The following is a 72089-nucleotide window of genomic DNA, read 5'->3' as shown; positions in this document are numbered from 1 at the left end:
TGGAGTCCGGCCGATGATGATAGTTCGGCTATCCGGACACCCCCCAGTCCAGGACTCCCTCAATGGGTCTGTGTGCGGAATTATCCTAGGCAATTGTTAACAAGACCGATGGTCGTCATTGCAATTTCATATGAGGGAGAGGCATAAGCTAACATACTTTCTCTTCTTGGATCGTATGCACTTATGATTGGAACTCTAGCAAGAATCCGCAACTACTAAAGATCATTAAGGTAAAACCCAACCACAGCATTAAAGCATCAAGTTCCCTTTATCCCATACGCAACAACCCCCTTACTCCGGTTTATGCTTCTGTCACTCAAGCAACCCACTATAAGCGAATCATGAACGTATTGCAACACCCTACAGTGGGAATCCCTCATGCTTGCACGACACGGAGGGCACAATAGGACAACACCAAAATAAAACATACAACTCATACCAATCTAGATCATCAATGAACCCAAAGACAAAGGATATCTACTCAAAACATCATAGGATGGCAACACATCATTGGATCATAATATGTGGCATAAAGCACCATGTTCAAGTAGGGATTACAGCGGGGTGCGGGAGAGTGGATCGCGTAAAAGAGATGAGGATGTTGATGATGATGTTGATGTTTATGAAGACGATCACCGTGATGATGATTCCCCTCCCGATGGCACTCCGGCGCCACCAAGAGAGAGGAGGAGAGGTTCTTCCCCTTGTGCTTCCTCCTCCATGGCCTCCCCCCTAGATGGGGAGAGGTTCTCCCTCTGGTCCTTGGCCTTCATGGCGATGATGGCCCCTCCGGGATCCTCCTCCATGGCCTCCGATGATGATGGCCCCCTCCGGTAGGGTGTGATGTCTAATACACAACCTTCTTCTTGTAGATGTTGTTGGGCCTGCAAGTGCACAGGTTTGTAGGACAGTAGCAAATTTCCCTCAAGTGGATGACCTAAGGTTTATCAATCCGTGGGAGGCGTAGGATGAAGATGGTTTCTCTCAAGCAACCCTGCAACCAAATAACAAAGAGTCTCTTGTGTCCCCAGCACACCCAATACAATGGTAAATTGTATAGGTACACTAGTTCGGTGAAGAGATGGTGATACAAGTGCAATATAGATAGTAGATAAAGGTTTTTGTAATCTGAAATAATAAAAACAGCAAGGTAACTAATGATAAAAGTGAGCGTAAATGGTATTGCAATGATAGGAAACAAGGCCTAGGGTTCATACTTTCACTAGTGCAAGTTCTCTCAACAATAATAACATAGATAGATCATATAACAATCCCTCAATATGCAACAAAGAGTCACTCCAAAGCCACTAATAGCGGAGAACAAACGTAGAGATTATGGTAGGGTACGAAACCACCTCAAAGTTATTCGTTCAGATCGATCTATTAAAGAGTTTATACTAGAATAACACCTTAAGACACAAATCAACCAAAACCCTAATGTCACCTAGATAGTCCATTGTCACCTCAAGCATCCGTGGGCATGATTATGCATCACACAATCTCAGATTCATCCAACCAACACAAAGTACTTCAAAGAGTGCCCCAAAGTCTCTACCGGAGAGTCAAGAACGTGTGCCAACCCCTATGCATAGGTTCATGGGCGGAACCCGCAAGTTGGTCACCAAAACATACATCAAGAGGCACATGATATCCCATTGTCACCACAGATAAGCACGGCAAGACATACATCAAGTGTTCTCATAAAAGACTCAATCCGATAAGATAACTTCAAAGGGGAAACTCAATTCATCACAAGAGAGTAGAGGGGGAGAAACATCATAAGATCCAACTACAATAGCAAAGCTCGGGATACATCAAGATCGTGCCATAGAGGGAACACAAGAGAGAACACGAGAGAGAGAGATCAAACACATAGCTACTGGTACATACCCTCAGCCTCGAGGGTGAACTACTCCCTCCTCGTCATGGAGAGCACCGGATGATGAAGATGGCCACCGGTGATGGATTCCCCCTTCGGCAGGGTGCCGGAACAGGCTCCCGAGAGGTTTTTGGTGGCTACAGAGGCTTGCGGCGGCGGAACTCCCGATCTATCTTGCTTTTCGATGTTTTTAGGGTACGTAGGCATATATAGGCGAAAGAAGTCGGACAGGGGGTGCTTGAGGGGTCCACGAGACAGGGGGCCATGCCCTGTAGGGGGAGGGGGGGTGCCCTCCTATCTCGTTGCCTCCTCGAGGGTCTTCTGACATGAACTCCAAGTCTCCTGGGTGATATTCTTCCAAAAAAATCACGTTGCCGAAGGTTTCATTCCGTTTGGACTCCGTTTGATATTCCTTTTCTTCGAAATACTGTAACAGGCAATAAAACAGCAATATGGGCTGGGCCTCCGGTTAATAGGTTCGTCCCAAAAGTAATATAAAAGTGTATAATAAAGCCCATAATCATTCAAAACAGATAATATAATAGCATGGAACAATCAAAAATAATAGATACGTTGGAGACGTATCAAGCATCCCCAAGCTTAATTCCTGCTCGTCCTCGAGTAGGTAAATGATAAAAACAGAATTTTTGATGTGGAATGCTACCTAGAATGATTCTCAAAGTAATTTCTCTTTATTGTGGCATGAATGTCTAGATCCAAATGATTCAAAATAAAAGTTCGTATTGATAAAAGAAATAGTAACACTTCAAGCACACTAATCAAAGTAATCATGTCTTCTCAAAATAACATGGCCAAAGAAAGTTATCCCTACAAAATCATATAGTCTGGATGTTGCTCTATCTTCATCACACAAAGTATTTAATCATGCACAACCCCGATGACAAGCCAAGCAATTGTTTCATACTTTAATTATCTCAAACTCTTTCAACTTTCACGCAATACATGAGCATGAGCCATGGACATAGCTATATGTGGAGTAGAATGGTGGTTGTGGAGAAGACAAAAAGGAGAAGATAGTCTCACATCAACTAGGCGTACCAACGGGCTATGGAGAGGCCCATTAATAGATATCAATGTGAGTGAGTAGGGATTGCCATGCAACGGATGCACTAGAGCTATAAATATATGAAAGCTCAAAAAAAGAAACTAAGTGGGTGTGCATCCAACTTGCTTGCTCACGAAGACCTAGAGCACTTTTGAGGAAGCCCATCATTCGAATATACAAGCCAAGTTCTATAATGAAAAATTCCCACTAGTATATGAAAGTGACAACATATGAGACTCTCTATCATGAAGATCATGGTTGTCGGGGGTTGGGTGCGACATATGCCAAAGGATGGATTATCATGGTGGGAGCGAGTAGAACGTCGCCGGTGCCAGGAAACGGAATGAGGCAAAGACATGCACGCCGGTGAATCTTACCCAGCTTCGGGGCTTTCCGGGGAGATAACACCCCTACTACTGCTCTGCGGGGTCTCCACATGGTCACTAAGGCAAAGTGAGTACAGGGTTGCTCCTAGAGCTGTATTCTGGAGGTAGGAGAAGGCAAAGCTAGCTCTCTCCTTCCTATGTGATCTGGTCTAGTGCTAATGGATTCCAACCCTTTGCATGGGTGCCCCGGGGGGTTTATATAGGCCTACCCCCCGGGGGTACAATGGTAATCCGGCTGGGCGCGGGTCCCAGCCGTCTGTCTCTTAGGCCGCCATCTTCTTCGCCGACTGCTGGGGCCCGCCGACCGATGGGCCCCGCCGACGAGTCCGGTATTGTAGCCGTGCTTCTCATAACGCAGGCTTGGTCATGGGGTCGTGGCAACAGTGTCGCCGTCTATCGGACGATCACTATCGCCACTCCCCGTCTTGTCTGGTTAATGGCGCGTGGGGCCCGTGGGAGAGGCCGGCCGACTCTAGGGAGCCGACTCCCACAGGACCGCCTTTGGGGCGTATCCGCCATCTTCCATGTTCTCACTGATGGACGGGTCCGCCGTCTCTGAGACGTACAGGTAGGCCGTCGTGGCCATAGTGCACCGCCCACTGTGGCTGAGGTCAGGGCAGGCATGGCAACAGTGTCGTGCCACGCTGGAGATCTCCAGCGATACGGCACACTATAGCCATGCCAGCCCCTCGCAAGGAGGGGGTGACGGCCATGCCATGACCGTACCATGCCTCGCCTATCGTGGCGAGGGTAGGTGTCGGATGGAGTCGCAGGCCGACTCTCCATAGCCGGCTTCTCTTGGAGTCGCCGGCCATGAGTCGGCCAATCTTGGAGTCGCCTCTGGGACTCGGCTTATCTTGGAGTTGCCTCTAGGACTCGGCTTATCTTGGAGTCGCCTCTGGGACTCGGCTTATATTGGAGTCACCTCTAGGACTCGGCTTATCTTGGAGTCGCCTCTAGGACTCGGCTTATCTTGGAGTCACACCTGAGACTCGGCTTGAGGGGCGTAGCTTGCCCCGATGTCTTGAAAGGTTCTGGGGCTTGGGTTAGCCTACCCGTGGCCCATTACTTCGACAGTAGTCCCCGAAGCTGGTGAGGCTCCGAGGGCTATACGTCGTGGGGCCTCAACAGTTTTATTCCTCCGGTGGTGGAATCTCGGCTTCGCTTGCTGTCTTCCTTCGTGCCGATTATTCGAAGTCGGACCCGCAGAGGGCCGTCTTGCACCGTAAAGAGTTCGAAAGCCGTGGCGGGAGACCAGGCGGCGTGCCTGATACGCTTCCCCGCGGCCGCCCACCGTGGTCCTATCGTGCGGCGCCACGCGGCGAGGACAGTCTGCTTGCCCACGCGCGCGACGGGACGGGCCGCGCCCGTTGGGTGGGTGCGCGGAGGCGGCACGGGCCCGCTGAACCAGGCGCTTCTGGACGTCTAGGCGAAGCTGCGAGCCGAAGGCGACGCCCTCCAGAACTGCACCAGGGCGCATCTGGCGTCGCGAACGGCCGTCCGGGTATGCTTCTTCTTTGATTCTTGTCTTTCTTGATCTTCTCTATGGGGGCGCGCCAGCGCACCCACTGGGTGTAGTCCCCGAGTTTCGGGCCGGCTGCTGAGCAGGCGGCTCGGAACTCCCTCTGGCGAGTTCCAAGTATTTATCTTTGTCTGAAATGTTTATTACAGGAGTATCACAACCTCCGCGCCACTGCCTTCAATCGCATTGTTGAGGAGTTGGGCAGGCGGATTGCTGACTTGATGGAGAGCCGGAGTGAGTTCTTCTTCTTCTTCGCGGGGGCGCGCTGGCGCACCCGGGGCTGTAGTCCCCGAGATTCAGGCCGACTACTGAGCAGTCGGGCCGGATCTTCCCAGCGACCTTCTTTGCTGACGACTTAACATCTCTCTCTTTCGTTCTTTAGGGGCCAACGCCACTCTTCAGGAGCAGCTGGGCGAAGTCAACACCGCCTTGCGCGCCAAGGGGGAGGAGTGCAGCAAGCTTGCCGTGGAGCGCGACCTGCTGGCTGCGCAGCTGCTCGAGAAGAAGGAGCTGCTCAAGAAGGCGCAGGACGAGGCCGAGAAGAAGGAGGCTGCTCTCCTGGCCGAGTTCGAGAGCGAGCGCTCCTCCTGGACTGACAAGGAGGCGATGCTGACCTCCGACTTCCATGAGATCGAGGACATAGTCGACGGTGAGTTTCTTTCCTTCCTTTCTTTCTTTGGGTTTCCGACTACAGGTCGGGCTGACTTCTGATTTTTTCGACTCGCTTCTTTTTTGTCTTGGCAGACTTCTTCCCTGGCCACTCGCAGGCAGTCACTCAGGCCATCGAGGCTGATCGCGAGGCACGGAGGGCAAGCGGTGCGGTGATTGCCGCTAACGCCCCCCTGACCGTTGATGAGCAGCTTCTGAGCATCGAGGCCCATCTTCGTCCGGCCCATCGGCTGATGCGCCGGCTTCACCGTGCCGGCGCCCAGGCGGTTGCCGCTTTGTGGCCAGACATGCCAGCCCTTCACACTGCTAGTCAGACTGCCGACTGGCTGGAGGACGCAGCTGGCCGTCTTGAGGCCTGGAAGGGTTCCTCGGCCCAGGCCGGAGCGCGCCGGGCCTTGGAATTTGCCAAGGCGTGGTATCCGGGGCTGGACCTAGACCGTCTGACCGTGTTCCGGTCAGACGCCCAGGCAGAGCTGGTGGCTGTGGAGGGCGCCCTTGTCGAGCGAGCGGTGGCGATTGCCGACTACACAGATACCAGTGTCTTCGTCCCTGAGCGGGCTGCAGGCGGCGAGGAGGTGCCGCCAGAGTGGTTCGGGATGAACCCGGACTACGGCGAGGACTCGGCAGAGGTGATCGACTCCACCACCGAGGAGGAAGGCGAGGCGGAGGACGAAGGCGAGATGGAGGCGCCAGAAGACGGAGCGGGCGACTAGCCTCAGCTCGACCGCGCTTCCAGCAACGAGCCGCGTCCGACCGGGCCGGCTGCCGCTGGTGGCGATCAAGCCGAGACTGCCCAGCCGGCCGCCCCGGCGCCTGACACCGCGGTCTCCTCCGACCCTCCGAACCCGTCTGCCGCTCCCTAGGCTGCCTTCTGGATTTTATTTTATCTGCTCTTAGAAAGTCTTTGAAGAACTTGTTAATTTGCACAATTCCTCCCGGGGAGTGTATTTTGAACTTCTGTTTGAAGATTCGACCAAGGGCCTATGCTATGTAAATATCAATCCGAGTTCTATCTTTCCTTGATCATTGCTCCTTTGGCTTTTTCCTTTGCCGCCTTCCCCTAGTCGCCGCTTTGTCAGCCGGCCGACCGCTCCGCGGACTGCCGCTGGGCCAAATGCCTGGCTTCTTTGGAGAAGGCAAGTACTTGCCATTCATTGGAGTCTTTTTAACAAGTTGGATAGAAGGCGGCAGGCCGACTACTCACGAGTCGGTTTTGTGAAAGGGGGCTGGAGGCCGGCTTAAGCTATGTTAATGCTTTAGGTCCTTAGCCATTTTTCGTGTGAGCGCCCGTTCATCCTTACTCCTGCCCGCCAAACAGTCGCTCTGCGAGCTGCGGCTTCTGGCGGGAGACGGCTTAGGCACCGCACACTACTTGTCCGACTTCAGGAAGCATTTCATGGCGCAAGAAGGCAAGTCCCCGGGCCGACTAGTCAAACCCGGCGCCAAGCGGCGTAGCAAGGAGTAGCATACTCGAAGGCATAATTCCTATCATACAGATAACAAAAAGGGCAGTCCCCGAGCTCGTCTCGGGGGGGCCGAAGTCTTGGTACTTTAATACAAAGGGGTAGCGTGATACATACTGAATCAACTGTAAAATCTTCGAAGGAGATTTGCATCCCATGGCCGTTCCGACTCTTTGGCGGAGTCGTCTCTCTTCCGTGCTCAGGGCTTCTGAGTGTCAATCAGGTAGTAGGAGTCGTTGCCCAGCACTTTGCTGATAATGAAGGGGCCTTCCCAAGGTGCCGACAGCTTGTGTTGGCCGGCTGTCCGCTGGATCAGTCGGAGCACAAGGTCGCCCTCTTGGAAAGATCTTGGCCTGACCTTCCTGTTGTAGTATCGGCGCAGGCTCTGCTGGTAGATGCTGGACCGGCTGAGTGCCAATAGCCGCCCCTCTTCCAACAGATCGACGCCGTCTTGACGTGCTTCTTATGCTTCCTCCTCGGTGTACATGGTGACTCGCGGGGAGTCGAACTCTATGTCCATTGGGATGACGGCTTCAGCACCGTAGACGAGGAAAAAAGGCGTGAAGCCGGTTGACTTGTTTGGAGTCGTGCGCAGACTCCAGAGGACGGCTAGCAAGTCCTCAAGCCAACAGCCGGCCGAACGCTCCAGTGGTTCGACCAGCCGAGGCTTGACGCCGGATAGGATGAGGCCGTTTTCTTGCTCCACCTGGCCGTTTGACTGCGGATGGGCAACGGACGCTAAGTCCAGTCGAATGCCCTACGTCGCGCAGAAACGGGCCAAGGCACCTTTGGCGAAATTTGTGCCATTGTCGGTGATGATGCTGTGCGGTATGCCGTACCGAGTTGTGATGTCGGCGATGAAAGTCACTGCAGCCAGACCATTCAACTTCTTGATGGGTTTTACTTCTATCCACTTGGTGAACTTGTACACCGCGACAAGCAGATGAGTTAGGCCGCCTCGCACCGTCTTGAATGGTCCCACCATGTCCAGGCCCCAAACCGCAAAGGGCCAGGCGATGGGGATGGTCTTGAGCGCGGAAGCCGGCTGGAGCGGCTTGGAACGGAATATCTGGCACCCTTTGCATTTTTGGACTAATTCCATGGCCTCTTCTAGGGCAGTCGGCCAGAAGAAACCGTGCCGGAAGGCTTTGGCGACGAGTGCTCTTGAGGCCGCATGGTGGCCGCACTCGCCTTCATGGATGTCTCTGAGAATTGCTTGGCCTTGTTTTGCCTCGACGCAGCGCTGGTAGACACCAGTGACACTGCGTCTGACCATCTCTTTGTTGACTATGGTGTAGGCTGCTGCTCGGCGTTGCACTTGCCGAGCCAAGATTTCATCAGCTGGCAGCTCTCTGTTTACTAGGAACTTGAGGATGCGCTGGGCCCATGAGGGTGCTGCTATTTCTTCAATTGCCACTATTGCGACTTGGACAAGGGAGGCTGGGCTGGGAGGCAGCGGGCTGGAGTCCGTGGCTACTTGTTGGATTGGTGAAGTCCCCGGGCTGACTGGCGCAGTCCCTGAGTCGACTGGCGTAGTCCCCGGGCCGAGCTCTGGAGTCTTTGGGCTGACCGTCGCAGTCCCCGGGCCGGGTTCTGAAGTCCCCGGGCCGGCTTCGACTGCGGTTTTCTTGGAGCCGTCTATAAGAACTCTCATGCCGTCTGTTGGTGTTTTTGAGTCGGATCTGACTTCTTCGGGGGGAGCCGGCACAAAGATAGAGTCTGATTCTGGTGAAGGCTTGATAGACGGCTTGAGGAGGCGCTGAAGGGCGACGCCGGATGGTATCGCTTGGCGGGTGGAGCCGACTCGTGCCAGAGCGTCTGCTTGGTCGTTGTCATTTCTTGGCACGTGAAGGAACTCGCACCCCTCAAAATATCCGCTGAGTTGCTGCACCAGGAAGCAGTAGCTCGCCATGTTTGCATCTTTGGCGTCCCAGTCGCCAGACGACTCCTGGACCACCAAATCAGAGTCGCCATAGCACAGGATCCGGCGGATGCCGAGTTCTTTGGCAAGCCGGAGCCCGTGAATGAGCGCCTCGTATTCAGCAACGTTGTTGGAGGCGGCGAAGTGGATCTGCAGCGCATACTTGAGCTTGTCGCCTTTAGGGGAGGTGAGGACGACGCCGGCTCCCAAGCCGGTGCACATCTTGGAGCCATCGAAATGCATCCGCCAATGAGTGGAGTCGGGTGCTGGCGGTAGGTACTGGGTCTCGGCCCAGTCGACAAGGAAGTCGGCCAGTGCTTGTGACTTGATGGTGGTGCGGGGCTGGTAGTAGATGGTGTAGGGGGCCAAATCTATGGCCCATTTGGCCAATCGGCCCGAGGCGTCTCGGCTTCCAATGATCTCGGCCAGTGGAGTTGTGCAGACCATAGTGATTGGATGCTCTTGAAAGTAAGGCTTCAACTTCTTGGCGGCAAAGTGCACGCCGTAGCACATCTTCTGGTAGTGGGGGTAGTTCTGCTTGGAGGTCGACAGTACCTCGCTCAGGTAATATACTGGTCTCTGGAAAGGAAGCGCCTTGCCTTCCTCCTTGCGTTCAACTACAATGATTGTGCTGAGTACTCGGCTGGTGACGGCAATGTATAGGAGCATAGGCTGTTTGGGAGTCGGAGCCGCCAGCACAGGGGGAGTAGTCAACATCTTTTTCAACTAGAGAAATGCTTCATCCGCCTTGTGGTTCCACTCGAAAAAGGTGGTCTTCTTCATCAGTTGGTAAAAAGGGAGAGCCTTCTCGCCCAGCCGACTGATGAATCGGCTGATGGATGCCAAGCAGCCGGTGAACTTCTGCACATCTAACAGTCGGCGGGGGACTTCCATCCTCTCGATGGCTTTGATCTTTACAGGGTTGCACTCTATGCCGCGTTCAGAGACCAGGAAGCAAAGGAGCTGGCCGGCTGGTACTCCGAAGACGCACTTCTCAGGGTTGAGCTTGATCTGGAATCGGCGCAGATTCTCAAAGGTTTCTTGGAGATCTTCCAACAGTGTTCCATGCTTTTCCGTCTTCACCACCACGTCGTCTACGTAGACGTGGGCGTTTCTGCCGAGTTGCTTGAGGAGACACTTCTGCATGCAACGCTGAAAGGTGGCGCCAGCATTCCTCAAGCCGAACATCATAGTCAGGTAGCAGAAGGCTCCAAACGGCGTGATGAAGGCGGTCTTCAGTCTGTCTGCCGGGTTCAGCTTGATCCGGTGATACCCTGAATATGCATCTAAGAAGCTCAACAACTCGCATCCGGCTGTGGAGTCTATCACCTGATCAATTCTTGACAAAGCAAATGGGTCTTTGGGGCAGGCTTTGTTGAGGCCTGTGTAGTCAATACACATCCGCCACTGCTTGTTCTTCTTCAACACCAGGACCGAGTTTGCTAGCCACTCTGGAAAAAACACCTCCATAATGAAGTCGGCTGCTAGGAGTCGGGCTATCTCTTCTCCAACAACTCTTCTCTTCTCTTCGGACAGGTGGCGCAAGGGCTGCCTGACGGGTTTCACATCAGATCGGACATGTAACTTCTGCTCGGTGAATTCCGTCGGTACACCTGGCATGTCTTTAGGGGACCATGCGAAGATGTCTCGATTCTCACGGAGGAAATCGACGATCTCGCCTTCCTATTTGCTGTCTAGGTTCACACCTATGACAGCGTGCCTCTCTGGGTGCTCCGGGTCCAAAGGTATCCTCTTTGTTTCTTTGGCTGGCTTGAACGAACCCTTAGCTTCCGACTCCTTGGGGTCGGGCGACATCTCTGGCTGCTTGCCGGCCATCGCCACAACCCGATCAAGGAGCCTCCTCTCAGCTGCGATCACCAGGGACTCGGCCAGCCGACTGCTCTCGGCCGCGCAAGTGGACAATTTCTTATAGTCGCCGCTACGGTCAGAATTCCCTTGGAACTCGGCATCTTCATCTTGAGGTAGGCGTAGTGGGGGACCGCCATAAACTTGGCCAGAGCAGGTCGGCCAAGCAATGCTTGGTATGGGCTTTCAAGGTCCACCACTTCAAACCAAACTGGCTCTCGGCGGAAATGATCTTTGTCTCCGAAGAGGACGTCTATCATAATATTGCCGACTGGTGAGCAGGAAAGGCCAGGTACAATGTCGTGGAACACAGTTCGACTGCTTTGAAGCTATCTTTGTTTGATTCCTAATTTCTCCATGGTATCCTTGTACAGGATGTTGATGCTACTGCCTCCGTCTATCAACACTCGCGAGAAGCAAGCAGCCCGCCTATCAGTGGCCAAGGTGGCACTCAAAACCAAGGCGTAGGAGGCTAGATTCGGCATCACCTCTGGGTGATCGGCTCTGCTCCAACTGATAGGCCTCTCGGACCAATGCATAAACTCTGGAGTATCTGATGCTACTACTTTTACTTCTTGCTGCTGCTGCCATCTGCTGCACCGATCAACAGCCACACTAGTGAACACCATGTAGGCTCCGTGCTCTTCTGGATACTCATCTTGTACGGTGCCGACTGGCCTGGCAGCCGGCTGCTGGGGCGGCGGTGGAGGCGGCGGTCCAGCAGGCGGAGGAGGAAGGAGGCCGTCTCCCTTGGCGATTCTGGTGAGCCAGTGGCATTTCCGGGTGGTATGGTTTGACGGCTTCACGCCACTGTGGAACTTGCAGGGACCATCCAGAGTCTGCTCATAAGAGAAGGCCGGCAACCAATTGGACTTGCCGCCTTTCTGTCGCTTCGCGGAGGCTGCCCCTCCGGCTGTTGGTCTTCAACTGTCGCAACCTGCCGGCTGCTAGAAGCCGGCTGCGGGGCCTTGCGCTTGTGATCATTCTGCTGTTGTCGCCGACTGGTATCTCCAGCTGGAGTTCTGGGAGCTTGAGGAGCTACTTTGCCAGTCGCACTAACTCGAATCTCTGTCTTCATGGAGGAGTCGGCCGTGGCATATTTGTCTGCTAAGACCAACAGCTCGTCGAGGGTTTCCGGCTCGTCACAGAGGAGCTTGTGCTTGAGGAGGGTGCCTTCTCTGCACCCGGCGGTGAAATACTCGATAGCCTCCACCTCGTGCACGCCCTCGCAAGAGTTCCGGAGCTCTCCCCAGCATGTGAGGTAGTCGCGAGTTGATTCGTCAGGACCTTGTACGCACAAGGAGAGCTGACGCGGCTTGGGGGGTCGCTTGTACGTGCTTGTGAAGTTGCGGATGAAGGCCTCAGTGAAGTCAACCCAGCTGTTGATGCTGCAGGGCTTCAGACTGTTCAACCATGTCCGGGCCATGCCCTGGAGCATGAGTGGAACATACTTCACGGCAACACGCTTGTTGCCGTTTGCTATGTTGACGGTTGTGGAGTAGTCAACTAGCCAATCTTCCGGCTTCACGGAGCCGGTGTACTTGGGCGTGTCTCGGGGGAGCGTGAACCCTTTGGGAAAGGGCTCGTCTCGAATGCGGGGTCCGAAATAGGGAGGACCCAGCTCGTCTTCTTCTTCCAGTGCCAGGGATCGGTGGAGCCGGTCGATCCGGTGGCGGGCATCGTTCTCTCCGACTCCCTCTCAACGGCCAAGGCGGTCGCCGAGAGTCGGATGCTCAACAGGCGGCGGGGAGACTCATCTTTCTCTTCGTGGTGGGGGAGGCAGATAGTCACCCTGTCGTTCCACTGCTCTTGGGCGTCCGTCTTGGTCGCGCTCGATGGTGATGCGAGTCCGACTGTGGCTAGCAGCCGGATCCTTCTCCTTTCTTCCACGGACACCGCCAGTCGGCGTCCGAGACGTTGCGCCTTGATCTCGGCGGGGAAGCAAGTCGTCGTTTTGTCGTTGCGGCGCCTCCGTGCGGCAGCCGGCTTCATTCCGCGCGGTAGCCGCTTTGAGGAGCCGCTGGACCCGCTCGGTCATCAGGCGGCGCTCTTTGCCTTCGAAGTTGTCTAGCTCGTCCGCCGCCGCCTGGGCGGCACGGATGTTCTCCGCAGGTGTGGCATACACAGGGCGATCGGCCCCGAACAGGTTGGCGATGGCCACGCCGCATTGCCGGACCGCGCCTAGGCGGCTAGGCCCAGTCGGGGCCGGCGTGCCGCCCACAGCATGATCCATCTCGCGCTGGTAGGCTTCTGACAAGTGTCTCGTGCTTGCTAGCTTCTTCGCGCTTTCGACGAGCTGAAGGCAGCACGCCTCCAGCATCTCGGCGTCAGCGTCCTCCAGGATGGGCGCGGTCAGGTCTTGCAGAGCCGCGTCGAGTGGGTCGTGAGCTCCCTCACCGGAGTGCTCGTCATGACTGATAACGAGCACCTCCGTGATGGTGCTTCCGCCGCTCTCCTCATGAGGGAGTGGCCCGTCGTAGACCACCACATTGGTGGGGAACGTGTCGAACGACACGCTGTCGGAGTCGACCAACATCGGGTCGGTGGATCCTACGGACTCCAAATCCACGGCGGGCTCGCCGGCGACGTGGAGTTGATCAAGGAGGCCCGCGAGGAGGCTTTCGGGGCCGCCCGTGCCTGCGTCGGACGCAGGCTCATCGGAGACGCAAACCTCGCCAAGAAGATCGGCGAGGCAGCTCGCTGCGCAAGCGTCGTCGATGCCCTGCAGCGCGTCGGGGCAAGCGCCATCGAGCGTGCCGGGCTGGCTGCGCTTGCTGGGGAGGAAAAGGGTTCCCGTCTAGAGCAGGTCTCCGGACGATGGTGCACCTCGCCCCACGGTGGGCGCCAAATGTCGGGGGTTGGGTGCGACATATGCCAAAGGATGGCTTATCATGGTGGGAGCGAGTAGAACGTTGCCGGTGCCAGGAAACGGAATGAGGCGAAGAGATGCACGCCGGTGGATCTTACCCAGCTTCGGGACTCTCCGGGGAGATAACACCCCTACTGCTGCTCTGCGGGGTCTCCGCATGGTCACTAAGGCAAAGTTAGTACAGGGTTGCTCCTAGAGCTGTATTCTGGAGGTAGGAGAAGGCAAAGCTAGCTCTCTCCTTCCTATGTGATCTGGTCTAGTGCTAATGGATTCCAACCCTTTGCATGGGTGCCCCAACGGGTTTATATAGGCCTACCCCCGGGGGTACAATGGTAATCCGGCTGGGCGCGGGTCCCAGCTGTCTGTCTCTTAGGCCGCCGTCTTCTCCGCCGACTGCTGGGGCCCGCCGACCGGTGGGCCACGCCGACGAGTCCGGTACTGTAGCCGTGCTTGTCATGACGCAAGCTTGGTCATGGGGTCGTGGCAACAGTGCCGCCGTCTATCGGACGATCACTGTCGCCACTCCCCGTCTTGTCTGGTTAAATGCGCGTGGGGCCCGTGGGAGAGGTCGGCCGACTCCCACAGGACCGCCTTCGAGGCGTATCCGCCGTCTTCCATGTACTCACTAACGGACAGGTCCGCCGTCTCTGAGTCGTACAGGTAGGCCGTCGTGGCCATAGTGCGCCGCCCACTATGGCTGAGGCCAGGGCAGGCATGGCAACAGTGTCGTGCCACGCTAGAGATCTCCAGCGATACGACACACTGTAGCCATGCCAGCCCCTCGCAAGCAGGGGGTGACGACCATGCCATGACCGTACCGCGCCTCGCCTATCGTGGCGAGGGTAGGTGACGGATGGAGTCGCAGGCCGACTCTCCATAGCTGGCTTCTCTTGGAGTCGCCGGCCATGAGTCGGCCAATCTTGGAGTCGCCTCTGGGAGTCGGCTTATCTTGGAGTCGCCTCTGGGACTCGGCTTATCTTGGAGTCGCCTCTGGGACTCAGCTTATCTTGGAGTCGCCTCTGGGACTCGGCTTATCTTGGAGTCGCACCTGAGACTCGGCTTGAGGGGCGTAGCCTGCCCCGATGTCTTGAAAGGTTCTGGGGCTCGGGTTAGCCTACCCGTGGCCAATTACTCCGACAATGGTGCTATTTTGAAGCACAAGTGTGGAAAAAGAGATAGTAGCATTGTCCCTTCTCTCTTTTCCTCTCATTTTATTTTTTATTTTTTCTCTTTTTTTTCTTTCTTTTTTTCTCTTTCTTTTGCCTTTTTCTTTTTCTTTTTGGCCTTTCTCTTTTTTTTTCTTTTTTTTGTAAAGTCCTAAGTCTCATCCCGACTTGTGGGGGAATCATAGTCTTCATCATCCTTTCCTCACTAGGACAATGCTCTAATAATGAAGATCATCACACTTTTATGGATTTACAACTCAAAGCTAGAACAAGATATGACTCTATATGAATGCCTCCGGCGGTGTACCGGGATATTGAATGAATCAAGAGCGACATGTATGAAAATTATGAAAGTGGCCTTGCCACAAATACGATGTCAACTACATGATCATGCAAAAAGCAATATGACAAAAGTAATGTGTGTCATATGAACGGAACGGTGGAAAGTTGCATGGCAATATATCTCAGAATGGCTATGGAAATGCCATAATAGGTAGGTATGGTGGCTGTTTTGAGGAAGGTAAATGGTGGGTGTATGGTACCGGCGAGAGTTGCGCGACACAAGAGAGGCTAGCAATGGTGGAAGGATGAGGTGCGTACAATCCATGGACTCAACATTAGTCAAAAGAACTCATGTACTTGTTGCAAAAATTTAGAAGTCATCAAAAACCAAAGCACTACGCGCATGCTCCTAGGGGGATAGATTGGTAGGAAAATACCATCGCTCGTCCTCGACCGCCACTCATAAGGAAGACAATCAATAAATAAAATTCTGCTGCAACTTCATCACAAAGCGGTTCACCATACGTGCATGCTATGGGAATCACAAACTTCAACACAAGCATTCTTTAAATTCATAATCACCCAACTAGCATGACTTTAATATCACTACCTCCATATCTCAAAATAATTATCAAGTATCAAACTGATCATAGCATCCAATTCACTTCCTATGATAGTTTTCATTCAAATTACCATGTTGTTTAAGCCTCTCAAAATAATATAAGTGAAGCATGAGAGTTTATTAATTTCTACAAAATAAAACCACCGCCGTGCTCTAAAAGATATAAGTGAAGTACTAGAGCAAACGACAAACTACTCCGAATGATATAAGTGAAGATCAATGAGTAGCTAAATAATTATGCAACTATATGAAGACTCTCTCTCTCATTAAAGAATTTTAGATCTTGGTATCTTATTCAAACAGCAAGCAAAACAAAATAAAATGACATTGCAAGGATATCACAACTCATGTGAAGAAGCAAAAACTTAGGCTCAACCAATACTAACCGATAGTTGTTGAAGAAGAAAGGTGGGATGCCTAACGGGGCATCCCCAAGCTTAGATGCTTGAGACTTCTTGAAATATTATCTTGGGGTGTTGTCGGTGTCAAAACCGGCGGATCTCGGGTAGGGGGTCCCGAACTGTGCATCTAGGCGGATGGTAACAGGAGACAAGGGACACGATGTTTTTACCCAGGTTCGGGCCCTCTCGATGGAGGTAAAACCCTACTCCTGCTTGATTAATATTGATGATATGGGTAGTACAAGAGTAGATCTACCACGAGATCAGAGAGGCTAAACCCTAGAAACTAGCCTATGGTATGATTGTTGTTCGTCCTACGGACTAAAACCCTCCGGTTTATATAGACACTGGAGAGGGCTAGGGTTACACAGAGTCAGTTACAATGGGAGGAGATCTACATATTTGTATCGCCAAGCTTGCCTTCCACACCAAGGAAAGTCCCATCCGGACACGGGACGAAGTCTTCAATCTTGTATCTTCATAGTCCAGGAGTCCGGCCGAAGGTTATAGTCCAGCTATCCGGACACCCCCTAATCCGGGACTCCCTCAGTAGCCCCTGAACCAGGCTTCAATGACAACGAGTCCGGCGTGCAAATTGTCTTCGGCATTGCAAGGCGGGTTCCTCCTCCAAATACTTCATAGAAGATTTTGCACACGAGGATAGTGTCCGGCTCTGCAAAATAAGTTCCACATACCATCGTAGAGAGAATAATATTTGCACAAATCTAATCTGCTGACGTATTCCGCAGCGTGACATCACGCCACAGCCAAGCCTTTATTCGAATCATTTTACTATCCCACCTCAGCATGTTTGGCGAGGCGGTTTCCTTGGCACGTCTTGTCAAAGCAGAGATCGTGTCCCCTTATTCCGAGATTCTCATCAATACGGGCGTGGGTAACCCAACCGTGCCATCAATCATGGCGCTTGGGAGATAAGCGAGTTTTACCAGGCTGGTGGGGGCACATAGCTCCGTCCGCCCATATAAGGGGATAAGGATCCACCTTTTTCATCTACGCCTTCTTCCTCCTTCGCTTATCCATTTCCACGCACTCGAGCTCCAGCACCCAAGTCCGCACTTCCCACCTCAACCTTCTCCAGCCATGTCCGGAGCGGGAGGCAGGTGGATGGCCTCCTCCGTCACGGAGGGGCACATCAAAAGCTGAGGAAAGCCGGATACTTGTCCAACGACGTTGCGCACCAGCTCCCAAACGAGGGGCAGCTTATCCCCACCCCCAGGCCCCATGAGAGGGTGGTGTTCCTTCCCCATTTCCTCCACGGACTGGGCTTCCCACTCCACCCATTTGTCTGGGGGCTCATGTTCTACTACGGCCTGGATTTCCACGATCTGGCCCCGAACTTCATCCTCAACATCTCGACGTTTATCGTCGTCTGCGAGGCCTTCCTCCACATCAAGCCCCACTTCGGCTTATGGCTGAAGACCTTCAATGTCAAACCGAAGGTAGTGGGCGGCTAGCAAGCGGAGTGCGGAGGCGCCATGTTGGGCAAGATGCCCAACGTCATATGGCTCGAGGGCTCCTTTGTGGAAACCATCAAAGGGTGGCAATCGGGGTGGTTCTACATCACCGAGCCGCGTGACCCTGAATGGGCAGCGGCCCCCGAATTCCGATCTGGCATCCCCACACGGCTCACCTCCTGGAAAGAGGCGGGCCTGTCATGGGGTAATTCGGGAGAGCTGACCAGACTCCAAACCTGCGTCCAAAACCTGATGGACAAGAAGGTTAAACTTGTCAACGTGGTCCAGGTCATGCTCTTCCACCGGATCATCCCGTGTCAACGTCGGGCTTTTAACTTGTGGGAGTTCGACTCGGCCCATCACCAAACTTTGTCCAGGCTTTTTGACACAACGCACGAGGATGCCTGGAAGGTGCTATTCAAGGGCGCCGAGGTTCCCCCTCCCATTACCGAGGATCGTGGATTCTGTGCGAAGCGGCAAGCCAGCGTGGTAAGCTTGTTTTACCCTTTACGGGATACTCATTTTTCATAGTTTGTCTCTATGTGGGATTCTAAGCTCCCATTCCTTTGACAGGACTGGCAGAAGAAGTCCGGACAGATCGACTATCCGGCTCCTTTGCCCGAAGGCCCAGCAGATGCCCGCTTGGCAAAGCTGCTGGTCCAGGCACCTCACGTGGTGCCGGAGAAGAAGGCCAAGAAGAAGGCCACGGGAACTCGAAAAAGTTCCCGGCGCCAGGTGGTGTCGGATTCATCGTTCGATGACTCTGAAGCACCCTCCTCCCACGAAGACGACGAGGAGGAAGAAGAGGCCTCTCCCCCTCCAGCAGGGGGAGGAAAGAAAAGGAAGGCTACCCCAACTAGGGGGGCCGGAGGGTCCAAGAAGGGAAGGACCCTTCCTCCGGACCACTCTGCCGACGCCGACGACGGCAAAGAGGAGTTGTCGTCCAGGGCCAAGCCCCTGGCAAAATCGTAAGTATCCAGATACCAGAATAACTCATGGCGTTCCTTTATTGCACGGTGTCTTCTGACGCCGAATATTATCATGCAGTCCGCCCAAGATCCAGCTCGGCGCTTCATCGAGCGGCTCCCTGGATTCGTCGGATGTGAATAGTCTTTCACTCCCGACCGCTGCCTCCCCTCACCCTACGGACGATGCCGAGGTGGAGTCCCGAAAGGGGCCAAGCTAGGAGGAGGTGGTCCCAGAGGCGCCACAAGGCGACCCCCCAGACTCCAGGCGCCAAGGGAACAAAACCCCCAAAGGGCTCTAAGTCCGGCCCTAGGCTGGACACCGCACCGGAACCTTCAATGATTCCGGAGTCCGGCAGGCGGCCCCCTAGTAAGAAGGGCAAGCGTACGACACCGGTGACCTCCGTCCAACCAGAGGCACCGGATAATTTGCTGGAGGTGCTTAACGGCGCCTCCATCGACAAGGAGCACCGCACTATTATGAGTGCGGTGATCCAGAAGGTTCAGTCCGCCAAGAGCGGGCTGACGGAAGCCTGGGCCAGCCTTCTAACATGCTTTGAGGTATGTATTTGAGATATGTAAAAATATTACCGCATAGACAGTAGCCCCTAATGCTCAGTTTGGTGTTCGGAAAGAAAAGCCGAACTGAGGATCTAAAAAGATATAAGCAAGAGTCTAACATAAGTATGTCAATATGGGAATGCAGGCTGCGCTGCTGACATCTGTCGCACTGACTGCGGAGGTTGATGCATTGAAGCAGAGCCTCGAGCGGTCCGAGAATGAGCTCGGCCTTGCCAAGAAGCAGCTCGAGGACAAGGAAGGTAAGTAGTACCTTATATAAGTATATATAAAAAGATCTGCTTGCAAATAATGACAGGACCAACGTGAGTATTACAGGTGCCACAACCGAGGTGACGACCCTGAAGGAAGCGTTGTCCAAGGCCAAAGACAATGCGGCCGTGGAGCGCACCGAGCGAGAAAAGCATGAGGCGCAGGTGGAGGAAGTGCGGCAAGAGCTCCATGCTCTTGTGAAAAAACACGAGAGGTTGGAGCTTGACTCAAAGACTCGAGAGTCCGAGCTTGCCTCGGCCCTTGAGAGCGCCAAATCTGCCAAGGCCGAAGCCCAAAGGGCCCTCCAAGAAATTGAGGCGATGAAGAAGATAGCGGCGGGTAAGGCATTCTTTATGCAAAGCAAGCACGTGAAAGTGAATTACTTGTTACTTACCCGAGTGCGGAGCTCGCCAGGAGCATTCGCAGATCTGCCCCGTAGTGTGTTCGACGCTGCCGCATTCTACCGAGCCGAGGAAGGGAGCTTGATGGAGAAGGTGTTCTGGTCCTAGTATGGTGAGGCCGGACACCCGGTGCCCTTGAGCGACCAGCTGAAGCAGCTGGTCGAGCTCCATAAGGCAGCCGAACAGGCCATGAAGGGCCTTATAGTCCGGCTATGGCCTAGGGAGGTCATGCCTGGGAGCTACTTTGGGTTGGTGAGGCGGCTGGCGGATGCCTGTCCATGGCTTGAGGTTATCAAGCACTCCGTATGCATCGAAGGCGCCCATAGGGCCCTTGCCCGTGTTAAAGTACACTGGGGCAAGATGGATGCTGAGAAGCTGGTGACAGATGGGCCACCGGTGGGGAAGGAGCATCGCAAGCCCGAGATGTATTATGAGGGCGTCCTGAAGGGTGCCCGCCTTGTGGCGGGTGAGTGTTCCAAGGATTTAATATTTGATTAAACTCGCTCGTGTTATCATGTGCGCTGAAAACTTGTCCATATGCGCTAATCAATGCTTGTTGAATTTAAAATATTACCTTCTGTGCGGCCGTTTATTAAATATGAGAGATGGCGAGTCGTCGGCTTCTACCCCCATGCCACTACTGCTGGGGTGTTCGGGATAAACCTGAGCGCTCTTGTTCCCATTCTTGGGTCCTTCGAGGGAGGCGCTCAGCACAACGAACAAGGCAATCAGACTATAATGCTTTATCACTCTCACTTAGCCATAGAATTCTATAATTTTAAATTTTGGCAAAGCCCCTAGTATTTGGAAGACCTAGTTCGGGGCGCTATCCACGCCTAGGCCGGAGAAAGCCAGCTCCTCGCTCTAAGCGGCATAAGTCTTTAGGGACTCGAAACCTCTCGAACAGCGACCGACTCTCGCCCTATCATGACGGTCAGTTTTAGCTTTCTCTACTGAGGTGCTTAACCCAGCTCAACTGGGGCACAATCGCAGTAGTTCTCCTAGCGCTACCTTAGCCGATATAACGGAACGTAAGGTACCAAAACATGGGAGCCGGGCAAACCCAACTATTGACCCAAGACATGATTCGGAGCCGATGCATATAATGCTATAAGTTCGGGGTGCCGCACTCATGAGAGTGTTCGGACTTCTCACACCATATTCTGGGGTACTTAAGCCCCTGGTGTATTGGCCGTACCAAAGTGTACGGTTGCATAATGTCATAACTGAACATATTTACATAAAAATGAATGCAATAATAGACAAGAGTTATGTATTGTTTATTAAAAGGCTGCTGTGAAAGCAAAACGATACAAATAGTGTGATAAGCAAGAGATGGGATTATTTGACATGTCTCCCTCCAGGGGCAAGCTGCGGAACTTTATGTAAGACAGGTATTTAGCTCGTTATAGAGACCACCTGGACATCCGACGTAGCCTGCTACCTCCCTGGCTGTTGCATCGTGTGTTCGGCGATTGTACTGCCGGACAGGCCTTCCGGAGAGTGGAGTCCTGAAAGTAAGAAAAAATAAATGACAAAATCGGGAGCCCCTAGTGTGGTTGAGCTGCATTTCGGGCGTGCCGTGGTTGTGCCCCTCCCCTTATGCCCATGGTATTTCCAGAGCGTAATTATGTACGCGTGGTACTGGTTTTGCAATTTCGCGAGGGCTGGGGTTGGGGCCGCACTACTATGCTTGCTCGGAACGTGTCAGGAGGTCTTGTGGTAGGTTACTCCAGGCGCGCTTGATGGTGTCCGGACGTTTAATAGCCGGACTGGAGAATTGCCTTGAGAGGCTACTTTGTACTTCCGTCGCGAGGGTCGCCGTATGTTCCTCCATTCGGAGAGAGCGTTCGGTGTTTCCATTGACTGTAATGACTCCTCGAGGGCCTGGCATCTTGAGCTTGAGGTATGCATAGTGCGGCACCGCATTGAACTTTGCAAATGCGGTTCGTCTGAGCAGGGCGTGAAAGCCACTGCGGAACGGGACTATGTCGAAGATTAACTCCTCGCTTCGGAAATTACTCGGGGATCCAAAGACCACTTCGAGTGTAACTAAGCCTGTATAGTTGGCCTCTACACCTGGTATGACGCCTTTAAAGGTCGTCTTTGTGGGTTTAATCCTTGAGGGATCTATGCCCATTTTTTGCACTGTATCCTGATAAAGCAGGTTCAGGCTACTGCCGCCGTCCATGAGGACTCTAGTGAGGTGAAATCCGTCAATGATTGGGTCTAGAACCAATGCGGCGAATCCGCCGTGGCGGATGCTAGTGGGGTGGTCCCTTCGATCAAAAGTGATCGGGCAGGAGGACCACGGGTTGAACTTCGGGGCGACTGGCTCCAACGCATATACGTCCCTGAGTGCGTGCTTCCGCTCCCTTTTGGGGATGTGGGTTGCGTATATCATGTTCACCGTCCGCACTTGTGGGGGAAAGCCCTTCTGTCCCCAATTGTTTGGTGACTGGGGCTCCTCCTCATCATCGCTATGCAGCCCCTTGTCCCTGTTTTCGGCACTTAACTTGCATGCCTGCTTGAACACCCAACAATCCCTGTTGGTGTGATTGGCTGGTTTTTCGGGGGTGCCATGTATCTGGCACGAGCGATCGAGTATTCGGTCCAAACTAGACGGGCCCGGAGTATTTCTTTTAAATGGCTTTTTCCGCTGACCGGGTTTAGAGCCTCTGGATCCGGCACTTCCTGCCGTATCCTCAGCATTGTCGTTGTTAATGCGGCGCTTGTGCTTGTTGCGACGTGACTTGCCATTGCTGTCCTTGGTATCCGAATAACCAGGGCTCTTGGTCATGTTATTACTACGAGCTAGCTAGCTGTCTTCTCCCGCGCAAAAGCGGGTCATGAGTGTTGTGAGGGCTGCCATGGATTTCGGCTTTTCCTGTCCTAGGTGCCGGGCAAGCCATTCGTCACAGATGTTATGTTTGAAGGCTTCCAGGGCCTCTGCGTCCGGACAGTCGACTATTTATTTTTCTTGGTTAGGAACCGTGTCCAGAATTGTCTGGCCGATTCCTCTGGCTCCTGAATTATGTGGCTTAGGTCATCGGCGTCTGGTGGTCGCACATAGGTGCCCTGGAAGTTGTCGAGGAATGTGGCTTCCAGGTCCTCCCAGCAACCAATTTATTCTGCTGGCAAGCTGTTAAGCCAATGCCGAGCTGGTCCTTTGAGCTTGAGTGGGAGGTATTTGATAGCGTGTAGACCATCACCGCGGGCCATGTGGATATGAAGGAGATAATCCTCGATCCATACCGCAGGATCTTTTGTGCCATTGTATGATTCGATGTTTACGGGTTTAAAACCTTCGGGGATTTGATGATCCATTACTTCATCTGTGAAGCATAGTGGGTGTGCGGCGCCTCTGTACTGGGCTATATCACGACATAGCTCAAATGAGCTTTGTCTGCTGTGTTCGGCCTAGCCGTATTTGTCGTATCCGGCGTGACGGTTATCGTCACGTGTCGTGGGGCGCCCACGCGATCCGTAGATCGATCTTGTTTGCCTTTCCTTGTCCTCCAATATCTCTCGCAGGTCTGGCACATTTCCCCGTGCCTTGGTATTTTTTGAGTGACGCTGGGGTGCGGCTTGAGTGGATGGCCGAGAGGCCTCTTTGTCGCGGCCACGAGGTGGTCGGTCGGCAGCGTCGTGCGCTGGTGATGTAGGTTTAGGTGCTTCCTCCTCTAGTCGGGGTAGCAACCTGCGCTTTGGGTAGCTCTTGGAGGGGCATTCGAGTTCGTACTCTTCGGCCGCAAGGACTTCAGTCCATCTGTTGGCTAGCAGGTCTTGGTCAGCTCTAAGTTGCTGCTGTTTTTTCTTGAGGCTGCTCGCCGTGGCCATAAGCCTGCGTTTGAAACGCTCTTGTTCGACGGGATCCTCAGGCACGACAAATTCGTCGTTGTTGAGGCTTGCCTCATCTTCGGAGGGAGGCATGTAATTATCGTCCTCTACCTCTCTATCTGCCGCTCTCTCATGAGGGCTGGCTTCTCCCTCCTCCTATGCTGAATCCTGCTGGAGGGGGTTGTCTTCGGCATTGTCCGGGGTGTTATTATCTCCCGTGCCGGAATCACAATTTTTGCTTTGGCGGAATTTAGAGCGGCGCCGCTAACGCCGGCGCTTAGGCTGCTTCTTGGAGGGATCATCCTCCATTGTTCCATCGCCATTCCCCTCTTTTGGGGCGTCCACTATGTATATGTCGTATGACGAGGTGGCCTTCCAGTGCCCTATAGGCGCTGGGTCTTGGTCGTCTCCTGCATTGGCGTCCATACCATCAATATCTTCGGAGTCGAAGTCGAGCATGTCGGTTAAATCATCGACAGTGGCTACGAAGTGGGTGGTGGGTGGGCTTTGAATTTCTTCGTCGTCCGCATCCCAACCTTGCTGACCATAGTCCGGCCAGGGCTCTCCTGATAAAGAGAGAGACTTTAGTGAATTCAGAATGTCGCCGAAGGGCGAGTGCTGAAAGATGTCTGCGGCGGCGAACTCCATGATCGGCGCCCAATCGGGTTCGATTGGCAGGGGCGCGGAAGGTTCGGAGTCCGGAGAGGAGTCCGGCACCTTGGAGTCACGAGCTTCGCAAAGGACAAGGCTGGTGTTCGGCTCGATCGCCGTAGGGATTGCAGCCCCTGAGGCGGTGTCCAGCCACCTGTCCTTGATTGGCGCAGTCAGCTCCGAGCTAAGGGTCGGAGCGGACACTGGGGCGGCCTCCTGGGCACTGTTCGGCGGCAGAGCTAGATCATGCCCATCGTGACAGTGCGGCGCGCTCAGCTGCGGCTCGAACCCGTCGAAGATCAAGTCTCCGTGGATGTCAGCCGTGTAGTTCAAACTTCCAAATCTGTCCTAATGGCCAGGGGCGTAGCTTCCGATCTGCTCCAGATGGCCAAGCGAATTGGCCCGCAGTGCAAAGCCGCCGAATACAAAGATCTTCTGGGGAGAAAAGTCTCACCCAGGACTGCATCGTTGTTGATGATCAGAGGAGCCATCGGGCTTAAAGGTGACGACACAGAGGAACTCTCAACGAAAGCACCAATGTCGGTGTCAAAACCGGCGGATCTTGGGTAGGGGGTCCCGAACTGTGCGTCTAGGCGGATGGTAACAGGAGACAAGGGACACGATGTTTTTACCCAGGTTTGGGCCCTCTTGATGGAGGTAAAACCCTACTCCTGCTTGATTAATATTGATGATATGGGTAGTACAAGAGTAGATCTACCACGAGATCAGAGAGGCTAAACCCTAGAAGCTAGCCTATGGTATGATTGTTGTTCGTCCTACAGACTAAAACCCTCTGGTTTATATAGACACCGGAGAGGGCTAGGGTTACACAGAGTTGGTTACAATGGGAGGAGATCTACATATTCGTATCGCCAAGCTTGCCTTCCACGCCAAGGAAAGTCCCATCCGAACACGCGACGAAGTCTTCAATCTTGTATCTTCATAGTCCAAGAGTCCGGCCGAAGGTTATAGTCCGGCTATCCGGACACCCCTAATCCCGGACTCCCTCAGGTCCCTTGGGCATCCCCAAGCTTGAGCTTTTATGTCTCTTTAATTCCTCTCATATCATGGTTTCTCTTTTTATCAAAAGCTTCATTCACAACAAACTCAACAAGAACTCGTGAGATAGGTTAGTATAAACCAATGCAAAACCTTATCATTTTCTACTGTAACAAATCACAAAAATTATTATTAAACATTGAATACTAAATGCCTCTGCAAATTTAATACTCCTATCCTCAAATAGAATCATTAAACAAGCAAACATATGCAAACGATGCAACCATAACAGCAATCTGCTAATATAGTACAGTCTGTAAAGAATGCAAGAGTATCAATACTTCCCTGACTCCAAAATTATGAGAGAAAATTCCCACTGTAAAAAATTTATCAGAGCTCAATATTAAAAAAGATTCAACATTATACCATCCTCTTACTTTTCTAGGGAATTTTTGCAACAGCGGTAAACTTTCTGTTTTCAAACAGCCACATGTATATAAGCAAAATAAGCACGGTAAAGGCTATCCTTGACTTTTTATTGAAACTAAAGATGCAAAACATTACTCTAACTAACATCAAACAAAACTAACAAAAGAAATTGACGCTCCAAGCAAAACACATATCATGTGGTGAATAAAAATATAGCTCCAAGTAAAGTTACCGATGACCGAACACGAAAGAGGGGATGCCTTCCGGGGCATACCCAAGCTTAGGCTCTTGGTTGTCCTTGAATATTACCTTGGGGTGCCTTGGGCATCCCCAAGCTTAGGTTCTTTCCACTCCTTATTCCATAGTCCATCGAATCTTTACCCAAAACTTGAAAACTTCAACCACACAAAACTCAACACAAAACTCGTAAGCTCCGTTAGTATAAGAAAATAAAACCACCACTTAGGTACTGTAATGAACTCATTCTAAATTCATATTGGTGTTAAACCTACTGTATTCTAACTTCTCTATGGTTCATACCCTCCGATACTACTCATAGATTCATCAAAATAAGCAAACAACACATAGAAAACAGAATCTGTCAAAAACAGAACCGTCTGTAGTAATCTGTATCAAACATATAGTTCTGGAACTACAAAAATCCTACCAAATTAGGAACTCCTAATATATTTGTATAAAAATCCAGAGAAAAAAGAATCAGATCAGAAGCACGTTTCTGTGAATTAACAAAACTAAATTTCTGGCTGCAAAAGTTTCTGATTTTCAGCAGGATCAACACAACTATCACCGTAAGCTATCCGAAAGGTCTTACTTGGCACTTCATTGAAACAAAAGCTATAAAACATGATTACTACAGTAGCATAATCATGTGGACACACAAAAACAGTAAGGATAAATATTGGGTTGTCTCCCAACAAGCGCTTTTCTTTAATGCCTTTCTGGCTAGGCATGATGCTGACAATGATGCTCACATAAAAGATAAGAATTGAAACATAACGGGAGCATCATGAAGCATATGACTAGCACATTTAAGCCTAACCCACTTCCTATGCATAGGTATTTTGTGAGCAAACAACTTATGGGAACAATAATCAACTAGCATAGGAAGGTAAAACAAGCATAGCTTCAAGATTTTCAACACATAGAGAGGAAACTTGATATTATTGCAATTCCTACAAGCATATATTCCTCCCTCATAATAATATTCAGTAGCATCATGAATGAATTCAACAATATAACCAGCACCTAAAGCATTCTTTTCATGATCTACAAGCATAGAAAATTTACTACTCTCCACATAAGCAAAATTCTTCTCATTCGGAATAGTGGGAGTATCATAAGAGACTTGAACACTAAAAATTGTTTCCACATTAAAAGAGTAATGTTCAGAAAAAGGGTAATCATAATCATGACAATATTTGTAAATATAATCATCACTACTTTTTATAGCATAAGTTTCATCACAATAATCTTCATAACTAGCAACTTTGTTCTCATCATAATCGATTGAAACCTCTCCCAAAATAGTGGAATCACTAAATAAAGTTGACACTCTTCCAAATCCACTTTCATATTCATCACAATAAGATTCAACATCCTCCAAAATAGTGGGATCACTAATTCCTAAAGTTGACACTCTTCCAAACCCACTTTCATCAATATAATCATCATAGGTAGGAGGCATGCTATCATCATAACAACTCTGCATATCAAAACTTGGGATGCTAAAAATATCATCTTCATTAAACATAACATCCCCAAGTTTGGGACAAACATTAATTCCAGCAAATATATTCTCAAATAGTTCATCCTCATCAAACATAGCTTCCCCAAGCTTGGGCCCTTTCATATCATAAGCATAATCACTCTCATCATTAAAAATATGGATATCACCAATAGTAAAGCAATTATCATTATCACAATGAGTAGTAGGAGCAACATCATTTGGGAGGGATACCTTTCTACCTTTATTGCTCCTTCTTTTCTTTTTCTTCTTCACATTATGTGTAGGTTCAACCTTCCTCTTTGAGCTCCTTATTGATGAGATTGGTTGAATAGAGAGCCCCTCCTCGTTACCTAATTCATCATAAGAAATAATAGGAGGATATTGGGAAGTCTCTTCCCTTTCATTAGTATTCTCGTCGTATTTGCTTTCTTTTCTTTATGTAATTGGCAATATAAGGATTTTCAATGCAATTCTCCGCACAATACATATAAATATCCTCTAGATCAAAATCAAGAAATCTATCAAGATTAAATTTTGGAATACCCTCAGTTATACGTTTCATTTCTTCATACCCCAAAAGAAGACTAAGCTCTTTATGATGCCCAAGGGTAATCAAGTTATCACAATTTTTGGACACGATTCGATCATGAAACAATTTGCATTGGAGATTTAAATGACCACGTTCATTGCAAAGTTCACAAGGAGCACGAAAAATATTGAATCTTCTAGCACACTCATCAAGACTTTCTTGCAAACCTTTAGTTTTTAAATACTTATGCCTCTTGCAATATCTATTTTCTCTATCTGGTGTATCCATGCAAGTCCAATCTACTCCACACAAATCAACATGCTTATAGGAGACATTTTCATCATAACTAGTGCAATCATCATTAGTACTATGGATATTCAAGGAGTTCATACTAACAACATTGCAATCATGCTCATCATTCAAAGATTTAGTACCAAGCATTTTAATGCATTCTTCTTCTAGCAATTGAGCACAATTTTCCTTTCCATCAAACTAACGAAAGATATTAAAAAGACGAAGCGTATGAGACAAACTTAAATCCATTTTTTGTAGTTTTCTTTTATAAACTAAACTAGTGATAAAACAAGAAACAAAAAGATTCGATTGCAAGATCTAAAGATATACCTTCAAGCACTCACCTCCCCGGCAACGGCGCTAGAAAAGAGCTTGATGTCTACTACACAACCTTCTTCTTGTAGACGTTGTTGGGCCTGCAAGTGCACAGGTTTGTAGGACAGTAGCAAATTTCCCTCAAGTGAATGACCTAAGGTTTATCAATCCGTGGGAGATGTAGGATGAAGATGGTTTCTCTCAAGCAACCCTGCAGCCAAATAACAAAGAGTCTCTTGTGTCCCCAACACACCCAATACAATGGTAAATTGTGTAGGTGCACTAGTTCGGCGAAGAGATGGTGATACAAGTGCAATATAGATAGTAGATAAAGGTTTTTGTAATCTGAAATAATAAAAACAGCAAGGTAACTAATGATAAAAGTGAGCGTAAATGGTATTACAATAATAGGAAACAAGGCCTAGGGTTCATACTTTCACTAGTGCAAGTTCTCTCAACAATATAACATAGATAGATCATATAACAATCCCTCAATATGCAACAAAGAGTCACTCCAAAGCCACTAATAGCGGAGAACAAACGTAGAGATTATGCTAGGGTACGAAACCACCTCAAAGTTATTCTTTCGGATCGATCTATTAAAGAGTTCGTACTAGAATAACACCTTAAGACACAAATCAACCAAAACCCTAATGTCACCTAGATACTCCATTGTCACCTCAAGTATCCGTGGGCATGATTATGCATCACACAATCTTAGATTCATCCAACCAACACAAAGTACTTCAAAGAGTGCCCCAAAGTCTCTACCGGAGAGTCAAGAACGTGTGCCAACCCCTATGCATAGGTTCATGGGCGGAACCCGCAAGTTGGTCACCAAAACATACATCAAGAGGCACATGATATCCCATTGTCACCACAGATAAGCACGGCAAGACATACATCAAGTGTTCTCATAAAAGACTCAATCCAATAAGATAACTTCAAAGGGGAAACTCAATTCATCACAAGAGAGTAGAGGGGGAGAAACATCATAAGATCCAACTACAATAGCAAAGCTCGGGATACATCAAGATCGTGCCATAGAGGGAACACGAGAGAGAACACGAGAGAGAGAGAGAGATCAAACACATAGATACTAGTACATACCCTCAGCCTCGAGGGTGAACTACTCCCTCCTCGTCATGGAGAGCGCCGGGATGATGAAGATGGCCACCGGTGATGGATTCCCCCTCCGGCAGGGTGCTAGAATGGGCTCCCGAGAGGTTTTTGGTGGCTACAGAGGCTTGCGGCGACAGAACTCCCGATCTATCTTGCTTTTCGATGTTTTTAGGGTACGTAGGCATATATAGGCGAAAGAAGTCGGTCGGGGGGTGCTCGAGGGGTCCACGAGATAGGGGGCCGCACCCTATAGGGGGGCGCACCCTCCTATCTCGTGGCCTCCTCGGGGGTCTTATGACGTGAACTCCAAGTCTCTTGGGTGATATTCTTCCAAAAAATCATGTTGCCGAAGGTTTCATTCCGTTTGGACTCCGCTTGATATTCCTTTTCTTCGAAATATGGAAACAGGCAATAAAACAGCAATATGGGTTGGGCCTCCGGTTAATAGGTTAGTCCCAAAAGTAATATAAAAGTGTATAATAAAGCCCATAACCATTCAAAACAGGTAATATAATAGCATGGAACAATCAAAAATTATAAATACGTTGGAGACGTATCATGGTGCCAGATAGGGCCTAGATTGATTTCTCGTGGCTACAGAGCCTTGCGGCGGCAGAACTTCGGATCTAGGTTTCTTTCTAGGGGTTTCTGTATTTATAGGAATTTTTGGCATCGGTTTCATGTCAGGGTGTCTCCGAGTCGTCCACGAGATAGGGGGACGCTCCCAGGGGGTAGGGCGCGCCCTCCACCCTCGTGAACGGCTCGGGATTCTTCTGGTCCACCTCCGATGCTCCGTGGGCTTCTTCTGGTCCATAAAAAATCATCAAAAATTGGCACGTCAATTGGACTCCGTTTGGTATTCCTTTTCTGTAAAAATCAAAAACAAGGAAAAAAATGGAAACTGGCATTGGGCTCTAGGTTAATAGGTTAATCCCAAAAATCATATAAAATAGCATATAAAACATCTAAGATGGATAATATAAAAGCATGAATACTTCATAAATTATAGATACATTGAAGACGTATCAATAACCCACAAGTATAGGGGATCACAACAGTTTTCGAGGGTAGAATATTCAACCCAAATTTATAGATTCGACACAAGGGGAGCTAAAGAATATTTGAAGGTATTACTAGCTGAGTTTTCAATTCAACCACACTTGGAGATTAATTATCTGCAGCAAAGTGACCAGTAGCAAAGTAGTTTGATAGTTTTGATAGTAGTAACAGCAACAACGGTAACAATAACAGTGATAGCAGTAATTTTGTAGCAAGTGTAATAGTGATGATAGTAGTAGTAACTTAGCAGAAACAATATAAGTAAATTCATAGGCATTGGATCAGTGACTTGTTGGATGATATTCATCATGTGACAGTTATAACCTAGGGCGATACGGCACTAGCTCCAGTTCATCGATATAATGTAGGCACGTATTCCGTAAATAGTCATACATGCTTTATTAAAAGAACTTGCATGACATCTTTTGTCCTACCCTCCCGTGGCAGCGGGGTCCATATTGGAAACTAAGGGATATTAAGGCCTCCTTTTAATAGAGAACTGGAACAAAGCATTAACACATAGTGAATACATGAACTCCTCAAACTACAGTCATCATCGAGAGTGCGTCCGGTTGTTGCCACTCCGGGATTGTCGGATCATAACACGTAGTAGGTGACTATAACTTGCAAGACGGATATAACACATGGATATAATGATGAATTCATAAACGGTTCAGATCTGAAATCATGGCACCCGGGCCCAAAGTGACAAGCATTAAGCATATCAAAGTCATAGCAACATCAATCTAAGAACATAATGGATACTAGGGATCAGGCCCTAACAAAACTAACTCGATTACATGATGAATCTCATCCAACTCCTCACCAACCAGCGAGCCTACAAAGGAATTACTCACTCCCGGTGGGGAGCATCATGGAATTGGCGATGGAGATTGGTTGGTGATGACGAAGAACGCAGATCCCCCTCTCCGGAGCCCCAAACGGACTCCAGATCTGCCCTCCCAAGGAAGAACATGGCTTGGCGGCGGCTCCGTCTCGTGGAACGCGATAATTCTTTCCCCCTGATTTTTTTCTAGAATAATATGAATTTATAGTATCAGGGGGGTCATCAGCGGGGCCACCAGGTGGGTACAACCCACCTAGGCACGCCAGGAGAGGGGGCGCGCCCTGGTGGGTTGTGCCCACCCAGGGGCCCCTCTCCGGTGGTTGTTGGCTCCAAAAATCTTCTTTTATTCCATAAAAATCCTCGCAAAGTTTCACTTTATTCTGAGAACTTCTATTTCTGCACAAAAACAACACCATGGTAGTTCTGCTGAAAATAGCGTCAGTCCGGGGTTAGTTTCATCCAAATCATGCAAATTAGAGTCCAAAACAAGAGGAAAAGCGTGAGAAAAAGTAGATACGTTGGAGACATATCAACTCCCCCAAGCTTAAACCTTTGCTTGTCCTCAAGCAATTCAGTTGATAAACTGAAAGTGAGAAAGAAAAACTTTTACGAACTCTTTTGCTCCTGTTTGCATAAATAAGCTTAAACAACACCCAAGTTTTCAGCCAGCATTATAACTAACCATATCAATAATAACTCTTAAAGATTATATTAACTCATATCAATGACATAATCAGCTAGCGAGCAATAATATCTCAAACAGCAACACGTTGTCAAAACAATCATGATATAGTATGACAATAGTGGTATCTCGCTAGCCCTTTCTGAAACCACAAAACATAAATGCAGAGGACCTCCAAAGTTGAAGCAGTGACTAAACATTGTAATTCATGGTAGAAAAGATCCAGTCATGATGCACCCAACATTAGCTATACACAATGCATAAATCATGACCACTGTGCTCTAGCGGCGCTTGTTTTTAGAAGGTGGTGACACAACATAAAAGTTAATAGAAAGTCCCTTTGCAGAGGGAAGCAATGATTTGCAGAGGTGCCAGAGCTCAATTTTTAAAACAGAGATAAATAAAATTTTGAGACATGCACCCTTCTTATTCACTTCACGACCATCAGTTATCAACATCTTCCATGCTAAGCACGCTAGTGGCGGTTCCCAAATGGTAAAAGTAAAGGTTTTGGCTCCATTGGGAGTTTTTGTTTAATTATTCAAGAGATGAACTCTTTTTCATATTTGCAGTTTGGGACTGGGCATCCCTAATACCGCCCATTTTCTCATGCGATGGCGAGTGAATAAACACTCGACCTCAGAATAACTTGCTTAGCACGGAAGATATCGACCACCTCCCGTTGTTCCATGAACGATCCAGGCACACAAAAAGGATAATCTTTTAGAAGTTTTTAGAGGTGGCACATGTAAATTTACTTAGGACGGCAGGGTAATACCGTATATAGGTAGGTATGGTGGACCCATCTGGAATAACTTTGGGTTGAAGGTTTTTGATGTACAAGCAGAAATCCCACTTAGTACAGGCGAAGGCTAGCAATTAAGATTGAGAAGCGGACAGCTAGAGAGAAACAATGATCATAACCAGACATTATGCATAAGTAACATTGGACACTAGCATGAGTAGGATATGAACACCATGAACATAAATAATATAGAGGCTATGTTGGTTTTGATTCAACTACATGCATGAACATGTACCAAGTCAAGCCACTCGAACATTCAGAGGAGGATACCATATCGTCATACTACATCACAATCATTTTAGCGCTATGTTGATATCCAAGATAAGTCATTATCCACTCCTAGCTACTTATGCATGGCATGAGAAACTATAATCTCTAATTGTCATTGCAAACATGTTTAATCATAATGGGCCGAAGCCTGGATACTAGGTTAAACATATTTACACAAACAGAACAAGTCGAGTTCATACCAGTTTCTCTTTGCCACGGCCAGTACATCGAATATCGTAATTATTGCCTTTCATTTGCATGACTGAATGATATGAAAATAATAATAGTGCAAGAGTGCCATGGACTAAGCTGGAATCTACAAAGCATTTTATTCAATAGGAGAAGACAAGGTAAAATGTGCTCTTATTTGTTCAACAATTATTCATATGAGAGCCACTCAACATTTTCATCGTGGTCTTCTCCTCGATAAGACTCAAATAAAAGGAAAAGAAATTCAAAGAAACACACTGAAATATTTTTTGGAGTTTTTGGTTTTCTAGAACGAGCAAATAAAAGGGAAAAGCAAAAACAGAAAAACTATTTACACGGGAAAGCTCCCAACAAGCAAAAGAAGAACAAGGAAACCTTTTTGGGTTTTCTTTTTAATACTACTACTAAGCATGCATAGAAAGCAAATTACTACAACTAATTTTTTGTTTTTCTAAAGTTTTCAAACACACAAGAAGAAAGCAAGAAAATAAATCTAGGCATGGATGGTACAATGAAAAAGTGTGAACACCGACAAACAGAATGATATGAGTGAACATGAACATAATGTCGGTGAGAAACACGTACTCCCCCAAGCTTAGGCTTTTGTCCTAGCTTGGTAATCGATCAGTGGCCTGCAGGGTAGTAGTCGGCGTGGTAGCTCACGGAGGCTCTCGGTGCAGAGGCATCAGCACGACGTGCAGCCAACACTGCTGCGTTGTGAGCTCGGGCCTCGCTCTCAAGAACAAAATACCTTTCCTTGATGTGATAATCAAAGAGAGCAGGCGCAGGCAAATATTGTCCACAACATGTGATTAGTTAAACAAAAAATTATAAGTGAAGTTATTAGCCCTTCCCAGAAGAATCTTATGCTCTTTTAAGGTGTCAAAGTCTAAATACTGCGTGGGTAGGATGGGATCAAAGGGTAAAGGTGAAACACCCATCCCTCGTGCTAAATGCGTGGCGTAAATTCCACCATAGAACCAGCCACTTTTGGCGTTATGCTGAAGTCTACGTGCAACAATTGCTCCAAGGTTATAATTGTTTTCACCAGTGAGAGCGGTGTGAACGAGGCTCAAGTCTGGTGCACAAAGTTTGCTATAGTCTTGCTTGCCCACTATGCATTTCCCGTTAAATAATGCAAAGTACTGAATTGCGGGAAAGTGAATGCTCTTTATTCTTCCTTGTCTCACTCCCCTACTTTCACCATAACAAAGGCTAGTCAAGAAAGACTCATATTGGTGGCTCGTCAAGCGAACCCCAAAATGGAAGTTCGCAATGGTAAGCAAAATTCTCTAGTGAGATGGTATATGGATTATCGTAAAGCATAAACGACACCCTGCACTCAGGTGGAAAATATCTAAATCCTTTGACAAATGATTCAGTGAGAAGATGGCGTTATTCACACTTATCTGAGATGTAGGGACCGAGACCGGCATTGTGAACATATTGCTCAAATTCCTCCTTGATGCCCACTTGCATCATATACTCATCGCAAGGCCATAAGCAAGTTTTGGTGGTGGCATCCCGCGTGGAACTTTCACTTGGTTCAACATAAGACCGGCGAGCAGAACTGTCACTAGAAGACACCCCCGAGGATCGTCTCCTCAAAGAACTCCTTCCAAACAAGTTCATAATGTCCGCGTACAATTTTCCTATGGATAAAAATCTGAATTTTTAGTCCACAAAAATTTCTCAACAAAACTTCACAAAACTGATAGCAACTACTCATAGGGATACATAGAGGCCATAGCAAGCATTCAAACTACTTAGAACACTAAGAATTGAACATGCAGCACATCTACAGCAGCACCAAGAGTAGCTATTTATTCAAAGTATAAACCACTAAAAAAACTAATTGGACACATGGTGGAGTCACATACCAAGAAACAATCCCCCGAAACAGTTTCGGAAATGGAGCTTCAAGCAAAGAGATCGAAATCCGCGGGTTTGAGCTCAAGAACACGGGAGAGAGAGCAATGGTGATTTTTTTTTCTGAAGGTAAGTGATGATGTGGGCTAAAGAGATAAGTGAAGGGGCCCACGTGGGGACCACAACCCACCAGGGCGCGCCTGGGGGTCCTTGCGTGCCCAGGTGGGTTGTGCCCACATGGTGCACCTCTCTCTAGTATTATTTGCACCAAAAATTCTTAAATATTCAGAAAAAAATCGTATAAAATTTTCAGGGCATTATGAGCATTTTTATTTTTGGGTCATTTTTTATTGCACGGGAAATTCAGAAAACAGACAAAACATGGCATTTTATTTTATTCATCTAATAAAAACATAAAACAAAAGGTAAGGACAGAAAGTAGTGCCTACTAAATTCATCAACTTCATACCGCTTAAAAATGATTCATTAATAAGGTTGATCAAGTCTTATTAACAACCACTTTTGATTAGCATGAAACTGAAGTACTTTCATAAATCACTAGGTTACCTCAATGGGGATATGCATCTCCCCAACAATAAGTATTTCATATTTCTTTTTGACAGTAGGTAGAGGTATTTGAAAACTTCCAATAGTGATTGTCGGATATTTTTCAATAACATTAATACCATTCACTTGGAATTATTTCTTCGGAAACTGCATCATATGCTCATTACCATTAATATGAAAAGTGACCTTGCTTTTATTGCAATCAATAACAACCCCTGCAGTATTCAAGAAGGGTCTACCAAGGATAATCGACATGTTGTCATCCTCGGGCATCTCAAGTATAACAAAGTCAGTCAAAATAGTAACATTAGCAACAACAACGGGCACATCCTCACAGATACTGATAGGTATGTCAGTTGATTTATCAGCCATTTGCAAAGATATTTCAGTAGGTGTGAGTTTACTCAAGTCAACTCTTTTATATAAAGAGAAAGGCATAACACTAACACCAGCTCCTAAATCACACAAAGCAGTTTTCACATAATTCTTTTTGATAGAGCAAGGTATAGTTGGTATACCCGGATCTCCAAGTTTTTTAGGTACTCCATCTTTAAAAGTATAATTAGCAAGCATAGTGGAGATTTCAACTCCCGGTATTTTTCTCTTATTAGTGATGATGTCTTTCATATACTTTGCATAAGGAGACATTTTCAAGATATCAGTCAAGCGAGTACGCAAAAAGACTGGCCTCAACATTTTAGCAAAGCGTTCAAATTCTTCATCATCATTCTTTTTAGTTGACTTGGGTGGAAAAGACATAGGTTTTTGAACCCATGGTTCTCTTTCTTTACCGTGTTTTCTAGCAGTGAAGTCTCTTTTATCATACTTTTTATTTTTAGGTTGTGGGTTATCAAGATCAACAGGTGGTTCTATTTCAACATCGTTATCTATTTCTTTTTAATTTGGTTGAGCATCCTCATGAACATCATCTTTATCTTTTTCATTATCACTAGGTGGATGTTCATTACTAGATTGAGTTTCAGCATCAGAGATAGAAGTTTCATTTTCATTATCAGGAGGTTTCACTATTTCAGGTTCACTAGAAGCATGCAAAGTTCTATCATTTCTCTTTTTATTTTTATTTTTAGAAGGACAAGGTGCATTAGCATTAGCTCTTTGTGAAATCTTTTTCAATTCTTTTTGGGTGTCCTTCAGGATAAAGAGGTTCCTGAGTCATTTTACCTCCTCTAGTTGCAACTCTAACAGCAAAGTTATGCATATTATGATTCATTTCATCAAGTAATTCTCTTTGTGATTTAGCAACTTGTTCTAATTGAGTTTGAACCATAGAAGCATGCTTTCAAACACCCCTAACATCATTTGAGATTCTAAATAACAAGTCACTCAAGTGAGCAATCATATCAGAGTTATATTTCAATTGCTTCATAACATTTGCATTGAAGTGATCTTGTTTTCTAATGCAGTTTTCAAACTCATAAAGGCACTGCTAGGGTGCATATTATGAGGATTATCATTTTCATTGAACTTCATTAGAGAATTTACCTCTACCACCTTAGGCAGTGGTGGTGTATTAAGCCCATGTATTTCTTCAATAGGAGGTAAAATTTTAACATCCTCAGCTTTAATACCTTTTTCCTTCATAGATTTCTTTGCCTCTTGCATATCATCAGGACTGAGATATAATATGCCCTTCTTCTTTGGAGTTGGTTTAGGCGGTGGTTTAGGAAGAGTCTAGTCATCATAATTTTTCAATATGTTATTCAATAATCCTTCATCTTGAGAAATAGTTCGTTCCCTGAAAACACAACCAGCACAACTATCTAGGAAGTCCCTAGAAGCATCGGTTAGTCCATTATAGAAGATATCAAGTATTTCATTTTTCTTAAGAGGATGATCAGGCAAAGCATTAAGTAACTGGCAAAGCCTCCCCCAAGCTTGTGGGAGACTCTCTTTTTTAGTTTGCACAAACTTACATATTTCCTGTAAGGCAGCTTGTTTCTTATGAGCAAGAAAATATTTTTCAGAGAAGTAATAGATCATATCCTGGGGACTACGCACACAACCAGGAGCAAGAGTATTGTACCAAGCTTTAGCATCACCCTTTAATGAGAGAGGAAATTTTTTTGAGAATAAAGTAATAGCAACTTTTCTCATCATGAGTAAAAAGGGTGGCTATATCATTCAACTTAGTAAGATGTGCCACAACAGTTTCAGTTTCATAACCATGGAAAGGATCAGATTCAACCAAAGTAATTAACTCTGGGTCGATAGAGAATTCATAATCCTTATCATCAATAAATATAGGTGAAGTAGAAAACTAGGATCACATTTCATTCTAGCATTCAGATATTTTTCCTTATACTTTCATAATAATTTCTCTAGATCATCTCTATCATTGCAAGACAAATTTCTCTAGTTGTTTCTTCACTCATAACATAACCTTTCGGTACCTTAGGCAATTCATATCTCGCAAGGATAGTTCTAGCAGGTGTTTCAGGAGTTTCAGTTTCAAGCTCATCATCAGATTCAACAACATCATGTTGTATTACTCTAGCAATTTGTTCATCAAGAAATTCACCAAGTGGCACATCATCATTATCAAGCAAGGTACTAGCATCATCATAAGCATTATCCATAACAAGTAGCATCATCAATAACTTGCGACATATTATAATTGATAGCATGTGGTGGTGTTGCAATTTTACTCATAACAAAAGGTGAATCTAAAGCAGAACTGGATGGTAGTTCCTTACCTCCCCCCGTCTTAGAGAGATAAATCCTAGTCTTTGGATCCTTCAGATTCTTCATAGTGATAAATTGATAATAATCCCAAATGACTCAACGAACATTGCTATGCTCCCCAGCAACGGCGCTAGAAAAAGGTCTTGATAACCCACAAGTATAGGGGATCGCAATATTCAACCCAAATTTATAGATTCCACACAAGGGGAGCCAAAGAATATTTGAAGGTATTAGCAGCTGAGTTGTCAATTCAACCACACCTGGAGATTAATTATCTGCAGCAAAGTGATAGTTTTGATAGTAGTAACAGCAGCAACGGTAACAGTAACAGTGATAGCGGTAATTTTGTAGCAAGTGTAACAGTGATGATAGCAGTAGTAACTTAGCAGAAACAATATAAGATAAATTCGTAGGCATTGGATCGGTGACTTGTTGGATGATATTCATCATGTGACAGTTATAACCTAGGGCGATACAACACTAACTCCAGTTCATCAATATAATGTAGGCATGTATTCCGTAAATAGTCATACGTGCTTTATTAAAAGAACTTGCATGACATCTTTTGTCCTACCTCCCGTGGCAGCGGGGTCCATATTGGAAACTAAGGGATATTAAGGCCTCCTTTTAATAGAGAACCGAAACAAAGCATTAACACATAGTGAATACATGAACTCCTCAAACTACGGTCATCACCGAGAGTGGGCGCGGTTGTTATCACTCCGGGGTTGTCGGATCATAACACATAGTAGGTGACTATAACTTGCAAGATCGGATCTAACACGTGGATAGAATGATGAATTCATAAACGGTTCAGATCTGAAATCATGGCACCCAGGCCCAAAGTGAGAAGCATTAAGCATAGAAAAGTCATAGCAACATCAATCTAAGAACATAATGGATACTAGGGATCAGGCCCTAACAAAACTAACTCGATTACATGATGAATCTCATCCAACTCCTCACCGACCAGCGAGCCTACAAAGGAATTACTCACTCCCGGAGGGAGCATCATGGAATTGATGATGGATATTGGTTGGTGATGACGAAGAACACAGATCCCCCTCTCCGGAGCCCCAAACGGACTCCAGATCTGCCCTCCCGAGGAAGAACAAGGCTTGGCGGTGGCTCTGTCTCGTGGAACGCGATAATTCTTTGTCCCTGATTTTTTTCTGGAATAATGTGAATTTATAGTATCAGGGGGGTCATCAGCGGGGCCACCAGGTGGGTACAACCCACCTGGGCGCGCCAGGAGAGGGGGGTGCGCACTGGTGGGTTGTGCCCACCCAGGGGCCCCTCTCCGGTGGTTGTTGGCTCCAAAAATCTAATTTTATTCCAGAAAAAAACCTCGCAAAGATTCACTTTATTCCGAGAACTTTTATTTTTGCACAAAAACAACACCATGGTAGTTCTGCTGAAAACAACATCGCTCTAGGTTTGTTTCATTCAAATCATGCTCCAAAACAAGAGGAAAAGCGTGAGAAAAAGTAGATACGTTGGAGACGTATCAATATTCCAACTCCGAGAGGCTTGCACCAGTCCATAAATGGATCACTGAAGCTTGCACACTTTGTTAGTACCTTTAGGATCGACAAAACCTTCTGGTTGCATCATATACAACTCTTCTTTAAGATATCCATTAAGGAATGCAGTTTTGACTTCCATTTGCCAGATTTCATAATCATAAAATGCGTCAATTGCTAACATGATTCAGACAGACTTAAGCATTGCTACGGGTGAGAAGGTCTCATCGTAGTCAACTCCTTGAACTTGTCGAAAACCTTTCGCAACAAGTCGAGCTTTGTAGACAGTAACATTATCGTCAGCGTCAGTCTTCTTCTTGAAGATCCATTTATTCTCTATGGCTTGCCTATCATCGGGCAAGTCAACCAAAGTCCACACTTTGTTCTCATACATGGATCCCATCTCAGATTTCATGGCCTCAAGCCATTTAGCGGAATATGGGCTCATCATCGCTTCCTCATAGTTCGTAGGTTCATCATGGTCTAGTAACATGACTTCCAGAACATGATTACCATACCACTCTGGTCTGGAACGTACTCTAATTGACCTACGAGGTTCAGTAGTCACTTGATCCGAAGTTTCATGATCATCATCATTAATTTCCTCACTAATTGGTGTATGCATCACTGGAACTGATTTCTGTGATGAACTACTTTCCAATTTGGGAGAAGGTACAATTACCTCATCAAGTTCTACTTTCCTCCCACTCACTTCTTTCGAGAGAAACTTCTTCTCTAGAAAGGATCCATTCTTAGCAACGAATATCTTGCCTTTGGATATGTGATAGAAGGTGTACCCAACAGTCTCCTTTGGGTATCCTATGAAGACACATTTCTCCGATTTGGGTTCGAGCTTATCAGGTTGAAGCTTTTTCACATAAGCATAACAGCCCCAAACTTTAAGAAACGACAAGTTAGGTTTCTTGCCAAACCAAAGTTCATATGGCGTTGTCTCAACGGATTTAGATTAGCCCTATTTAGCATGAATGCAGCCGTCTCTAAAGCATAACCCCAAAACGATATTGGTAAATCGGTAAGAGACATCATAGATCGCACCATATCTAATAAAGTACGGTTACGACGTTCAGACACACCATTACGCTGTGGTGTTCCAGGAGGCGTGAGTTGCGAAACTATTCCACATTGTTTCATATGAAGACCAAACTCATAACTTAAATATTCACCTTCACGATCAGATCATAGAAACTTCACTCTAAAATTCTTTGAACTTTTCAAATGTTTCAGACTTATGTTTCATCAAGTAGACATACCCATATCTGCTCAAATCATCTGTGAAGGTCAGAAAATAATGATACCCGCTACGAGCCTCAACACTCATCGGACTGCATACATCAGTATGTCTTATTTCCGACAAGTCAGTCGCTCGCTCCATTGTTACGAAGAATAGAGTCTTAGTCATCTTGCCCATGAGGCATGGTTCGCAAGCATCAATGATTCATAACCAAGTGATTCCAAAAGCCCATCAGCATGGAGTTTCTTCATGCGCTTTACACCAATATGACCTAAACGGCAGTGCCACAAATAAGTTGCACTATCATTATTAACTTTGCATCTTTCGGCTTCAATATTATGAATATGTGTATCACTACAATCAAGATTCAACAGAAATAGACCACTCATCAAGGGTGCATGACCATAAAAGATATTACTCATATAAATAGAACAACCATTATTCTCTGATTTTAATGAATAACCATCTCACATCAAACAAGATCCAGATATAATGTTCATGCTCAACACTGGCACCAAATAACAATTATTCAGGTCTAAAACTAATCCCGACGGTAGATGTAGAGGTAGCATGCCGACGGCGATCACATCAACTTTGGAACCATTTCCCACGCGCATCATCACCTCGTCCTTAACCAATCTTCATTTAATCCGTAGCCCCTGTTTCGAGTTGCAAATATGAGCAACAGAACCAGTATCAAATACCCAGGCGCTACTATGAGCATTAGTAAGGTACACATCAATAACATGTATATCAAATATACCTTTCACTTTGCCATCCTTCTTATCCGCCAAATACTTGGGGCAGTTACGCTTCCAGTGACCAGTCCCTTCGCAGTAGAAGCACTCAGTCTCAGGCTTAGGTCTAGACTTGGGCTTCTTCCCTTGAGCAGCAACTTGCTTGCCGTTCTTCTTGAAGTTCCCCTTCTTCCATTTGCCCTTTTTCTTGAAACTAGTGGTCTTGTTAACCATCAACACTTGATGCTCCTTCTTGATTTCTACCTCCGTAGCCTTTAGCATTGCGAAGAGCTCGGGAATTGTCTTTTCCATCCCTTGCATATTATAGTTCATCATGGAGCCTTTATAGCTTGGTGGCAGTAATTGAAGAACTCTGTCAATGCCACTATCATCAGGAAGATTAACTCCCAGCCGAGTCAAGTGGTTATGGTACCCAGACATTCTTAGTATGTGTTCACTGACAGAACTATTCTCCTCCATCTTGCAGCTATATAACTTGTTGGAGACTTCATATATCTCAACTCGGGCATTTGCTTGAAATATTAACTTCAACTCCTGGAACATCTCATATGCTCCATGATGTTCAAAACGTCTTTGAAGTCCCAATTCTAAGTTGTAAATCATGGTACATTGAACTATCGAGTAATCATCAGCTTTGGTCTGCCAGACGTTCATAACGTCCAGAGTTGCTCCTGCAGCGGGTCTTGCACCTAGTGGTGCGTCCAGGATGTAATTCTTCTGTGCAACAATGAGGATAATCCTCAAGTTACGGACCCAGTCCGTGTAATTGCTACCATCATCTTTCAACTTAGCTTTCTCTAGGAACGCATTAAAATTCAAGGGAACGGCAACACGGGCCATTGGCCTACAACAACATAGATATGCAAAAAACTATCAGGTACTAAGTTCATGATAAACTAAAGTTCAATTAATCATATTACTAAAGAACTCCCACTTAGATAGACATCCCTCTAGTCATCTAAATGATCACGTGATCCATACCAACTAAACCATGTCCGATCATCACGTGAGATGGAGTACTTTTTAGTGGTGAACATCTCTATGTTGATCATATCTACTACATGATTCACGTTCGACCTTTCGGTCTCAGTGTTCTGATGCCATATCTGCATATGCTAGGCTCGTCAAGTTTAACCCGAGTATTCTGCGCGTACAAAACTGGCTTGCACCTGTTGTATGTGAACATAGAGCTTATCTCACCCGATCATCACGTGGTGCCTCGGCACGACGAACTGTAGCAACGGTGCATACTCAGGAAGAGCACTTATTGTCGGTGTCAAAACCGGACGATCTCGGGTAGGGGGTCCCAAACTGTGCATCTGAGGATCAAAGGTAACAGGAGACGGGGGACATGATGTTTACCCAGGTTCGGGCCCTCTTAATGGAGGTAATACCCTACTTCCTGCTTGATTGACTTTGATGAGTATAGGGGTTACAAGAGTTGATCTACCTCGAGATTGTAATGGCTAAACCCTAGATGTCTAGCTTGTATGATTTTGTGATAGCCTCTACGGACTAAACCCCCCCCCCCAGTTTATATAGACGCCGGAGGGACCTAGGGTTGTACAGAGTCGGTTTACAGAGAAAGGAAACTACACATTCAGATGCCAAGCTTGCCATCCACGCAAAGGAGAGTCCCATCCGGACACGGGGGAAGGCCTTCTATCTTGTATCTTTGCGGCCCATCAATCTGGCCCATATTGCATAGCCCGGACACCTGCGGACCCCATAGTCCAGGACTCCCACAGTAGTCCCTGAACCAGTCTTTCGATGATGATGTGTTCAGCATGCAGATTGTCTTCAGCATTGCAAGGCGGGTTCCTCCTGCAAATACTTCAAAGCAGTCTTCTGAACATGAGAATTGTATCCGGCTCTGTACAACAGTGACAACCCTCAACCACAAGGGCACAATACTTAATCGAAATAAGGCATGTCTACTGACAGCTTTTTCGCCGTGACGTTACATCTGCCTCCTTTATTATCTCAAACCGTTTTCCGGCCTCCCGCTTCGCGTTTCGAGGCGCAGCCTCCAGTGACACGTCTTGTCAAAGCAGAGGTCGTGTCCTTTTATTGCGGGATTCTCATCAATGCAGGTTTGGGTAATATAACCGCGCCATTCGCATGACCCCTTGGGACATGCGAGTTTTAAGGCTTGTGTGGGGGGGCTTGATATTCGCAACCTATATAGGTGGATAAAGATCCTCCTTTCCATCCCACGCCTTCCTCTTTCCTCTGCCTTCCCATCCTTGAGCTCCAGCGCCCAAGTTCTAATCTTTCCCACTGCCACCAACTTCTCCGACCATGGCCGGATCCGGCTCTCAAGGCAAGTGGACGGCCTCCTCTGCCACCAAGAAGGATGTCAACGAGCTCCGGGAGGCGGGGTACTTAATAGCGGAAATCATGCGCAGGCTCCCTGCCCCGAAGCAGGTGTCGGTGTCAAAACCGGCGGATCTCGGGTAGGGGGTCCCGAACTGTGCGTCTAAGGCTAATGGTAACACGAGGCAGGGGACACGATGTTTTACCCAGGTTCGGGCCCTCTCGATGGAGGTAATACCCTACTTCCTGCTTGATTGATCTTGATGATATGAGTATTACAAGAGTTGATCTACCACGAGATCGTAGAGGCTAAACCCTAGAAGCTAGCCTATGATTATGATTGTTGTTGTCCTACGGACTTAACCCTCCGGTTTGTATAGACACCAGAGAGGGATAGGGTTACACAAAGTCAGTTATAGAGAAGGAAATATACATATCTGAATATCCAAGCTTGCCTTCCATGCAAAGGAGAGTCCCATCCGGACACGGGATGAAGTCTTCAATCTTGTATCTTCATAGTCCAACAGTTCGGCCAAAGTATATAGTCCGGCTGTCTAAGCACCCCTTAATCCAGGACTCCCTCAGTAGCCCCTGAACCAGGCTTCAATGACAATGAGTCTGGCACACAGATTGTCTTCGACATTGCAAGGCGGGTTCCTTCTCCGAATACTCCATAGAAGAATTAGAACACAAGGATTGTGTCCGGCTCTGCAAAACAAATTCCACATTCCACCGTAGAGAGTATTATATTCCACAAATCTAATCTGCTGACAGCTTTTTGTAGCGTGACATCACGCCACAGTCCGGTCATTATTCGAACCGTTTTCATAACCAGCCACTACACGCGCTGCGAGGCGGTTTTATTGGCACGTCTTGTCGAAGTAGAGATCGTGTCCCCCTTATCACGGGATTCTCATCAATACATGTGTGGGTAACCCAACCGTGTTTGTTTAATATGACTCCTCAATTTTAGGCAAGTCCCAAACGGTCACGCGGGGGACGCTTGATATTCGTCCTCTTTATAAACGGGGGCCAAGGCTTGTCCTTTTCTTTCCACGCTCGATCCTTCCCCTCACGCACCTCGAGTTCCAACACCCAAGGCTCTAGCTAGAGCACCTCGGTCCTTCGACCATGTCCGGATCCAATCAAGGCCGCTGGATGGCCTCCTCTATCACTGAGGAGGACATCTGGAAGCTGAGGGAGGCCAGGTATCTCACCGCCGAGATTCCGCACAAGCTACCTACTCAAGGGCAGGTCGTGCCCACTCCTGAACCCAACGAGAGTGTTGTTTTCATCTCCCACTTTCTCCGAGGGCTAGGTTTTAGCGTTGATCCCTTCGTAAGAGGGCTCATGTTCTACTACAGACTAGATTTCCATGATCTAGCTCAGGATTCCGTCCTTCACAGTCATTTATCGTCGTGTGTGAAGCCTTCCTCCGCATCACCCCCCACTTCGACCTATGGCTCAAGACCTTCAATGTGAGACCGAGGGCGATCGACAGGCGTCACGCGGAGTGCGAAGGCGCTATAATAAGCAAAGGCGCCGACGCCCCATGGCCAAAGGGTTCTTTCGTGGAGACTTCTGATTTATGGCAGCGGGGGTGGTTTTACATCACCGCCCCCCGAGGTACAAAGCGAGTGGCCGCTCCAGCGTTCCGCCCGGGCCCTCCACCGCAACTGGCATCATGGGTCAACAAAGGGCTGAATTGGTGGCCGGCTAATGACGTGCTGACATTGCAAAGCCGCATCCGAGACCTTCTCAAGAGGGATGTCAGTCTTGTCAAGATAATGCAAGTGATGCTGGTTCATTGAGTCCTGCCCTGCCAACGTCGTCCTCTCCGTATGTGGGAGTTCAACCCGGAAGGACCGCGAACCGTTCAACAATTCTTCGGCATGACGCTCAAAGAGATGTATGAGTCATTCTTCGGATCACAAATAAAGTGTCCGGACACCACCAAGGGCGCGGGTCTCAATTGTAACCGTACGGATACCCAGGTAAATACTTCTGTTACCAAACACACCATCCTTTATGTTTATTATAACATCATTCTAAAAAAAGTCTCTCTGCCAGGACTGGCTGAAGAAGGCAGAGAGGATTAGGTGTCCGTCCCCTCTTCCCAAAGGCTCGCCGAATCCTTTGTTGACCAGGATGTTTGACCGCGCGTCGTATCAGGTGCCATCAAGAGAAGACAAGGGGAGGAATACAGAAGCCACAGATGGGCCTCATTTTTTACACATCCAGATTGGAGGAGTAGGTGCCTCCACGAAGGAGGATAATCGGGGAGGGGAATCTAAAATCCCTTCTCCTCAAGGTAAGAAAAGGGTTGCCTCTAAAGATTTGGAAACGGAGGTTTCCAAACGAGGGAAGAAACCCTCCCCAGAGGAACCTGCCCAGAGGGCGACCTTACCGCGCAGCGCCCGCAAGGGGGCCAGCCCTCCATCGAGCCGTAAGTGAAAGAGTACTTTGGTAGACATATCCCGTTTTGTCTCTGAGGATAATGACCGAAACATATTTGTTGCAGTCCGGCTCGTAGCCCTTCTCCACAGAGTTCGTCCTCGGGGGATCTTCCTTCAGAGATGATGGAGAGCGAGATGCCTCCCCCCGCCTTCCCATCACATGGGGTGGACGACCCCGAGGTGTCGTCACGGAGGATTTCTCCTGATCCACCAAGGCCAGAAGTTGACACTTTGGCTGCTCGGAGTCTGGAGTATCTGGCTCACAAAGAGAGCTTTAGGAGGAGTCCGGGATTGTCTAGCACACGGCCGGACACGCTAATGGGCCTTCTGGAGAGAACGGCCATCTCAGAGACACATCATGCCTTAATGGGCATGGTGGTTGAGAGGATTTCATCCGCGAAAAGCGGTTTGAATGAAGCTTTTACGAGTCTACTGAGAGGCTTTGAGGTACGCAAAAAATGTATTTTTGATGGTTCCGCACATACTAAGTGTGCTCTGTATAGATAGTAGCCCCTGAGACTCTGGTTGCCATCAATGTGAAGAACAGAGGATCGTACTCTATGATAATAATCGCGCTCCTTTATGTGCAGGTGGCAGAGGGTCCGGCAGTCGACCGGTCTGCTGATTTTGCCGAACTAAAGCGGCAGCTAGACGTGGCCGATGCCGACATCGCGCTTGTTAACAAGCGGCTTGACAGGGCCCAGGGTATGTATATTCGGCTTGTCAGCAAATATTTAAGAGGAGCATGATGCTAGTATCTATAATATGATGTGACTGCAGATGGAGCTACTGCCGTGGAGACCCTATAAGTGGAGCTTGCCCAAGCCAAGGAGCAGGCCCGGATAAGTGATGCGGCCGCTGTGAAGGCGGTCGAGGAGTTAAGAGCCGAACAGGATGCTCATCGCTGGAGCAAAGAAAATATAGCCCAGATGGCTACCGAGCGAGAAGATGCCGCCAACCGCCGTGAGCTCCTTGAAAAGGAGAATCAAGCAAAAGCGGCTGACCTGAAGAAGGCCCTGGAGGCAGCCAAGGAAACCCGCTCTGAAATGAGGGGGATGAGGGAGGAGCTTCGTGATGCCAGAGATATTGTGGCTGGAAAGCCTTATCTGTTGCAGATGAAATTCGGAGATCCGAAGTATGCCCCTCTGGATCAGTTGTGGAGTGCGGCGGATGGATATGCGGACCTGGCAAAGAGTGCTGCTGATGCGTCCGAGTTTTACAAAGATCGGAAACACCATAAGGCTGAGAGGTTATTCTGGTCGCAGTTCAGTGCCCTGACGCGTCCGCTGCCATTGAATGAAAAGATGGCCGCATGTGCCGAACTCCACAGGTTGTCCGGGCTTGCTATGAGGTCTGTCGTGGATCATCTTTGGCCACAAGGACCAAGGCCGGACATCTATTTTGGATTGGTGTAACAATTCCTTGGTGCTGCGTCACATATCGATGTTGTGAAGAGGTCGGAGTGCATAGAGGGTGCGCGGATGGCTCTTGCCCGTGTTAAAACATACTGGGCTAGGATGGAAGCCACCACTATTGCAACCCGGAGTGCGGAGGACGGCCAGGACCCGACCGAGAACTATTTCGAAGAAGTTTTAGAAGGCGCCCGTTTAATAGAGGCTCTGTGCTCGAAGAGTGCCATATTCGAATGACATGTATCACGATTGTAAAGACAATGCTATTTTTGATTATAAAGGCTGTTTTTATACTTTTGCCCAAAAGTATTATAATGCCTCCTGTGCGGCCATTTATGTATATATATATATATATATCCTAAAAGTTTGCAGTCGTCGGCTTTAGCCCCCACGCATATAATGCAGGGGTGTTCGAGAAAACGCGTAGTCACACTTGATCCAATGTCTTGGTCCGTTAAGGAGGTGATAGCAAGGCGAACCAGGCAATCGGACTATATAGCTTTAACACTTTCACTTAGCCATAGGAGTTTGACGGTGGGGCTACTATATAGCCGCTGGTACTTTCGCGTTCGGCCAAATATGGTGCGCGTATGTACGTGACCAGGAAACCGGTCCTTCGTTAATGCGGAGGAATCGCGAAGATTCCGCTAGGTCATCGAGTGGTTGACCAGTCTCACGCTGTATCATGATAGTCAGTTTTCAGCTTTCTCTACTGAGGTGCTCGTCCAGGTGAACCGGGGCACAATCGCAGTAGTTCTCCCAGTGTCGCCTTAGCCGATAGAACGGAATGTAAGGTTGCAAAACACGGGAGCCGAGCAAACCCAACATTTGACCAAAGACATGATTCGGAGCTGATGCATATAAGGCCAAACTCGTGATGCCAAACACTCCCTAAGGTATTCAGACTTTATAATGTGTACTGGGCAGAATAACGCCCTTGACAATAAGCCCTGAGTTTCCAGGTATGAGCAGTAGTCTGGTGTGACAAAAATGCCGAAAATGCCAGTATCCCTCCCAGTTGTATAAAGTTTCCAGAGGGGAATAAGCAACAAGAGATATTAGAAAGGTTTACGCAGGGTCTTAATCTGAAAAGAAACCTTTGTGCGGGGCCCTGCTGCACGTCTGCGCCTTTATCTCTATTGTGTCGTATCCTGGAAGGGTGTAGCACGATGATCATCTATAAAAGAGAAAACCCACGTGAAAGACTTCATGCGAGGTGTTCGTTAGTCTGAATGAACCATGAAAATGCAATATTCTATTGTATTGATAGGGTCGAGCCAAACTATGGGCTCTTTTTGCGAGCAGCCCCTAGAATCTTTTATGGGGAAATCTCAACTGGGCTGTTACATTAGCTGCAGCGCCGGACTCGTCTAACCGTGTTCGTGGTCTTGACGACCGGCCACTAATCCTGGTTGGAGGGACCGCTCAGTGTTCGGCTGCTAGAGCCGCCACATATTCTTTTGCGCGTAAGGAACACTCTTTGTTTCCGCTAACTATGATGACGCCGTGTGGACTGGGCATCTAAAGTTTGAGGTAGGCGTAATGCGGCACTGCATTAAAACGAGCAAAGGTCGTTCGTCCGAGTAGTGCGTGATAGCCACTCCGGAATGGAGCGATGTCAAAGGTTAATTCCTTGCTTCTGAAGTTGTCGGGAGAATCGAATACAACCTTTAGTACTAGAGAGCCCATATAGTGGGCCTCGACGCCAGGTATCACTCCTTTAAAGGTAGTGTCACTTAGGCTGATCCTTGAAGGGTCTATCCCCATTTTGCGGACAGTGTCCTGATATATCAGGTTTAGACTGCTGCCGCTGTCCATGAGGACTCGTCTGAGATGGTATCCGTCAATTATTGGGTCGAGCACCAAGGCAGACGATCCTCCGTGCCGGATACTAGTCAGATGGTCCCTGCGATCGAAGGTGATCGGGTAGGCCGACCAGGGATTAAATTTTGGGGTGACGGGCTCAACATCGTATACGTCTCTGAGTGTGCGTTTGCGTGTTCTCTTTGGAATGTGAGTTACGTAAATCATATTCACTGTTTTGACTTCTGGTGGGAGTTTTTTCTGTCCTCCAGTGTTCGGCTGACGAGGCTCATCCTCGTCTTCACTTGGTGTCTCCCTCCCCTTTTGTTTGGCATTCAACTTGCCGGCCTGCTTGAAAACCCAACACTCTCTGTCAGTGTGGTTTGCAGGTTTTTCAGGGGTGCCGTGAATCTGACATAATTTGTCTAGAATTTTGTTTAGGTTGGAAGGTCCATCTCTCCTGCCTTTGAATGGCTTCTTCCGTTGACCGGGTCAAGAGCCCCTGAATCCGGCGTTGACCGTCGTGTTCTCTGGGCTGTCATCATTATTTCGACGCTTGTTTTTGTTGTGTTACGGCTTCCCGTTGCCATCCCTGACTTCGGATGTGCTTGGGTCGCTGGAGCCGCTACAGGCCAGCCAGCTGTCCTCGCCCGCGCAAAAGCGGGTCATAAGGCTTGTTAAGGCTGCCATTGTCCTCGGTTTTTCTTGGCCGAGGTGTCTGGCAAGCCATTCGTCCCGGATACTGTGTTTGAAAGCCGCTAAGGCTTCCGCGTCCACGCAATTGACTATTTGATTCTTCTTAGTGAGAAATCTGTTCCAGAGCTTTCGGGCTAACTCTCTGGGCTATTGAATTATGTGACTTAGGTCGTCTGCGTCCGGAGGTCGGACATAGGTCCCTTGAAAATTGGCCCTGAAAGCATCCTCGAGCTCTTCCCAACTTCCAATTGAGTTTTTGGGAAGGCTTTTCAATCAGTGTCGAGCTGGTCCCTTTAATTTGAGGGGTAGGTATTTAATGGCGTGGAGATCGTCTCTGCGAGCCATATGGATATGAAGGATAAAGTCCTCGATCCAGACCCCTGGGTTTGTAGTTCCATCGTATGCCTCTATATTTACGGGTTTAAATCCTTCCGAAAATTCGTGATCCAGTACCTCATCGGTGAAGCACAGGGGGTGTGCGGCACCCCTGTATTTGGTCGTGTCGTGGCATGCTGTCGACGGTTGTTGTGTTCGGTTCTGATTCCTAGCTGGTGTTCAATCAATGCGATCATTTCGGTAGCTCTGATCCTATGCCGGAGCGCGCTTCCTAGATCCGTAGATAGATCTGGCCATACCGGACTTTTTGTCCAGGAGCACACGTAAATCGTGTGCTGACTTGTGTGCAACATCATTAGCCGTCTTATCATGGCCACGGGGCGGTCGGTCCAGCTGATCGGTCGTTTTCGGCTGAATGGGCTCTACGGCCTCGTCGTCGAATTCGGGCAGCAGCTTGCGTTTTGGATAGCTCTTTGTGTGACGATCGTCGCTGCATTTTTCTTCTGTGTCGAGCACTTTGTTCCACCTGCGGTTGAGCATATCCTGCGTGGCCTTAAGCCTTTGCTTCTGCTTCTTTAGGCTCCTCGCGGTGGCGATAAGCCTTCTATGGAGGTTCTCTTGTTCCAAGAGTTTTTCTGGGATGATGAGTGCATCATCGTCCGGGTTGTTCTCCTCTTCGGAGACAGGTTGTTGAATTTTACCCTCAGGATCGGCATTATCTAACGTCGGCTCCGGACTGTTTTCACCGTCCCCTGGCTCACCCTACCCCATCGCTGGGTCCATGGGGTCATCATTTCCTTTGGAATCAGCCGAGGTATTATTATTTCTTGCGCTGTTGTTGCTGTTTTTACTGTGGCGGGATTTAGAGCGGCGTCTATGGCGCCGCTTTGGTGGCTTATCGAGGGGATTACCCTTCGTTGTATCATCACCATCGCCTTCTTTTGGTGTGTCCACCATATATATATATATATCATATGATGAGGTGGCAGTCCAGCGCCCAGTGGGCGGTGGTTCCTGTTCTTCTCCTGCGTCATCGTAAATACCGTCGACGTCTACGGAGTCGAGATCGAGCGTGTCGGTTAACTCATAGACAGTGGCTATGAAGTGGGTGGTGGGTGGGGAATGAATTTCTTCATCGTCCGCTTCCCACTCGAGCCGAACATAGTTCAGCCAGGAATCTCTTGACAAGGAGAGAGACCTTAATGAGTTCAGCACATCGCCTAAGGGCGAGTGCTGAAAAATATCCGTGGTAGTGAACTCCATGACTGGTGCCCAATCAGATTAGACAGGCATGGACGCACGCGGTTCGGATCCTGTAGCCGGAGACGAGTCTGAGGGTCCGATGACACCACTCTCACAGGAGGTGTTGGGGAACGTAGCAGAAATTCAAAAATTTCTACGCATCACCAAGATCAATCTATGGAGATTCTAGCAACAAGAGAGAGAGGGAGTGCATCTTCATACCCTTGAAGATCGCTAAGCGGAAGCATTACAAGAACATGGTTGATGGAGTCGTACTCGCGGCGATTCAAATCGCGAAAGATCCGATCTAGCGTCGAACGGACGGCGCATCCGCGTTCAACACACGTACAGCCCGGGGACGTCTCCTCCTTCTTGATCCAGCAAGGGGAGAGGAGAAGTTGAGGGAGAAGTCCAACAGCACGACGGCGTGGTGGTGGTGGAGCACGTGGTTCTCCAGCAGGGCTTCGCCAAGCACTATGGAGGAGGAGGTGTAGGAGGAGGGAGGGTTGCGCCAGGGAAGAGGTGCGGCTGCCCTCCCACCCCTCCACTATATATAGGGGCAAGGGAGAGGGGGAGGTGCCCTAGGGTTTCCCCTAGGGGGCGGCGGCCAAGCAGATTGGATCTCCCTAGGGAAAATCCTAGGGAGACTTGCCCCCCAAGCCAAGCAGGTGGAGGATTGCCTCCCAAGCCAGGTGGAGGCGCCCCACCTCCCCAAATAACGTGGGGAAGGGTGTGGGGGGCGCACCACTCCTTAGTGGGCTGCTTTGCCCCTTCCCCTTTGGCCCATGAGGCCCTCCAACACTTGCCGGGGCTCCCGAAACACCTTTCGGTCATGCTGGCCATAGCCTGGTCCCCCCAAAACACTTCCGGACTCCAATACCCTTTGTCCAATATATCGATCTTCACCGCCGGACCATTCCGGAACTCCTCGTGTCATCCGGGATCACATCTGGGACTCCGAACTACCTTCGGTAACCACATACTATTTCCCATAACAACTCTAGCATCACCGAACCTTAAGTGTGTAGACCCTACGGGTTCGGGAACCATGCAGACATAACCGAGATGTTCTCCGGCCAATAACCAACAGCGGGATCTGGATACCCATGTTGGCTCCCACATGTTCCATGATGATCTCATCGGATGAACAACGATGTCAAGGATTCAAGCAATCCCGTATACAATTCCCTTTGTCTATCGGTATGTTACTTGCCCGAGATTCGATCGGTGCTACCCCTATACCTTGTTCAATCTCGTTACCGGCAAGTCTCTTTAGTCGTTCCGTAATGCATGACCCCGTGACTAACTACTTAGTCACATTGAGCTCATTATGATGATGCATTACTGAGTGGGCCCAGAGATACCTCTCCGTCATATAGAGTGACAAATCCTAGTCTCGATTCATGCCAACCCAACAGACACTTTCGGAGATACCTGTAGTGCACCTTTATAGCCACCCAGTTACGTTGTGACATTTGGTACACCCAAAGCATTCCTACAGTATTCGGGAGTTGCACAATCTCATGATCTAAGGAAATTATACTTGACATTAGAAAAGCTTTAGCAAACGAACTACACGATCTTGTGCTATGCTTAGGACTGGGCCTTGTCCATCACATCATTCTCCTAATAATGTGATCCCGTTATCAATGACATCCAATGTCCATGGTCAGGAAACCATAACCATCTATTGATCAACGAACTAGTCAACTAGAGGCTCACTAGGGACATGTTGTGGTCTATGTATTCACACATGTATTACGGTTTCCAGTTAATACAATTATAGCATGAACAATAGACAATTATCATGAACAAGGAAATACAATAATAACCATTTTATTATTGCCTCTAGAGCATATTTCCAACAGTCACCCACTTGCACTAGAGTCAATAATCTAGTTCACATCACTATGTGATTGTAATGAATCCAACACCCATGGGGTTTGATCATATCTCTCTTGTGAGAGAGGTTTATTAGTCAACAGGTCTGAACCTTTCACATTTGTGTGTGCTTTACAAATCTCTATGTCATCTTCTAGATGCAGCTACCACGCGCTACTTGGAGTTGTTCCAAATAACTGCTCTACTATACGAATCCGGTTCACTACTCAGAGTCATTCGAATTAGTGTCAAAGTTTGCATCGGCGTAACCCTTTACGACGAACTCTTTTACCACCTCCATAATCGAGAAAATTCCTTAGTCCAATAGTTACTAAGGATAACCTTGACTGCTATCGTGTGATCCATTCCTGGATCACACTTGTTCCCCTTGACTGACTCATGGCAAGGCACACTTCAGGTGCGGTAAACAGCATAGCATACTGTAGAGCCTACATCTAAAGCATAGGGGACAACCTTCGTCCTTTCTCTCTTTTCTGCCGTGGTCAGGTCTTGAGTCTTACTCACTACTCACACCTTATAATACAGCCAAGAACTCCTTCTTTTCCAATCTATTTTGAACTCCTTCAAAATCTTGTCACGGTATGTATTCATTTGAAAGTACTATTAAGCGTTTTTCGATCTATCCTTATAGATCTTGATGCTCAATGTTCAAGTAGCTTAATCCAGGTTTTCCATTGAAAAACACTTTTCAAATAACCCTATATGCTTTCCAGAAATTCTACAACATTTCTGATCAACAATATGTTAACAACATATACTCATTAGAAATTCTATAGTGCTCCCACTCACTTCTTTGGAAATACAAGTTTCTCATAAACTTTGTATAAACCCAAAATCTTTGATCATCTCATCAAAGCGTATATTCCAACTCCGAGATGCTTACTCCTATCCTTAGAAGGATTGGTGGATCTTTGCATACTTGTTGGCATCTTATAGGATTGACAAAACCTTCTGGTTGTATCATATACAACCTTTCCTCAAGAAAATTGTCGAGGAAACAATGTTTTGACATCCTATCTGCAAGATTTCATAAATAATGCAGTAACTGCTAATATAATTTCAACAGACTCTTAGCATCGCTACGAATGAGAAAGTCTCATCGCAGTCAACTCCTTGAACTTGTCGGAAAACATCTTAGCGAGAAGTCGAGCTTCCTTAATGGTTACACTTACCATTGTTGTTTGTCTTCCCTTTTAAAATCCATCTGTACCCAACAGCCTTACGACCATCAAGTAGTTCTTCCAAAGTCTACACTTTGTTTTATACATGGATCCTCTCTCGGATTTTACGGCCTCGAGCCATTTGTCGGAATTCAGGCCCACCATCGCTTCTCCGCAGCTTGTAGGTTCACTGTTGTCTAGCAACATGACCTCCAAGACAGGATTACATTCCACTCTGAAGTCGTACGCATCCTTGTCGACCTACGAGGTTTGGTATTGACTTGATCCGAAGTTTCATGATCACTATCATGAGCTTCCACTTAAATTGGTGTAGGCACCACAGGAACAACTTCCTGTGCCTTGCTACACACTAGTTGAAGTGATGGTTCAATAACCTTATCAAGTCTCCACCATCCTCCCACTCAATTCTTTCGAGAGAAACTTTTCCTCGAGAAAGGACCCATTTCTAGAAACAATTACTTTTGCTTCCGAATCTGAATTAGGAGGTATACCCAACTGTTTTGGGTGTCCTATGAAGATGCATTTATCCGCTTTGGGTTTGAGCCTATCAGCCTGAAACTTTTTCACATAAGCGTCACAGCCCCAAACTTTATAAGAAATGACAGCTTAGGTTTCTCAAAACCATAGTTCATATGGTGTCATCTTAATGGAATTGTGTGGTGCCCTATTAAAGTGAATGCGGTTGTGTCTAATGCCTAACCCATGAACGATGGTGGTAATTCGATAAGAGACATCATGGTATGCCCCATATCCGATAGTGTGCATCTATGATGTTCGGACACACCATCACACTATGGTGTTCCAGGCGGTATTAGTTGTGAAACCATTTCCACAATATCTTAATTGTGTACCAAACACGTAACTCAGATATTCATCTCTATGATCATATCATAGATATTTTATCCTCTTGTCACGACAATCTTCAACTTCACTCTGAAATTACTTGAACCTTTCAATAATTCAGACTTGTGTTTCATCAAGTAAATATACTTATAATCTACTCAAATCATCTGTGAAGTAAGAACATAATGATATCCACTGCGTGCCTCAGCACTCATTGGACTGCACACATCAAAATGTATTACTTCCAACAAGTTGCTTTCTTGTTCCATTTCACTGAAAACGAGGCCTTTCAGTCATCTTGCCCATGTGGTATGATTTGCATGCCTCAAGTGATTCAAAATCAGGTGAGTCCAAATGATCCATCTGCATGGAGTTTCTTCATGCGTATATACCAATAGACATGGTTCGCATGTCTCAATCTTTTCAAAAATGAGTGAGCCCAAAGATCCATCAACATGGAGCTTCTTCATGCGTTTTATACCAATATGACTCAAATGGCAGTGCCACAAGTATGTGGTACTATCATTACTATCTTATATCTTTTGGCACGAACATGTGTATCACCACGATCGAGATTCAATAAACCCATTTTAGGTGCAAGACCATTGAAGGTATTATTCAAATAAATAGAGTAACCATTATTCTCCTTAAATGAATAACCGTATTGCGATAAACATAATCCAATCATGTCTATGCTCAACGCGAACACCAATTAACAATTATTTAGGTTTAACACCAATCTCGATGGTAGAGGGAGCATGCGATGCTTGATCCCATCAACCTTGGAAACACTTCCAACACATATCATCATCTCGCCTTTAGCTAGTCTTCGTTTATCCGTAGCCTTTTATTTCGAGTTACTAACACTTAGCAACCGAACCGGTATCTATTACCCTGGTGCTAGGAGTAATAGTAAAGTACACATTAATATAATGTATATCCAATATGCTTCTGTCAACCTTGCCTGCCTTCTTATCTACCAAGTATCTAAGGTAATTCTGCTTCAGTGACCGTTCCCCTTATTACAGAAGCACTTAGTCTCGGGTTTGGGTTCAACCTTGGGTTTCTTCACTACAGCAGCAACTGATTTGCCATTTCATGAAGTATCCCTTCTTGCCCTTGCCCTTCTTGAAACTAGTGGTTTCACTAACCATCAACAATTGATGCTCCTTCTTGATTTCTACTTTCACGGCGTCAAACGTCGCGAATATTTCAAGGATCATCATATCTATCCCTGATATGTTATAGTTCATCACAAAGCTCTAGCAGCTTGGTGGCAATGAGTTTGGGGAAACATCACTATCTCATCTGGAAGATTAACTCCCACTCGATTCAAGTGATTGTTGTACTCAGACAATCTGAGCACAAGCTCAACGATTGAGCTTTTCTCCCTTAGTTTGCAGGCTAAGAAACTCGTCGGAGGTCTTATACCTCTTGACGTGGGCACGAGCCTGAAATCCCAATTTCAGCCCTCGAAACATCTCATATATATGTTCCGTGACGTTTCGAAATCATCTTCGCTGCCTCAATTCTAAACCATTTAACATTACTGAACTATCACGTAGTCATGAAAACGTGTATGTCAGATGTTCGCAACATCCACAGACGACGTTCGAGGTTCAGCACACCAAGCGGTGCATTAAGGACATAAGCCTTCTGCATAGAAATGAGGACAATCCTCAGTTTACGGACCTAGTCCGCATAATTGCTACTGTCAACTTTCAACTAAATTTTCTCTAGGAACATATCTTAAAACAGGAGAACTAAAACGCGAGCTACGACATAATTTGCAAAGATCTTTTGACTATGTTCAAGATAATTAAGTTCATCTAATGAACTCCCACTCAGATAGATATCCCTCTAGTCATCTAAGTGATACATGATCCGAGTCAACTAGGCCGTGTCCGATCATCACATGAGACGGACTAGTCATCATCAGCGAACATCTTCATGTTGATCGTATCTTCTATACGACTCATGTTCGACCTTTCGGTCTCTAGTGTTCCGAGGCCATGTCTGTACATGCTAGGCTCGTCAAGTCAACCTAAGTGTTTCATGTGTGTAAATCTGGCTTACACCCGTTGTATGTGAATGTTAGAATCTATCACACCCGATCATCAGGTGGTGCTTCGAAACAACGAACTTTTGCAATAGTGCACAGTTAGGGGTAACACTCTCTTGAAATTTTAGTGAGGGATCATCTTATTTACTACCATCGTTCTAAGCAAATAAGATGTAAAAACATGATAAACATCACATGCAATCAAATAGTGACATGATATGGCCAATATCATTTTGCTCCTTTTGATCTCCATCTTCGGGGCGCCATGATCATTATTGTCACCGGCATGACACCATGATCTCCATCATCGTGTCTCCATGAAGTTGTCTCGCCAACTTTACTTCTACTACTATGGCTAACGGTTTAGCAATAAAGTAAAGTAATTACTTGGTGTTATTCAGTGACACGCAGGTCATACAATAAATAAAGACAACTCCTATGGCTCCTGCCGGTTGTCATACTCATCAACATGCAAGTCGTGATTCCTATTACAAGAATATGATCAATCTCATACATCACATATATTTCATTCATCATATCCTTCTTGGTCATATCACATCACACGGCATATGCTGCAAAAACAAGTTAGACGTCCTCTAATTGTTGTTGCAAGTTTTTACGTGGCTGCTATAGGTTTCTAGCAAGAACGTTTCTTACCTACGCCAAAACCACAACATGATATGCCAATTGCTATTTATCCTTCATAAGGACCCTTTTCATCGAATCCGATCCGACTAAAGTGGGAGAGACTGGCACCCGCTAGCCACCTTATGCAACAAGTGCATGTCAGTCGGTGGAACCTGTCTCACGTAAGTGTACGTGTAAGGTCAGTCCGGGCCGCTTCATCCCACAATACCGTCGAAACAAGATAGGACTAGTAAAGGTAAGCATATTGAACAAAATCAACACCCACAACAACTTGTGTTCTACTCATGCATAGAATCTACGCAATAGACCTAGCTCTGATACCACTCTTGGGGAACGTAGCAGAAATTCAAAATTTTCTATGCATCACCAAGATCAATCTATGGATATTCTAGCAACAAGAGAGAGAGGGAGTGCATCTTCATACCCTTGAAGATCGCTAAGCGGAAGCGTTACAAGAACGTGGTTGATGGAGTCGTACTCACGGCGATTCAAATTGCGGAAGATCCGATCTAGCGCCGAACGGACGGCGCCTCCGCATTCAACACACGTACAGCCCGGGGACGTCTCCTCCTTCTTGATCCAGCAAGGGGAGAGGAGAAGTTGAGAGAGAAGTCCAACAGCACGACGGCGTGGTGGTGGTGGAGCACAAGGTTCTCCAGCAGGGCTTCGCCAAGCACTATGGAGGAGGAGGTGTAGGAGGAGGGAGGGCTGCGCTAGGGAAGAGGTGCGGCTGCCCTCCCACCCCTCCACTATATATAGGGGCAAGGGAGAGGGGAAGGCACCCTAGGGTTTCCCCTAGGGGGCGGCGGCCAAGCAGATTGGATCTCCCTAGGGAAAATCCTAGGGAGACTTGCCCCCCAAGCCAAGCAGGTGGAGGATTGCCTCCCAAGCCAGGTGGAGGCGCCCCACCTCCCCAAATAACGTGGGGAAGGGTGTGGGGGGTGCACCACCCCTTAGTGGGCTGGTTTGCCCCTTCCCCTTTGGCCCATGAGGCCCTCCAACACTTGTCGGGGCTCCCGAAACACCTTTCGGTCATGCTGGCCATAGCCTGGTCCCCCCGGAACACTTCCAGACTCCAATACCCTTCGTCCAATATATCGATCTTCACTGCCGGACCATTTTAGAACTCCTCGTGTCATCCGCGATCACATCCGGGACTCCGAACTACCTTCGGTAACCACATACTATTTCCCATAACAACTCTAGCGTCACCGAACCTTAAGTGTGTAGACCCTACGGGTTCGGGAACCATGCAGACATGACCGAGACGTTCTCTGGCCAATAACAAACAACGGGATCTGGATACCCATGTTGGCTCCCACATGTTCCACGATGATCTCATCGGATGAACCACGATGTCAAGGATTCAAGCAATCCCGTATACAATTCCCTTTGTCTATCGGTATGTTACTTGCCCGAGATTCGATTGGCAGTATCCCTATACCTTGTTCAATCTCATTACCGTCAAGTCTCTTTACTCGTTCCGTAATGCATGATCACGTGACTAACTACTTAGTCACATTGAGCTCATTATGATGATGCATTACCGAGTGGGCCCAGAGATACCTCTCCGTCATACAGAGTGACAAATCCCAGTCTCGATTCATGCCAACCCAACAGACACTTTCGGAGATACCTGTAGTGCACCTTTATAGCCACCCAGTTACGTTGTGACGTTTGGTACACCCAAAGCATTCCTATGGTATCCGGGAGTTGCACAATCTCATGATCTAAGGAAATGATACTTGACATTAGAAAAGCTTTAGCAAACGAACTACACGATCTTGTGCTATGCTTAGGATTGGGTCTTGTCCATCACATCATTCTCCTAATAATGTGATCCCGTTATCAATGACATCCAATGACCATGGTCAGGAAACCATAACCATATATTGATCAACGAGCTAGTCAACTAGAGGCTCACTAGGGACATGTTGTGGTCTATGTATGCACACATGTATTACGGTTTCTAGTTAATACAATTATAGCATGAACAATAGACAATTATCATGAACAAGGAAATACAACTATAACCATTTTATTATTGCCTCTAGAGCATATTTCCAACGGGAGGTGGGATCAATGTTCGGCTCCGACGCCCATGAGTGTGCGGCCTCCATGGCGGGGTCCATCCACCCATCCTCGGAAGGCACGATCTGCTCCGGATTGATTCCCGGCGCCAACGCAGGTGCGATCTCCCGAATGTTGTCCGACGACAAATCAAAGTCATGCCCATCGTGACTGTTCGGCGCACCTGCCATGGGCTCGAATCCGTCGAAGATCAAGTCTCCGCGGATGTCGGCAGTATAGTTTAAGCTTCCAAACCTGACCTGATGGCCAGGGGCATAGCTATCGATCTGCTCCAGATGGCCAAGCGAGTTGGCCCGTAGTACGAAGCCGCCGAATACGAAGATCTGTCCGGGGAGGAAAACCTCCTCCTGGATCGCATTGTTGAAGATGATCGAAGGGGCCATCAAGCCTTACAGCGGCTGCACAGTGGAACGCTCAATGAAAGCACCAATGTCAGTGTCAAAACCGGCGGATCTTGGGTAGGGGGGTCCCGAACTATGCGTCTAAGGCTAATGGTAACAGGAGGCAGGGGACACAATGTTTTACCCAGGTTCGGGCCCTCTCGATGGAGGTAATACCCTACTTCCTGCTTGATTGATCTTGATGATATGAGTATTACAAGAGTTGATATACCACGAGATCGTAGAGGCTAAACCCTAGAAGCTAGCCTATGATTATGATTGTTGTTGTCCTACGTACTAAACCCTCCGGTTTATATAGAGGAGGGGGCTAGGGTTACACAGAGTCAGTTACGGAGAAGGAAATCTACATATCCGAATATCCAAGCTTGCCTTCCACGCAAAGGAGAGTCCCATCCGGATACAGGACGAAGTCTTGAATCTTGTATCTTCATAGTCCAATAGTCCGGCCAAAGTATATAGTCCGGTTGTCCGAGGACCCCTTAATCCAGGACTCCCTCAGCAGGTCATCCCCACACCGGAGCCTGGCGAAAGGGTGGTATTTATCCCCCACTTCCTCTGCGGACTAGTGTTTCCCCTCCACCCCTTTGTTCGCAGCCTCATGTTCTATTACGGGCTAGATTTTCACGATCTAGCCTCGAGCTCCTTCCTCCACATTTCAGCATTCATCGTCGTGTGTGTGGCATTCCTCTGCATCCCCTTACACTTCAGCATGTGGCTCAAGATCTTCAATGTGAAGCCGAAGGTGGTTGACGGGCAACATGTTGATTGAGGTGGCGCCATGGTGAGAAAGCTCCCTAAAGTTACTTGGTCCAAAGGGGCCTTCGTGGAGACCATCAAGATATGGCAACAGGAGTGGTTCTACATCACCAAACCCCGCCGCACCAAATGGGCGGCCGCTCCTGCATTCAGATCCGGACCCCCGCTGCGGCTCGCCTCGTGGATCAACAAGGGCCTAGACTGGGGATCATCCGACGAGGTGTTTATGCTGCAAAGGCCCATTAACAGTAGCATAGAAAAGGACACCAGCCTCACTGACTTGATCTAGGTGATGCTTATCCGCCGAACCCTTCCCTGCCAGCGACGACCTCTCCATACGTGGGAGTTCAATCCGGAAGGGTCGCGCACCCTGCGGCAATTCTTTGGCACGACGCACAAAGAGATCTGGAAATTGCTCTTCAAGGCTCAGAAGTCGTGGCCACAGACGTCCGATGACATAGGCCTTGATTGCAATCATCCGGCCACCCCGGTAAGTGTTAAGCTTCCGAACATAACTTGGTTCGTCAACCCAAGGGGGCGCACTAAAAATTTCATCCTATAAACAGGGTTGGACAAAGAAGGTGGAGCGGATCAGGTGTTCGGCTCCACTCCCCGAAAACCCAGCCGATCCTCTATTAATGAAGATGCTGGTCCCGGTGCCATACCAGGCACCGGTGAAGAAGGACAAGAAGAAGAAGGGCAAGGCGACCTAAAGTGGCCTCCACCATAGGGGTACTTCGGACGCTATGTCCATAGGGGTCGAGGCTCCCTCCTCCCACGAGGGGGACGAAGATGAAGAGGAGGAGGAAGAAGATGACCCTCCTTAGAAGGGGAAGAAGAGGGCGGCCTCCACAGATCCGGAGGCGGAGGCGTCCAAGAAGGGGAAAATATCCCTCTCGGATGGCTTGGATTCCGACGCTGAAGCCATCCCCAAGCGCCACCCCCGGGGCAAGCCCTTTGCCGAAACATAAGTATCTAAGGATGCTTTACATACATCCAATCTTTTACAAATTGTAGGAATGATATTGAATCATGTGTTTCAGTCCAGCTCACGATCTCCCCCAACTATCCTCATCTTCGGGGAACTCTCTGGCGTCAGATATGATGGAGAGCGAGACGCCTCCCTGCCGCCTACTATGGATGACACCGAGGTGTTATCCTAAAGGACCTCACCGGGCCTCGAAGAGGTGCGGGAGACCACCGAGATGGCACCAAAGGGTAATGCCTCGGCTGCCGAGGATAACGGAGGTGCAACCCCCATGGAGACTGGTGGGTGCGCTGAACTATCTGGCCCCGAGCCGAACACCATTCCAGAGACCCAAGTTGCTCCAGAGTCGAACAAGCGGCCCCCTTCGAAGGAGGGGGGAGCGCTGCTACGTCTTGAGCTTGCATTGGTTTTCCTTGAAGAGGAAAGGGTGATGCAGCAATAGTAGCGTAAGTATTTCCCTCAGTTTTTGAGAACCAAGGTATCAATCCAGTAGGAGGCTCCTCAAAAGTCCCACGCACCTACACAAACAAACAAGAACTCGCAACCAATGCCATAAAGGGGTTGTCAATCCCTTCACCGCCACTTGCAAAAGTGAGATCTGATAGAGATAATATGATAAAATAAATATATTTTTGGTATTTTATGATATAAATTGGAAAAGTAAAGATGCAAATAAAAGTAGATTGAAAGCTTATATGATAAGAAGTAGACCCGGGGGCCATAGGTTTCACTAGTGGCTTCTCTCAAGATAGCATAAGTATTATGGTGGGTGAACAAATTACTGTCTAGCAATTGATAGAAAAACGAATAATTATGAGATTATCTAGGCATGATCATGTATATAGGCATCACGTCCATGAAAAGTAGACCGACTCCTGCCTGCATCTACTACTATTACTCCACACATCGACCGCTATCCAGCATGCATCTAGAGTATTAAGTTCAAAAAGAACAGAGTAACGCATTAAGAAAGATGACATGATGTAAAGGGATAAACTCATGCAATATGATACAAACCCCATATTTTTATCCTCGATGGCAACAATACAATACGTGCCTTGCTGCCCATGCTGTCACCAGGAAAGGACACCGCAAGATTAAACTCAAAGCTAAGTACTTCTCCCATTGCAAGAAAGATCAATCTAGTAGGCCAAACCAAACTGGTAATTCAAAGAGACTTGCAAAGATAACTTAATCACACATAAATGAATTCAGAGGAGATTCAAATATTTCTCATAGATAAACTTGATCATAAACCCACAATTCATCGGATCTCGACAAACACACTGCAAAAAGAGTTGCATCGAATAGATCTCCAAGAAGATCGAGGAGAACTTTGTATTGAGATTCAAAGAGAGAGAAGAAGCCATCTAGCTAATAACTATGGACCCGAAGGTCTGTGGTAAACTACTCACAACTCATCGAAAGGTCCTTGGAGATGATGTAGAGGCCCTCCATGGTCGATTCCCCCTCCGGCGGAGCGCCGGCGAAGGCTCCAAGATGGGATCTCGCGGATACAGAAGGTTACGGCGGTGGAAATAGTTTTTCGTGGTCGCTTGTGATGTTTTCGGGGTACATGGGTATATATAGGAGGAAGAAGTAGGTCGGTGGACACTCGAGGGGCCCACGAGGGTGGGGGCACGCCCACGTGTAGGGGGCACGTCGGGCACCCTCGTGGCTGCCTCGCTTGCTTCTTGACTTCCACTCCAAGTCCTATGGATCACATTTGTTCCAAAAAGATCGCTCCCGAAGGTTTCATTCCATTTGGACTCCGTTTGATATTCCTTTTCTTCGAAACACTGAAATAGGCAAAAAACAGCAATTCGGGCTGGGCCTCCGGTTAGTAGGTTAGTCCCAAAAATGATATAAAAGTGTAAAGTAAAGCCCATAAACATCCAAAACGGGTAATATAATAGCATGGCACAATCAACAATTATAGATACGTTGGAGACGTATCAAGCATCCCCAAGCTTAATTCTTGCTCGTCCTTGAGTAGGTAAATGATAAAAACAATTTTTTTGATGTGGAATGCTACCTAGCATAATTCTCAATGTAATTTTCTTTATTGTGGCATGAATGTTCAGATCCCAATGATTCAAAATAAAAGTTCATATTGACATAAGAAATAGTAATACTTCAAGCATACTAATCAAAGCAATCATGTCTTCTCAAAATAACATGGCTAAAGGAAGTTCATCCCTACAAAATCATATAGTTAGGTCATGCTTCATTTTCGTCACACAAAAATGCTCCCAACTTGCAACCCCCCCCCCCGATGACAAGCCAAGCAATTGTTTCGTACTTAAATAATCGCAAACTTTTTTAACTTTCACGCAATACATGAGCGTGAGCCATCGATATAGCACTATGGGTGGAATAGAATATGATGATGGAGGTTGTGTGGAGAAGACAAAAAAAGTCTCACATTGACGAGGATTATCAACGGGCTATGGAGATGCCCATCAATTGATGTCAATATGAGGAGTAGGGATTGCCATGCAACGGATGCACTAGAGCTATAAATATATGAAAGCTCAACAAAAGAAACTAGTGGGTGTGCATCCAACTTGCTTGCTCACGAAGACCTAGGGCATTTTGAGGAAGCCCATCGTAGGAATATACAAGCCAAGTTCTATAATGAAAAATCCCACTAGTATATGAAAGTGACAACATGAAAGACTTTCTATATGAAGAACATGGTGCTACTTTGAAGCACAAGTGTGGAAAAGGATAGTAACCTTGCCCCCTTTTTTATTTTTTACTTTTTTGGGCATTTCTTTTTTTATTTGGCCTTTCTCTTTTGGGGGGGGGGGACAATGCTCTAATAATGATGATCATCACACTTCTATTTATTTACAACTCATGAATTACAACTCAATACTAGAACAAGATATGACTCTAGATGAATGCCTCCGACGGTGTACCGGGATGGGCAATGAATCAAGAGTGACATGTATGAAAAATTTATGCATGGTGGCTTTTCCACAAATACGATGTCAACTACATGATCATGCAAGGCAATATGACAATGATGATGTGTGTCATGATGATGAACGGAACGGTGGAAAGTTGCATGGCAATAATATCTCGGAATGGCTATGGAAATGACATAATAGGTAGGTATGGTGGCTGTTTTGAGGAAGATATAAGGAGGTTTATGTGTGATAGAACGTATCGTATCATGGGGTTTGGATGCACCGGCGAAGTTTGAAACCAACTCTCAAGGTGAGAAAGGGCAATGCACGGTACCGAAGAGGCTAGCAATGATGAAAAGGTGAGAGTGCGTATAATCCATGGACTCAACATTAGTCAAAAGAACTCATATACTTATTGCAAAAATCTACAAGTCATCAAAAATCAAGCACTACGCGCATGCTCCTAGGGGGGGTAGATTGGTAGGAAAAGACCATCGCTCGTCCCCGACCGCCACTCATAAGGATGACAATCTAAGAACACCTCATGTTTCAAATTTGTTACACAACTTTTACCATACGTGCATGCTACGGGACTTGCCAACTTCAACACAAGCATTCTTTAAATTCATAATCACCCAACTAGCATGACTCTAATATCACTACCTCCATATCTCAAAACAATTATCAAGTATCAAATTGATCATAGCATCCAATTCACTTCCTATGATAGTTTTTATTATAATCAACTTGGATGCCCATCATTCTAGGACCAATTTTATAACCATAGAAATACCAGGCTGTTCTGAGAGACTCTCAAAATAATATAAGTGAAGCATGAGAGAATAACAATTTCTACAAAATTAAGCCACCGTCATGCTCTAAAAGATGTAAGTGAAGCACTAGAGCAAAAACTATCTAGCTCAAAAGATATAAGTGAAGCACATAGAGTATTCTAATAAATTCCAATCAATTGGGTTTCTCCCAAAATGGTGTGTACAGCAAGGATGATTGTGGTAAACTAAAAAGCAAAGACTAATATCATACAAGACGCTCCAAGCAAAACACATATCATGTGGCGAATAAAAATATAGCTCCAAGTAAAGTTACCGACAGACGAAGACGAAAGAGGGGATGCCTTCCGGGGCATCCCCAAGCTTAGGATTTTGGTTATCCTTGAATATCTTGGGGTGCCATGAGCATCCCCAAGCTTAGGCTCTTTCCACTCCTTATTCCATAGTCCATCAAATCTTTACCCAAAACTTGAAAACTTCACAACACAAAACTCAACAGGAAATCTCATAAGCTCCGTTAGTGCAAGAAAGAAAAACCACCACATAAGGTACTGTAATAAACTCATTATTTATTTATATTGGTGTTAAACCTACTGTATTCCAACTTTTCTATGGTTCATACCACTTAATACTAGCCATAGATGCATCAAAATAAGCAAACAACACCCGAAAAACAGAATCTTTCAAAAACAGAACAATCTGTAGCAATCTGTAACTTTTGAATACTTATGGAACTCTAAAAATTGTACCAAAATAGGAAGTCCTGGGAAATTTGTATATTGATCTACAGAGAAAAGAATCAACGCAAAATCACGTTTCTGTGAATTACTAAAATTATTTTCATGCGCGCAAAGTTTCTGTTTTTCAGCAGAATCAAATTAACTATCACCGTAGGTTATCCTATAGGCTCTACTTGGCACCAACACTAATTAAAACATGAAAACACATCTAAACAGAAGGTAGATGAAAAATTTATTACTAAAAAGAAGCAAAAACAAAAAAACAAAATTGGGTTGCCTCCCAACTAGCGCTATCGTTTAACGCTCCTAGCTAGGCATAAAAGCAAGGATAGATCTAAGTAGTGCCATCTTTGGCACTCAATTCATAAGTAGATCGCATGATAGATTCATAAGGTAATTTGACTTTCTTTCTTGGAAAGTGCTCCATGCATTTCCTTAATGGAAATTGGAATCTAATATTCCCTTCCTTCATATCAATAATTGCACCAATCGTTCTAAGGAAAGGTCTACCAAGAATAATAGGACAAGAAAGATTGCAATCTATGTCAAGAACAATAAAATCTACGGGCACATAGTTCCTATTTGCAACAATAATAACATCATTGATCCTTCCCATAGGCTTCTTAATGGTAGAATCCGCAAGGTGCAAATTTAAAGAGCAATCATCAAGATCATGGAAACCTAGAATATCACATAAAGTTTTCGGAATAGTGGAAACACTAGAACCCAAATCACATAAAGCATAACACTCATGATCTTTAATTTTAATCTTTATAGTAGTTTCCCACTCATCATTAAGTTTTCTAGGTAAAGAAACTTCCAAATTAAGTTTTTCATCATAAGATTGCATCAAGGCATCAACAATATGTTTGGTAAAAGCTTTATTTTGACTATAAGCATGAGGAGAATTCAACACAGATTGCAACAAGGAAATACAATCTACTAAAGAACAATTATCATAATTAAATTCCTTGAAATCCAAGATAGTGGGTTCAATGCTATTTAAAGTCTTGACCTCTCCAATCCCACTTTTACCAAATTTAGCATCAAGATCTAAAAACTCCGAATCATTGGGACGCCTTTTAACTAAAGTTGACTCATCTCCAGTCCCATCATTATTAAGATTCGTATTGCAACAAAAAGATTTAATAGGGGACACATCAATAACTTTTAGATCTTCATCATTATTTTCATGGAAACTAGAAGAACACGCCTTTACAAAGCAATCTTTCTTAGCACGCAATCTAGTGGTTCTTTCTTTGCATTCATCAATGGAAATTCTCATAGCTTTGAGAGACTCATTGATATCATGCTTAGGAGGAGTAGATCTAAGTTTCAAAGAATCAACATCAAGCGAAAGTCTATCAATGTTCCTAGCCAAATCATCAACTTTAAGCAATTTTTCTTCAAGCAAGGCATTAAAATTCTTTTGAGAGATCATAAATTCTTTAACACTATTCTCAAAATCAGAGGGCATCTTATTAAAATTACCATAAGAATTATTGTAGGAATTTCCATAATTATTAGAGGAATTACTAGGGAACGGTCTAGGATTAAAGTTTCCTCTATAAGCATTGTTACCAAAATTATTCCTACCAACAAAATTCACATCCATAGATTCATTATTATTCTCAATCAAAGTAGACAAAGGCATATCATTGGGATCAATAGAAGCACTCTTAGTAGCAAACAATTTCATAAGTTCATCCATCTTTCCACTCAAAACATTAATTTCTTCTATAGCATGCACTTTTTTACTAGTAGATCTTTCGGTGTGCCATTGAGAATAATTAGCAATAATGTTATCAAGGAGTTTAGTGGCTTATCCTAAGGTGATTTCCATAAACATGCCTCCCGCGGCCAAATCTAAAAGATTTCTAGAAGCAAAATTCAATCCGGCATAAAAATTTTGTATGATCATCCATAAATTCAAACCATGAGTAGGGTAATTGTGAATCATCAATTTCATTCTTTCCCAAGATTGGGCAACATGCTCATGATCAAGTTGTTTAAAATTCATAATATCGTTCCTAAGAGAGATGATCTTAGCGGGAGGAAAATACTTAGAGATAAAAGCATCTTTGCACTTATTCCATGAATCAATACTATTCTTAGGCAAAGACGAAAACCAAACTTTAGCACGATCTCTAAATGAAAATGGAAATAACTTCAATTTAACAATATCATTATCTGTATATTTCTTATTTTGCATCTCACACAAATCAACAAAGTTATTTAGATGGGTAGCGGCATCTTCACTAGGAAGGCCGGAGAATTGATCTTTCATAACAAGATTCAGCAAAGCAGCATTGATTTCACAAGACTCAAAATCATTAAGAGGAGCAATCGGAGTACTAAGGAAATCATTATTATTGGTATTGGAAAACTCACACAATTTGGTATTGTCTTGCGCCATCGCGACAAGCAATCCAACACACAAGCAAACAAAAAGGCAAGCGAAAGAGAGAGGAGATTGGGAAAGAGAGGGCAAATAAAACGACAAGGGTGAAGTGGGGGAGAGGAAAACGAGAGGCAAATGGCAAATAATGTAATGCGAGGGAGATGAGTTTGTGATGGGTAATTGGTATATCTTGACTTGAGCGAAGACCTCCCCGGCAACGGCGCCAGAAATCCTTCTTGCTACATCTTGAGCTTGCGTTAGTTTTCCTTGAAGAGGAAAGGGTGATGCAGCAATAATAACCTAAGTATTTCCCTCAGTGTTTCAGAACCAAGGTATCAATCTAGTAGGAGGCTCCTCAAAAGTCTCACGCACCTACACAAACAAACAAGAACTCGCAACCAACGCAATAAAGGGGTTGTCAATCCCTTCACGACCACTTGCGAAAGTGAGATCTGATAGAGATAATATGATAAGATAAATATATTTTTGGTATTTTATGATATAGATTGGAAAAGTAAAGATGCAAATAAAAGTAGATTGAAAGCTTATATGATAATAAGTAGACCCGGGGGCCATAGGTTTCACTAGTGGCTTCTCTCAAGATAGCATAAGTATTACGGTGGGTGAACAAATTACTGTCGAGCAATTGATAGAAAAGAGAATAATTATGAGATTATCTAGGCATGATCATGTATATAGGCATCACGTCTGTGACAAGTAGACCGACTCCTGCCTGCATCTACTACTATTACTCCACATATCGACCGCTATCCAGCATGCATCTAGAGTATTAAGTTCAAAAAGAACAGAGTAACGCATTAAGAAAGATGACATGATGTAGAGGGATAAACTCATGTAATATGATATAAACCCCATTTATCCTCGATGGCAACAATACAATACGTGCCTTGCTGCTCCTGCTGTCACTGGGAAAGGACACCGCAAGATTGAACCCAAAGCTAAGCACTTCTCCCATTGCAAGAAAGATCAATCTAGTAGGCCAAACCAAACTGATAATTCGAAGAGACTTGCAAAGATAACTTAATCACACATAAATGAATTCAGAGGAGATTCAAATATTTCTCATAGATAAACTTGATCATAAACCCACAATTCATCGGATCTCGACAAACACACCACAAAAAGAGTTACATCGAATAGATCTCCAAGAAGATCAAGGAGAACTTTGTATTGAGATTCAAAGAGAGGGAAGAAGCCATCTAGCTAATAACTATGGACCCGAAGGTCTGTGGTAAACTACTCACAACTCATCGAAAGGGCCTTGGAGATGATGTAGAGGCCCTCCATGGTTGATTTCCCCTTCGTCGGAGCGTCGGCAAAGGCTCCAAGATGGGATCTCGCAGATACAGAAGGTTACGGCGGTGGAAATAGTTTTACATGGTCGCTTCTGATGTTTTTAGGGTACATGGGTATATATAGGAGGAAGAAGTAGGTCGGTGGACGCTCAAGGGGCCCACGAGGGTGGGGGCGCGCCCACCTGTAGGGGGCGCGCTGGGCACCCTCGTGGCCGCATCGCTTGTTTCTTGACTTCCACTCCAAGTCCTCTGGATCACGTTTGTTCCAAAAAGATCACTCCTGAAGGTTTCATTCCGTTTGGACTCCATTTGATATTCCTTTTCTTTGAAACACTGAAATAGGCAAAAAAACAGCAATTCAGGATGGGCCTCCAGTTAGTAGGTTAGTCCCAAAAATGATATAAAAGTGTAAAGTAAAGCCCATAAACATCCAAAACGGGTAATATAATAGCATGGAACAATCAAAAATTATAGATACGTTGGAGACATATCAAGCGCCTACTCTGGCAACGACCTCCACTAATCTGGAGGCGCCGAA

Source organism: Triticum aestivum, chromosome 5B (genome assembly GCF_018294505.1).
Source record: "Triticum aestivum cultivar Chinese Spring chromosome 5B, IWGSC CS RefSeq v2.1, whole genome shotgun sequence".
In the NCBI taxonomy this organism is placed as follows: Eukaryota; Viridiplantae; Streptophyta; class Magnoliopsida; order Poales; family Poaceae; genus Triticum; species Triticum aestivum.
This window is presented reverse-complemented; position numbering follows the sequence as displayed.